Source organism: Trachypithecus francoisi, unplaced genomic scaffold (genome assembly GCF_009764315.1).
Source record: "Trachypithecus francoisi isolate TF-2019V2 unplaced genomic scaffold, Tfra_2.0 Lachesis_group5, whole genome shotgun sequence".
NCBI lineage: Eukaryota > Metazoa > Chordata > Mammalia > Primates > Cercopithecidae > Trachypithecus > Trachypithecus francoisi.
The window spans coordinates 149579865-149648355 of NW_022681470.1; the positions used below are offsets into that span (position 1 = coordinate 149579865).

At 54.3% G+C, this 68491-nt stretch overlaps 2 protein-coding genes across 15 annotated transcripts; both read left to right on the plus strand.

Annotated features, from left to right (window-relative positions):
* The first annotated feature begins 11176 nt into the window (after positions 1-11176).
* MIER2 (MIER family member 2) lies at positions 11177-46310 on the plus strand. 10 transcript variants are annotated; one of them, XM_033199670.1, is made up of 14 exons: positions 11177-11241; positions 20291-20381; positions 21909-22051; positions 27705-27830; positions 28475-28598; positions 29138-29229; positions 29736-29805; positions 40817-40968; positions 41359-41440; positions 41520-41614; positions 43077-43201; positions 43336-43424; positions 44369-44786; positions 45179-46310. In XM_033199670.1, the coding sequence occupies exons 1-14, from the start codon at positions 11233-11235 to the stop codon at positions 45198-45200; spliced, it is 1638 nt and encodes a 545-aa protein (XP_033055561.1). In that variant the 5' UTR covers positions 11177-11232; the 3' UTR covers positions 45201-46310. The 10 variants fall into 10 exon arrangements, with proteins under 10 accessions (XP_033055561.1, XP_033055565.1, XP_033055562.1 ...); XM_033199671.1 differs by lacking the exon at positions 11177-11241 and adding an exon at positions 11510-11814; XM_033199672.1 differs by lacking the exon at positions 11177-11241 and adding an exon at positions 11831-12205.
* Positions 46311-54905: 8595 nt separating this feature from the next.
* PLPP2 (phospholipid phosphatase 2) lies at positions 54906-67629 on the plus strand. Of its 5 annotated transcripts, none has more exons than XM_033199680.1 (6): positions 55462-55600; positions 59141-59292; positions 59532-59809; positions 66169-66226; positions 66478-66654; positions 67141-67629. In XM_033199680.1, exons 2-6 carry the CDS (start codon positions 59257-59259, stop codon positions 67291-67293), a joined length of 702 nt encoding a protein of 233 aa, XP_033055571.1. In that variant the 5' UTR covers positions 55462-55600; positions 59141-59256; the 3' UTR covers positions 67294-67629. The 5 variants fall into 5 exon arrangements, with proteins under 5 accessions (XP_033055567.1, XP_033055571.1, XP_033055569.1 ...); XM_033199678.1 differs by having other exon boundaries at positions 55485-55641; XM_033199679.1 differs by having other exon boundaries at positions 55495-55641; positions 59123-59292; positions 59619-59809.
* The last annotated feature ends 862 nt before the right edge of the window (positions 67630-68491 follow it).

Below are 68491 nucleotides of genomic sequence, written 5' to 3' on the forward strand. Positions count from 1 at the left end.
GTACAGTGTCAGGACTGGGTGAAATAAATGATCAGGGCCGGCTGTGGTGGCTCACGCCTGTAATCTTAGCATTTTGGCAGGCTGAGGTAGGTGGATCACCAGAGGTCAGGAGTCCCAGACCAGCCTGGCCAACATGGCGAAACCCCGTCTCTACTGAAAATACAAAAATTAGCTGGGCATGGTGGTGCGTACCTGTAATCCCAGCTACTTGGGAGGCTGAGGCAGGAGAATCACTTGAACCCGGGAGGCGGAGGTTGTAGTGAGCCAAGTTCGCACCACTGTACTCCAGCCTGGGCGACAGAGCAAGACTCTGCCTTAAAATAAATAAATAAATAAATAATCAGACTGTGGCATTTGTGAAAGAAGGAGAGAGTACCCTGTTTCTCCTGGGGTGGTATCACCATTTACCAAGATAGGGAATACTGGGAGAGGAGCTTTTTTTAAATATGGGAGTGGGTAATGAATTTTGGGTTTGAAACTGTAGAGTTTCAAAGTGCTTCGATTTGTTGTTGTTGTTGTTGAGACGGAGTGCAGTGGCACAGGTGGACTCCTGGGTTCACGCCATTCTCCTGCCTCAGCCTCCCGAGTGGCTGGGACTACAGGTGCCTGCCACCACGCCCGGCTAATTTTTTGTATTCTTTAGTAGAGATGCGGTTTCACCATATTAGCCAGGATGGTCTGGATCTCCTGACCTTGTAATTCACCCACCTCGGCCTCTCAAAGGGCTGGGATTACAGGCGTGAGCCACCGTGCCCGGCCACCAATAATTCTTTCTCAGAATATTAGGAGCAGGTGGCCGGGCGCGGTGGCTCACGTGTGTAATCCCAGCACTTTGGGAGGCCGAGGTGGGTGAATCACCTGAGGTCAGGAGTTCGAGACCAGCCTGACCAACATGGAGAAACCCTGTCTCTACAAAAATAAACTAGTCAGGTGTGGTGGCACATGCCTGTAATCCCAGCTACTTGGGAGGCTGAGGCAGGAGAATCGCTTGAACTTGGGAGGCAGAGGTTGCAGTGAGCTGAGATTGAGCCATTGCACTCCAACCTGGGCAACAAGAGTGAAACTCCATCTCTCAAAAAAAAAAAAAAAAAAAGTAGGATTGAAATAAAGATGTCACAGAGAAAATAAATATTGTTTAAAAATCACCAAATACAGCTCAGGTGCAGTGGCTCATGCCTGTAATCCCAGCACTTTGGGAGGCCGAAGCAGGCAGGTCACTTGTTGAGGTCAGGAATTCAAGACCAGCCTGGTCAACATGGTGAAAATTTCTCTACTAAAAATACAGAAATTAGCTGGGCGAGTTGGCGGGTGCCTGTAATCCCAGCTACTTGGGAGGCTGAGGCAGGAGAATCACTTGAACCCAAGAGGTGGAGGTTGCAGTGAGCCAAGATCGCACCATTGCACTCCAGCCTGGGTGACAGAGTAAGACTCTGTCTCAAAAAAAAAAAAATCACCAAATATTGAAATAAATTATCACAAAGCAGGAATACGGGAGTTCATAGAAGATACGGAAAGGAAACAGAAGGAGATTAACATGAGGTTGCAGAATTTAGGGAAAAAAATGAAAGTCTAAATTAGTTACAATGAAGTCTAAATTGCCTTAAGGAGAACAGACATTGCAGAAGACATAATAGTAAAAGGACAAGGAAGACAGGATTGACAAAAGCTAACACAATATATGAAAATAACAGATTATCATAAAGGGTCAAAGAGGAGATTTGGAAACTAGAAAAAGGCCATGCTACATATATAAAAATGATATTCTCAAAGAAGAGATAAAAAATAGTGGAATACAGCAAATATCTAAATTTATAATTTAAGAAAACTTCCCAGAAATACAAGAAGATTTTCATCTATAGGTTGGAATAACTCACCATGTCCCAAGAAAAATGACCCTAAATGGCTTACACCTGAGCGCATCAAGATGGTAGGACCAAGTGACTTAAAGGGAAAAGCCTAGACTTTATTTCAGCAATATTCATTGCTAGAAGTCAATAGAAAAATGTCTACAAAGTTCCGGAGGACTTAATTTTGAAGTAAGATGATCTGGAGAAATAATTTTATACCCAGCCAAACTGTCATTAAAAAAATAAAGACATCAGCCAAGTGTGGTGGCTCACGCCTGTAATCCCAGCACTTTGGGAAGCTGAGGTGGGCGGATCACCTGAGGTCAGGGGTTTGAGACCAGCCTGGCCAACATGGTGAAACCCCATCTCTACTAAAAATACAAAAATTAGCCGGGTGTGGTGGCAGGCGCCTGTAATCCCAGCTACTCGGGAGACTGAGGCAGGAGAATTGCTTGAACCCAGAAGGAAGAGGTTGCAGTGAGCCAAGGTTGCAGTGAGCTGAAGTTGCAGTGAGCCGAGATTGTGCCACTGCACTCCAGCCTGGGTGACAGAGTGAGACTCCATCTCAAAATAAATAAATAAATAAAAAACATCAGACAAATGTCTTAGAGCATGCAAGAATTGAAGGAACTTCCTGAAGAAACTATTTAAGAACGACTTTCAGCCAACGGAGAGAAAATGGAGAAGCCACAGCAAGAGAACTGATGCTGAGCGCTGAGTCCATCTGGCTTGTGGATTGGCATTCAATCAAATCTAAGAAGAATGGCTACAAATGTAGATGTTATAAATCTTTAAACTAGAAAGGGTGTGGTTAACCAAAAGTGAGGGGGGCAGAGAGAATAGGAAGTGGTACAGGTGTACACATTCTCTGATCAAAACATTTATTTTAAATGAATTATTCCAGTAATAGAAATGTAAGTATATTTAAGCGCATAATGTTAAACAGGAGGAGAATCAATGTAATTAAGTAGGATTCTGTAATTTAGGAGAGAGGGAATAGGGCAAAGCAGAAGTATTCTGCACTGTGCAGTCTTGTAGTCATGTGGTTTTCGGGCAAGTAAAATGTGGCTAATTTGAATTGCAATGTCCTACAAGTGTAAAACACACACCAGAGATTGAACACTGTGGAAAACAGAGTGTAAATATCTCAATAATTTTATATTGATTACATGTGGGAAAAAATACTTTATAGATATTTGTATTAAATAACATATTACAATTAATTTTACTTGTGTCTTTTTACCTTTTTAATGTGGTTACTAGAAAATTTTAGCCGGGCGCGGTGGCTCAAGCCTGTAATCCCAGCACTTTGGGAGGCCGAGACGGGCGGATCACGAGGTCAGGAGATTGAGACCATCCTGGCTAACATGGTGAAACCCCGTCTCTACTAAAAAATACAAAAACTAGCCAGGCGAGGTGGCGGCCGCCTGTAGTCCCAGCTACTCGGGAGGCTGAGGCAGGAGAATGGCGTAAACCCGGGAGGCGGAGCTTGCAGTGAGCTGAGATCTGGCCACTGCACTCCAGCCCTGGCGACAGAGCGAGACTCCGCCTCAAAAAAAAAAAAAAAAAGAAAATTTAAATTGTATCACATTCGTGATAGTGTTGGTCTGAAGGAATGGAATTAAGTAGATTATATGAAATTGTAATGATAAAGGTGATCATGGCTGGGCGTGGTGGCTCAAGCCTGTAATCCCAGCACTTTGGGAGGCCAAGACGGGCGGATCACGAGGTCAGGAGATCGAGACCATCCTGGCTAACACAGTGAAACCCCGTCTCTACTAAAAATACAAAAACTAGCCGGGCGAGGTGGCGGCCGCCTGTAGTCCCAGCTACTCGGGAGGCTGAGGCAGGAGAATGGCGTAAACCGGAAGGCGGAGCTTGCAGTGAGCTGAGATCCGGCCACTGCACTCCAGCCCGGGCGACAGAGTGAGACTCCGTCTCAAAATAAATAAATAAATAAAAAATAAAGGTGATCACTAGAATAAAAATACAAGCCATTTAAATTCTCAGAACAAGATGTAGTGGAGCTGTGGCACACCAGCCAGAAGATCACTCCCAGAACTCAGCCCCCGTCCTCCAGCCTCTGGAAGACAGTACCTCTGGGAACCGTCCTTGCCTGAAGACAGCTGGTCCCTATGGTCACCTTCTCTCCCTCCCCAGTGACTGGTCAATGCACAAGTACAAAATCTTTGTCCCGTGCCCCCGTAGGAGGCAGCTCTGAGGGGCCAGCCCAGCTCCACAGCCGAAGCGTCCATGGCGCCTGTGCTGCAGACCCTTCTCTCTCTGCCCTGTACTTCCCCACAGGTGCCCATCCTGAGGGCCCTCCTGTGGGAATTTCCTGCATACAAATCTCTATCTCAGCATTCACTTCCTGGAGACTCTGACCTGCAAAAGGAATTTGAGAAAGCAGATTCTAAAGTTGGATCTGGGGGCCAGATCACCCACCAGCATGCTGGCAGGAGGCACCCATGCCTAGTGGACAGGGACACTGTGACTCACTGTGTCTCAGGTTTACCCCTACGTGTGCTGCAGAGGTTGAGATTTGTCCTGTGATCCTTTCTGAGTTTAGCTTGTTTAAGTCTCTTGATAGGATAAATGCTTCATCTTTGTTTTTCATTATATTTCTTACACTTTCTATTTTGTTTTGTTTTGTTTTATATTTTCTCTTTTTCTCTTTTAATATTATATATGTACGTGTGTGTATCTATGTGTGTATATATACGTGTGTGTATATATATTTGTGGGTGTATATATTTGTGTGTGTATATATGTGTGTGTGTATATATATGTGTGTGTATATATATTTGTGTGTGTATATATGTATGTGTATATATATTGCATATATATATTTGTGTGTATATATTTGTGTGTGTGTGTATATGTGTGTGTATATATTTGTTATTCTCGTTGTTGTTGTTTTTCGGTAGAGATTGGGTCTCATTATGTCGCCCAGGCTGGTCTTGAATTCCTAGGCTCAAGCGATCCCCCACCTCGGTCTCCTAAAGTGCTGTGATTACAGGTATGAGCCACCACACCTGACCCTATTTTTTTTTTCTATTCATTTTCTTTTATAGCCATCTTCTTTCTCATTACATTACATTTTCAATTTGTTTTGCTTCTTGCTATGGTTTGAATGACTGTGTCCCTCCAAAATTCATGTTGAAACTTAACCCCCAATGCAATTGTATTAAAAGGTGGGACCTTTGGCAGGTGATTAAGTCATCAGGGCTCTGCCCTCAGGAGTAGATTAGCACCCTTATAAAAGGGCTCAAGGTCGGTCAGGCAGTGACTCATGCCTGTAATCTCAGCTCAGCACTTTGGGAGGCCGAGGCGGGTGGATCACTTGAGGTCAGGAGTTCGAGACCAGCCTGGCCAACATGGTGAAACCCCGTCTCTACTAAAAATACAAAAACTAGCCTAGTGTGGTGGTGCACGCCTGTAACCCCAGCTTCTTGGGAGGCTGAGGCAGGAGAATTGCTTGAACCTGGGAGGTGGAGGTTGCAGTGAGCCGAGATCGTGCCATTGCACAGCCTGGGTGACAAAGGCAAAACTCCATCTCAAAAAAAAAAAAAAAAAAAGAAAAAAAAAAGAAAAAAAGGGCTCGAGGTCAAAGGGAGCACTCTCTGCCCATCCCTTCTGCCATGCGAGGGTTCGGTATTCCTCCCTTTGGAAAATGCTGTACGAAGGCACCATGTCGGGAGCAAAGACCAGGCTCTCACCAGACAAAAATGCCAGTGCCTTGATCAAGGCTTTCCAGCCTCCAGAACTGTGATAAATAAATGTGTTTTTAAAAAATATATATAAACTACCTCATCCGTGGTGCTTTATTATAGCAACATAAATAGACTAAGATGCTTTTTTTTTTTTTTTGAGACGATGTCTTGCTCTGTCGTCCAGGCTGGAATGCAATGGTGTGACCTTGGCTCACTGTAACCTCTGCCTCCCGGGTTCAAGCGATTCTCCTGCCTCAGCCTTCCGAGTCGCTGGGACTACAGGCATCTGTCACCACGCCCGGCTCATTTTTGTATTTTTAGTAGAGATGGATTTTCGTCCTGTTGGCCAGGCTGGTCTCGATCTCTTGACCTCGTGATCCGCCCGCCTCAGCCTTCCAAAGTGCAGGGATTACAGGCGTGAGCCACCACGCCCAGCCTTGTTTGTTTTTTTAAACCTTTCAAAACGTGACTCATGTTTTGTGGCACAGGTTAGGTCTCCAGGAAATAGACTTTGAGACACAGATTATGTGCAGGAATATTGTGGGGGTTACCCTTGGGGTCAAAACCTGGCAGAGGGTGAAGGAAGCAGGGCTGGAGGGAGGGAGGAGCGAGCTGAGATGACCAAACCTCCTCCAATCCTGCAGGAGCTCTGCAGCCTCATGGTTGACCCCAGTTGGTCACAGGTGCCTGAGTCTAGATCTGTACCAACCAGTCGCTGATGTGGGCAGCTCCTCAGAGGGACACTTGACCCTGAGCAGAGGGGGAAATGAGTGCTTGTGTAGGGGAGGGTTTGATGGTGCACCCAGCATCCACTACATCACTCACCACTCCTCCAGGATCTTGTGAGGCCTCTTTTTCTGGGGAAAACTGGAAAGAAAAACATTGCTTGGGTGAAGTACAACGCCCCCTGCTGCCTCGGGGCTGCAATGGATTCAACACCCTCAGCTCCACCACACATTGTCCGTCTTCTCCAAGAGGCATAGCGATGTGGTGACCTGGACCCTCATCCCGGGACACCACGCCTCTGTCAAACCTGGCAGCTGCCCGCGCCAGGCAGAGAAGAAACAGGGAGGCTTGAGTGGAGGCACACGCAGGCGTATCTGCTCCAACATGAGGTGTCCGCTCAGACCACTGTGCCGCGGCCAAGGGCGCCCTCTCCAGCCTCTCCTCTTAAGGTCGCTGCTCAAGATTCACTGCTCTTTATTTTCTGAGTTTTACTTTATTTTATGCTCATGGAATAATTGCAAGAATGAGTATAGTAGAAACCCTCTGTACCGGCCGGGCGCGGTGGCTCACATCTGTAAATCCCAGCACTTTGGGAGGCCGAGGCGGGCGGATCACTTGAGGTCAGGAGTTGGAGACCAGCTTGGCCAACATGGTAAAACCCAGTCTCCACTAAAAAGACACATGAAAGCTGGGCGTGGTGGCGCGCATCTGTAATCGCAGCTACTCAGGAGGCTGAGGCGGGATAGTCGCTTGAACCCGGGAGGCGGAGGTGGCAGTGAACTGAGCTCGCACCACTGCACTCCAGCCTGGGCGAGAGAGCGAGAGCCTGTCTCGCAAAAAAACAAAAAAAAAAACAAAAAAAAAAAGCTCCACACCCATTTCCACACTCACTGCCTTGTTCACCTCATCATTTTTCTGTGCATTTAGAAATAAAATGAAATGGTTTTCTGAACCATTTTAGAGCAAGTTGCATATAACATGGCACTTTTCCCCTATAGGCTTCAGTGTAAATTTTCAAATAAGAGCATTGTCTTATGGAAGCACAGGAACAGTTACTGATTTCAGTAAATTCGACATTAATGCCATCTTTTAATCTACATCTGAACTCCAACTTCATCAGCTGACTTGATAATGTCCTTTGTAGCATTTTCCCCTCCACTGCTGGATCCATCCAGGATCAGTTACTTGACATTACTAAAAGATTTACATAGGCCGGGCGCGGTGGCTCATGCCTGTAATCCCAGCATTTTGGGAGGCTGAGGTGGGCGGATCATGAGGTCAGGAGATTGAGACCATCCTGGCTAACATGGTGAAACCCCGTTTCTACTAAAAATACAAAAATTAGCCAGGTGTGGTGGCGTGCACCTGTAATCCCAGCTACTCGAGAGGCTGAGGCAGGAGAATGGAGTGAACCCGGGAGTTGGAGCTTGCAATGAGCCGAGATTGTGCCACTGCACTCCAGCCTGGGTGACAGAGTGAGACACCGTCTCAAAAAAAAAAAAAAAAAAACAAAAAAAACCACCAAAACTATTTTCACAGGTTTATTTTTTCTGGCATTAACATTTTTGTGGTTGTTGTTGTTTTTGAGACAGAGTCTTGCTCTGTCGCCCAGGCTGGAGTGCAGTGGCATGATCTCGACTCACTGCAACCTCCGCCTCCCGGGTTCAAGTGATTCTCTTGCCTCAGCCTCCTGAGTAATTGGGACTACAGGTGTGCACCACCACACTCGGCTAATTTTTGTATTATTTTAGTAGAGATGAGGTTTCACCATGCTAGTCAGACTGGTCTTGAACTCCTGACCTCGTGATCTGCGATCTGCCTGCTTCAGCCTCCCAAAGTGCTGGGATTACAGGCCACCGCACTTGGCCTGTTTTGTTTTGAGATGGAGTTTTGCTCTTGTCACCCAGGCTGGAGTGTAGTGGTGTGATCTCAGCTCACTGCAACCTCTGCCTCCTGGGTTCAAGCGATTCTCCTGCCTCAGCCTCTGAGTAGCTGGGATTACAGGTGCCCGCTACCACACCCGGCTGTGGCATTAACATTTTTGAAGAATACAGTCCCTCTCTTGTTTAACAGAATGTTCCTTATTTGGGTTTGTCTGAAATTTCCTCATATGTAGATACGGGTTGTGCATTCCTGGCTGGATTCAGTGATGCCGTGTCCTGCTGTGGACACCACACCCAGGTGCACATGGTGTGCATCTGCCCTTCACCAGGGATGCTGAGTTCTATCACCCGCCCCAAAGTGGCCTCATTTCTCCACTGCGACTAACAGTCTACGGAGACAGACTTTCAGACCTTAAAATATCCTTCACTTTTTTTTTTTTTTTGAGACAGGTCTCACTCTTGCCTGGGCTGGGGTGCAGTGGCACAATCACTGCTCACTGCAGCCTCGACCTCCTGGGCTCAAGAGATCCTCCCACCTCGGCCTCTGGAGTAGCTGGGACTGCAGGTGTGTTACCATCGTGCCCCCTAATTTTTAAACAGTGTCTCACTCTGAGGCCAGGCGCGGTGGCTCACGCCTGTAATCCCAGCACTTTGGGAGGCCAAGGCGGGTGGATCACGAGGTCAGGAGATCAAGACCATCCTGGCTAACATGGTGAAACCCCGACTCTACTAAAAATACAAAAAAATTAGCTGGGTGTGGTGGCGGGCGCCTGTAGTCCCAACTACTTGGGAGGCTGAGGCAGGAGAATGGCGTGAACCCGGGAGGCAGAGCTTGCAGTGAGCCAAGATTGTGCCATTGCACTAGAGCCTGGGTGACAGAGCGAGACTCCATCTCAAAAAAAATAAATAAATAAAAATAAAAAAAAGTGTCTCACTCTGTTTCCCAGGCTGGAGTGCAGTGATCTTAGCTCACTGCAACCTCTGCCTCCCGGGTTCAAGTGCTTCTCCTGCCTTAGCCTCCACAGAGTAGCTGGGCTTATGGGCACTCGCACCACGCACGGATAATTTTTGTATTTTTAGTAGAGACAGGGTTTCACCATGTTGCCCAGGCTGGTCTCAAACTCAAGTGATGCCCCCACTTCTGCCTCCCTAAGTGTTAGGACTATGGGTATGAGTCACTATACCAGACCACAATACCCTTCGCTTCACCCAAGTCCTCATTTGACATCTATGTGATGATTCTTGCCAAGCCCTCTCCTAGGAGTCTTCTCTGGTTGTGCCAGGCGGACCCAAGCCCTTGTCTTCAGCCCCTCAGCACAGCACCTCACTCCTATCTGTTCATGCTGTTCCCTGCTTCACAGGACCTCTGGCTACCCAGCACCCAGTTGAGGACTGCACAAGTTCTGTGTTTAGTTCACTGAATGACTGAATTAATAATAATAAATGAAAAATAAAGGAACCAACTGTTGCACAGATCAGTGAGGACTCTTGAACATGAGGGCCAGAACCCTCAATCTGAATGATGTAAACCAAAAAAGGAGTGAGGGTAGACCCCTCCAGAGTGGTTCTTCTATCTCTTGGTTGGTGAATTCTCAGAGGACTGAGTAATGCTTGTGTATCAGGCATCAAGGGTGGTGCATGTCAGCTTCTCACTATTCACTGGCCGATCACTGGGAAACATGAATGAGACTCATTCCTTTCTTCCTGGTCCCCAATTCCCTTCTTCCTGGCCTCAGTAGGAACCGCCCTCCACTCATTTGTGCAAGCCACACATCTGGAGGCCATCCTTCACTGTCCAGCTTCGCTCCATCAGCGAGTCGTGTGGTGTCCACCTTCCCAAGTCTCTCTGCACTCTGGTCCAGGCCCCACATCTCCCACCTGGCCCCTGCCTCTTCACGGCCCCCCCTCTTCCTATCCTCTCTCTGCATCGTGCGCCCCGAAGACTCACTTCTGTGTCCCAAATTTAAAGTGTGGCGAGTCCTTGCCCTCCCATCCTCCCCTCTAAACGCCCTGAAGACAGGCCTTAGGGCTGTCTCCATCAAATCCCCCCCACCCCCCAACCTAGCACAGGATCAGAACGTGCACGTGTTCCAGAAATGTTCAATCTGCGAAACGACGACGGGCTGCAGATCCAAATGGCCCTGGAGTCAAGCCCACCTCCCTGCCTCCCGCCTTGGGCTCTCTGGCGCAGAGCCGCGGTTTCTTTTTTCTTTTTTTTTTTTTTTTTGAGACGGAGTCTCACTCAGTCGCCCAGGCTGGAGTGCAGTGGCCGGTTCTCAGCTCACTGCAAGCTCCACCTCCCGAGTTTACTCCATTCTCCTGCCTCAGCCTCCCGAGTAGCTGGGACCACAGGCGCCCACCACCTCGCCCGGCTAGTTTTTTGTATTTTTTAGTAGAGACGGGGTTTCACCGTGTTAGCCAGGATGGTCTCGATCTCCTGACCTCGTGATCCACCCGCCTCGGCCTCCCAAAGTGCTGGGATTACAGGCTTGAGCCACCGCGCCCGGCCAAAGAGCCGCGGTTTCTAAAACCTCTCCGGCGGGTGCACGTTCTCAAGCTCCCCGATTGGTTCCTCCGCGCGCTAGTTTGCTCATCATGGGTGCAAAAGTGCAGAAAGTTCCAGAACCACGCCGGCCGGACACCAATTCTGGCTCTATCACTGACACTCTGGGTGGCCAGTCGCCCTGGGCCTCAGTTTCCTAGTCTGCAACGCAGGGTATTAACAGCGAGCACCCAAGGGACTGGAGCGGTCACACGGGACCACGTGGTCCCCACGCAGGTGTGATTATCAGGAATTCGTATTTTTATGGAATGCATCCTCCTCCGCCAAGGCCAAGGCCGGGGTCCAGCAGAGACGGCCGGGAAGACATCGCAAGCTCGCCAGAAGCCGCCAGCTACGCTCGGCTGCGCGCCCGCGCCCGCGCACCTACTACGCGCCCGGCCCGCTCTCCGCCCCCTCCAGGCTCCGCCCCGACCCCGCCCTCCAGGCTTCACAGCCAATGAGTGCGCGGCCCCGCATCCGGGGATCCCTGTGCGGCCGCCGCCTCCCGCGCACACACGGCCATGGCGGAGGTGAGTGAGCGGGCCGGGGGAGCCGGCCCCCCGCCCCCGCGCGTCCGCGCCCCCCGCCGCGGTGGCTCGGCGTCGCAGTGGGCCTCGGGGACGGAGAGCCCCGCTCTGGAGCTCGGAGGCTGGCCGGGGCGCCTGGCCCTTCCGGGGCCGGAGGGGCGCGGGGCTCCGTCGGCGGCCGCCCCCGGCCCGGCCCGGCCCCCCCCCCACTCCCCCGGCTGCCACATCGCGGGCTGCAGTGCGCATGCGCGGCGGCGCGGGGCGGGCGGGGGCCGGAGTGGGGGAGGGGAGGGACGCGGGGCGGGGCCGGGGTCTGGGGTCCGGTGGGCGCGCGGCCCAGCTCCAGGGTCCGACTCTCGGCCCCGGCCACGGCCCCGCGGCGCGCAGGCCTCCCCTCCCGCGCGTTTGCCAACTTTGCCAAGTGCTGGGGCCGCCAGGCGCCCCGCGCTCCTCGTCGGGATCCCGGTGGACCCACCGCGCCTCCGCCGCCCGCGAGCCCCCTGGCAGGGCTGGATCAGACCCCAGGCGGGATTTGAACCCTCGACGCGGACCTGCCTGGCACAAACTGGGCGCAGGGTGGGTGGGTCCGCTGGGGCCTAGAGAGCGTCGGGGCTGATCTCAGCAGAGTTGGACCAGCCTCTCCCGGGCACGAAGTTACTTCTGGAGCCTCCTCCCTCGTCCTGGAAACAAGCCGGGGGCCAGCTATGTTTTGGAATCCAGAATTTTTCCGATTTGAGGATCTGTGGGATTTTGGACGGTGATGTTTGATCACACCCACCTAGGACTGTCTAGGATAAGAGAACAGATAGCTTCGTGTCAGGTCAAACCAGGAAGGAAGAAACTTTCGCTTTTGGAGCTTTTTTTGATTTTGGAGTGGTGGATGAGCCTGTGTGGACCTACTTTCACCTTAGAGGGTCCTGGTGAAGATGGAAAGAGATAACGTAGGCGAAGGCGCGGCGGCTGCGAGGTGCGCAGTCGGTGGGACTCAGTGGATGACTTCTGTGTGCAGAAGTTAAGACAGGCAGGCAGACTCAAGAACGGATCCTCTCTGGGCCGCAGGGGCCCATAGGAAAAGGTGCCCACCCAGCCAGGCACAGCCGCCTCATGGGCAGCCGGGATTGGAACTGCGGCCTGGCCGTGGTGCCACGTTGCGTGTTTATGTCTTGGCACCATACGAGTGGGTGTTGTGGAAGGCAGGCCTGGCCGTTCTCTCCCCCTGGTGACGACCTCAGGGGCAGTAACAGGCCCTGTGTTTGTGCCAAAGACGGTGTAGGTGTCTCGATGCTAGGCCAGATCTCACCAGCCAGTTCCTTCATCGAGAGTTAGTCCTTATGGAGGAGACGTTTAGAGAGACTGAGTCCCCATGTGGGGGTGGCTGATCTCCAGGCTTGGAGGCAGAAGCTGCGTCTCCCAGTGGCCCTGCAGCGATGTGGTGGTCCAATGAGTTGTGCTCCTGGCATCTTTGCTGGGAGTGGGGTGGCATTTGGGCAACACACGTGGCCTCACAGGTAGCTCCGTGTCTGGGATGGCACAAGTCAGACTCCCAAGCCAGCCTCCCCCAGACCTGCCATGTGGCTGTTCCGTCCTGCTCTGGGCTGAGCTCCTAGTGGTCTGGCTGCTCCTGGTAACCCTGTTTTGCAGTTTGGGGTGGTGCCCTGTCAAGTGAATTTGATTTGATTTTCTAAGGCGGTCCCGCTCTGTCCTCAGCCTGAGGATCTCGCAGTGAATGGAGCTGACGGGGCCTGTGCTACAGGGATGCAGAGTCTGGTCAGAGAGAGACGTGGATGGGTTCGGACCAACAAGGTTGAGGGTGCTGAGCGTGAGGAGCCGTGGCAGCCTCTCTGACCACCGGACTTGTTCTCTATGGTCTTGGGCAGGTTGCTCAGTGACACAGAACTTCCTTTTCCTCATCTCTGAAATGGGAAGTTAATGGTCGGTCTTCAGAGCTAGGAGGTCTGATGAGGTCCTGCCACAATGGCTTGTACATACAAGTTGAACCTTGTGAAGTTGACGATATTCCACTGTTTTTAACCCATAAAAATGGCCATTTGTAACTTAATAGCACATAATCCGTACTAGTTACTTTATTATGTATCAGTATCCCAGAATAATCATAAGCACCAGAGTGGCAGACGGGAATGCTTCATACTCTACTAGATTAATCTTTAAAAAACCTAAGAGCACCACATTGTGCCCTTGCCTAAAACCATCCATGGCTTTTCATGCTCCCTGGGATAAAATGGTCCTCCTTGCTGAGTCCCGCAGCCCTGCGGGGTGGTCCCCACTGACCCCCGACTCTAGGGCCCTGGGCTCCTGTTTGCTGGTGCACCCTACCCCTTTGGGCGCTGCCAACGAATGGTTCAACCTCTACTCAGGCCCCCCGGGCCTTCCCTGACCCGCAGTTGCAGAGACCCTGTGCCCTGTTTTCTGAACTTCTCGGTGCCATACACGTCCACTCGTTTGTCACCTGTGTCCAAAACCAGCAACGCCATGTGGGTGGAGGCAGGTGGGACTTGTTTCTCGGGTTAACCACCTCGCCACTGCCTTGCTGAGCCCAGAGTGGGCGCCCAGGGAACGCTGGTCAGACGGAGGAGTGGGGTGCTGGGCGGTCCAGCAAGGGCCTGGCACTTGAGTTGGTGTGGATGGGGAGGAGGGTCCATCATGGTCTTAGGAGAAGGAGGTTCCAGTCACACTGGGGAGAGAGCTTGTGGCGTGGGAGGGTTAGGTGCAGCCATCTTGGCGAATGGAACCTGCCACCCTGTCATTTGGGGTTAAGCTTACAAGGGCGGCCCCTTGTGTTTTCTGGTGCACGTTACACCTTTGGGGGCTGCCCTGGGAGAAGGGCTGGTCTGTGCTCTGCACTCAGGCCTCTGGTGCAGTCTTTTTTTTTTTTTTCTGAGACGGAGCCTCGCTCTGTCGCCCGGGCTGGAGTGCAGTGGCCGGTTCTCAGCTCACTGCAAGCTCTGCCTCCCGGGTTTACGCCATTCTCCTGCCTCAGCCTCCCGAGTAGCTGGGACTACAGGCGCCCGCCACCTCGCCCGGCTAGTTTTTTGTATTTTTTTAGTAGAGACGGGGTTTCACCGTGTTCGCCAGGATGGTCTCGATCTCCTGACCTCGTGATCCGCCCGTCTCGGCCTCCCAAAGTGCTGGGATTACATGCTTGAGCCACCGTGCCCGGCCTCTGGTGCAGTCTTGATGCTGAGTGGCTGCTGCTGCTTCTGCTCCCTGAAGACCCTGGTGGACGCCTGGGTCTGTGGCCTGTTGTCCTCTGGACCTTGTTTCTAGAATGCTGTTTGCGCTTCCTTCGCTTTTTTTGTTGCCTGGAATACCCTTGGCCTGCTCCCTATCTTTTTCCTGCTTCCACTTTGACAAAACAGAGGACTTTGTCTTTCCTGGGAGTGAGTGAAATAGGGTCCCTGGGAACCCGCTTTGAGAGTAGACTTGCACCTGGACACCAGGCAGGGGCAGTGGGAGGAAGAAGATCCATGAAGTCCGTATTCCGCGTTAAGTTCCAGGAGCTTGGAGTCACCCGGAAATGAACTTGGGGATCCCAGGCTGCTCAGAGCCTCCCTGTCGGTGGCCCTTTCTGTCGTTCCCAGCCGCTTCCCGCTTGGCCCCCCTCTGCCTTAGCTCTCCTGTTAAATGGCAAGTCAGATCAGGGCCAGATCCTCCTCAGACCCTGCAGACCGCCTCTCCGCGGGCTCGGTGTGGATCTGGAGCCTGCGGGGCTGTTGCCAGCTCGCCGTCCGGACTGGGGCCTCGTTGGATGTGGTCGCCTGCCCTCCCCTTGTTAGGCTCCTGGTTGCAGGAGTAGAAAGCCAGCCCCTGACTGAGGCAGGAACTGTTGCCCAGAGAGCCTGTCCTCGACCCCTACCCAGAGGGTCCTAGAGAGGACCGTGCGTGATTGCAGCGGTCACTTAGGATGCTTTCACGGTGGCGTCACACCGTGTGTGGCTGTGCAGAGTGGTTGTGGGCCGGTGGCCACCTGCTGTGTCCTGAACGAGGTGAGGCCATCTCAGTCGGACCCGGACCAACCCCAGCAGGAGGCGTGAATTGCCCCTGCAGCTGCCATGCGCTCTGTGCCACTTGCTTCCAGTCCCTGTGGCCCCTTCCCACTGGGGGCCTGCTGGCCCTTCCTTCCCTCTGCCTTCTGTGTGCCCTCTGCCACCACCGAGCTCAGCTTCCTGAAGTCGGACGGGTGGCGTCACCCTCCCCAGCTTCCTGAAGTCGGACGGGTGGCATCACCCTCCCCAGCTTCCTGAAGTCGGACGGGTGGCGTCACTCTCCCCAGCTTCCTGAAGTCGGACGGGTGGCGTCACTCTCCCCAGCTTCCTGAAGTCGGACGGGTGGCGTCACTCTCCACAGCTTCCTGAAGTCGGACGGGTGGCGTCACTCTCCACAGCTTCCTGAAGTCGGACGGGTGGCGTCACTCTCCACAGCTTCCTGAAGTCGGACGGGTGGCGTCACTCTCCACAGCTTCCTGAAGTCGGACGGGTGGCGTCACTCTCCACTTCTCCTTGGTCCTTGCTGGCCTTGTTGCCGGAGTCACTCCAGGCCCAGTGAGTGCCCCAGCTCCCTTCTGTGGCTTTGCTGGACAGTTGACCCTTGACCCTCACGGGTTTGAACTGCACGGGTCACTGATATGTGGATTTCCTTCCACCTGTGCCACCCGAGACAGCAGGACCAACCCCTCCTCTTCCTCCTCAGCCTGCTCAGCGTGAAGATGAGGAGGACGAAGACGTTTGGGATGGTCCACTTCCACTTGGTGAATAGGGAATATACTTTCTCTTCCTGACAATTTTGTTCATAACTTTTTCTGTAGTTTCCTTTTTTTGTGAGAATACAGTACATAATACAACATATGAAATACGTGGTTATCAACTGTTGATGTTACCAGTAATGCTCCTGACCAACAGGAGGCTATTCCTCAAGTTTTGGGGGGTCAGAAGTTATGCAGGGGTTTTCACCCGTGTGGAGGGTTGGCACCCGTAACCCCCACATTGTTCAAGGGTCAGTGGTGTTCCCCTTTGTGCTCCCCAGTGTGACGGGCGGGAAAGGGTTTGCCAGCCGCCGGCCTGAGCTCCACTTTGTAACTGCACCACGTAACTTGCTGTGTGAGCTTGGGTAACGGACTCTCTCTCTTTGAGCTTGGTTCCTTGTTTTTCTTACGAAGGCAATGATTATACCACCTCTGAGGACCCGTGAAGAAATGTTGAAATTCTTACTACACGAGTTTTTAAACTTCGTTAAATATTTTAATCTACTCTTTTTGGCAACAGCTTTACTGAGGTGTAATTCGTTCACCATACAGTTCACCATTTTAATGTGTCCAGTTCCGTGGTGGTTCGTGTATTCACCGAGTGGTGCAGCCACCATCACAGTCAATTTTAGAACATTTTCATCACCCCAAAAGGAACTCCACACCCCTTAGTGGTCACTCCCCAAACCCTGCATCGACCCCCAGCCCCTTTCCACCAGGAATCCATTTTCTGTCTCCACGGATTTGCCTGTTCTAGACATTTGGGATAAAATGAGTCATACGATACGTGGCCTTTCGTGTCTGGCTGTTTTCAGGAGCAGGAGTCTTTTGAGATACGTCCACGTGGTAGTCTGTCAGTGCGTCCTTCCTGTGCCCGATTGCTAGACCTTTGTTTTGTTTTTGTCAGCTGATGGATATTAGGACCCTGACCTGGGCCACATGGTTAAATACTAGTTAACTTTTGGAGGAATTGCTGGACTGTTTTGCAAAGTGGCTGCATTATTTTAACATTCTCACCAGCAGGCACAGGAGGGTTCCAGTTTGTCCACATTCTTGCCAACACTTGTTATTATCTGTCTTTTTGAGCGCAGTTATTCTCTGATTAGGAAGTGGTCTCAGTGTGGATTTTGCGTGCTTTTCCCTGATTTACTTTGAGCATCTTTTCCTGTGCTTATTGGCCATTTGTGTGTTCTCTTTGGCGAAATGTCTGTTCAGATCCTTTGCCCATTTTTCAATGGGATTATCTTTTCCTTATTGAGTTGTAAAAGTTTTTTATATATTCTGAGAAGAAGTTCCTTATCAGAAAGATGATTTTTCAGGTATTTTCTCCTATTCCCTGAGTTGTCCTTTCACTTTCTTGGTAGCGTCCTTTGAAGCACAAAAGTTTTTAATTTTGGTGAAGTTTATCCGTTTTTTTTTGTTTGTTTGTTTTTGGTCACTTGTGATTTTGGTGTCATCTAAGAAACCATTGCCAAATCCAGGGTCACAATGTTTTTCCCCTACATTTGTAGGTTCAATCAAAAGGTTGCAAAGATTTATCCATATATTTTCTCCTAAAAGTTGTATGGTTTTAGCTTTTCTATTTAAGACCTTTGATCCATTTTGAGGTAATTTTTGCATATGGTATGAGATGGGGTCCAACTTCTTTCTTTTGCACGTGGATATTCAGCTGTCCCGGCACCATGTGTTAAAGACTGTTCACTCCCCATGGAGGTGTTTGATGCCCTTGTTGAAATCCAGTTGACTGTGAATGTGTGAGTGTGTCTCTGGATCTCAGTTCCAGTTCTTTGGTCTTTGTGCTGTCCTTGTGGCAGTACCACACTGTTTTTGCAATCGGGAAGCGTTGTGTCAAGATCGTTTGGGCTGTTTTGGGTACCTTGAGCTTCCATTTGCTTTTTGGAGTCGGCTTGTGGGTTTCTACAAAGAAGGCAACTAGGGTTCTGATAGAGATGGTGTTGACTGTGGCAGTCAGTGGGGGGTGTTGCCGTCTTAATGTTGTCTTCCCAGCCATGAACGTGGGATGCCTTTTCATTCCCTTAGATCTTCCTTCTAACACTGCTTTGCTCACTCAGAGTACTCTACACCTTTCACACTTCTCTTGATGCTATTGTAAATGGCATTGTTATTTTTGTATTTGTTGCTTTTATATAGAAATAAAATGGATTTGTATGTGCTGATTTTGTGTTCTACATCCTTGCTGAACTCACTTTAGTTTGAAGAGTTTTTTAGATCGTGTGACCAGCACCAGCACAGAGATAGTTTTACTTCTTCCTTACCAATCTTTTGTTTTTTTTTTTTTTTTTTTTTTTTTGAGACTGAGTCTTGCTGTGTCACCAGGCTGGAGTGCAGTGCCACGATTTTGGCTCACTGCAACCTCTGCCTCCTGAGTTCAAGTGATCCTCCTGCTTCAGCCTCCCGAGTAACTGTGATTACAGGTGCTTGCCACTGCTCCCAGCTAATTTTTATATTTTTTGTAGAGACAGGGTTTCAGCTTGTTGGCCAGGATGATCTCCATCTGTTGACCTCGTGATCTGCCTACCCCGGCCTCCCAAAGTGCTGGGATTACAGGCGTGAGCCACCTCGCCCAGCCTTTTTTTTTCTTTTTTTGAGATGGAGTCTTGCTCTGTTGCCCAGGCTGGAGTGCAGTGGCCAGATCTCGGCTCACTGCAACCTCTGCCTCCCTGGTTCAAGCCATTCTCCTGCCTCAGCCTCCTGAGTAGCTGGGATTAGAGACACATGCCACCATGCCTGGCTAATTTTTTTGTGTTTTTGGTAGAGACAGGGTTTCACCATGTTGGCCAGGCTGGTCTTGAACTCCTGACCTCAAGTGATCTGCCCACCTGGGCCTCCCAAAGTGCTGGGATGACAGGCGTGAGCCAGCGTGCCTGGCTTCCTTACCAGTCTTGATTCTTTTTATTTGATGTTCTTACGCTGACTGCCCCTCCGGCACTCCGTTTAGTGTGAGAGGTGAGAGTACACGTTTCGCTCGTGGTGTGAAGGAGAAAGCAGCCTGTGACCGTTGAGGGCAGTGGTAAGTGTGGGTTTGTCCGAGACGCCCTTTGTCAGGTTGAGAAGCTCCCTTGTCTGTTGGGCATTTTTCATTATGAAGTGTGTGGGGTTTTGTTGGATTGGGTATGTTCAGATGATCCTGTGCTTTGGTTTTTATTTTATTGATGTGATGTTATTAATTAACTGACTTGTGCATGTGAAATCGACCTCGCCTCCCTGCGATGAATCTTACTTGGTCACGGCTTACAATCCTCTTTAGATGTGGTAGGGCTCAGTTTGCTAGTATGTTGTTGAGGGTTTCTGTGTTTATGTACATGAGAGAGATCGTGGCTTCTTGTGGTGGCTCACACCTGTCATCCCAGCACTTTGGGAGGCCGAAGTGGGTGGATCACAAGGTCAGGAGTTTGAGACCAGCCTGGGCAACATGGTGAAACCCCGTCTCTAGTAAAAATACAGAAACTAGCCGGGCGAGGTGGCGGGCACCTGTAGTCCCAGCTACTCGGGAGGCTGAGGCAGGAGAATCACCTGAACCCGGGAGGCGGAGCTTGCAGTGAGCCGAGATGGCGCCACAGCACTCCAGCCTGGGTGACAGAGCAAGGCTCTGTCTCAAAGAGAAAAAAAAGAAAGATATTGAACATTGTGATAATGGTAACTTATAATGGTTTTGTTTGTCTTTTTATAAAAAAAATTGAGGTGATTGACAAACTATAAAATATACCCATTTTAAAGTTTATAATTCATTGATTTTTAGTGTATTCATGGCCCTGCAGCCATCCCCTCTATCTGATTCTGAAACATTCCGTCATCCCCAGAAGAAGCCCCGTCCCTGTTGGCAGAGTCACGCTCCCGCTGGCTCTCTCCCTGCCCTTTCCGTCCGTGGGTCGGCCTGTTGTGGATGTTTTGTATCAATGGACCCTCCGCTGTGGCCGCTGGTGTCTGGCTTCCCTCCAGCGCATGCTGTGCTTGAGCTTCGTCCAGGTTGCAGCGTGGGTCAGGACCGTAGGCCTGTGTCAGGGCAGTTTTCAGTGTCACATGATGCGTGTCCTGCCCTGGGCGAGAACGCCTCCACCCCGTGCGTGGTCCTTGGTGGGAGGCGGGACGCGTGGCGGCCACATGCGTGTGCTGCCCTTAGTGCTCCCCAGCCCTCAGAGGCGGAGACAAAGCCGCTTCCCTGGGTCACCGGGGACTGGGCTCTGACCAGCGCTTGCTGTTGGCTGCCGCACTGTGATGTCCAGCAGCAGGTTTTGGGCCAGCCGAGCTAACCCTGCCTCTCTTCCTTCGCAGGCCTCCTCGCTGGGGAGGCAGAGTCCTCGCGTGGTCTCCTGCCTCGAGCACAGCCTGTGCCCCGGGGAGCCTGGCTTGCAGACAACAGCAGGTACCTTCCTTCCTCCTCCCCCTGCTCAGTCCGCCGAGGCGTTTGTGGCTGTGAGAGACAGAATACCTGCTGGGTCTGGCTGAACTGTGGACCAGCACACTGGCGTCCAGAGTCCAGGGTGTCCCAGCTCCCACCCGTTCACATGGAGCTGTGGGGCAGGGTGGTCAGGGCTCCATCTTCCTGTTCTTTAGCAGGGGCTGGGAGCCCAGGCATCACCCCCAGCAGAGGTCCCAGGCACACACCTGCACCAAGCTGAGGGCTGCTTCATCTTGCCAGGGTGTTGGGAAGGGGTGGCTTGCTGAGGTAGCCGGGGCTGAGAAGGTGGAGGGTGGCGAGACAGGCAGCACCCCGGGTTCCTTGCACCGTCCTGTGCTGCTGCTTGCCCAGTGGGCATCAAGGTCCCATGCCCGCCTCCTGGCCACCTGTGTTGGGCCCGTGGGGAGAAGCTGGCACTGTAGGGCAGGGGTCTCTGTGACTGTTCTTTCTTGCCCTGGCTGGGCTCCTTCTGCGGGCCGGATGTAGGGCTGCATCTCTTTCCGATATCAAACTGGTCTCCACCCCAGTCCTCGAAGAAGGCAGCGCCATCCCCGTTTTCCCTCACGTGGCTCCTCCAAGGACGCGGTGGCCACTGAGGGTCCGGGCGCAGCCAGGCAGCTCCAGGTCATTCCCTCACTCCAGCGAGGTGCCTGCCACCCAGGGTCCTGTGTGCCCCGCAGCGGCATGTTCTGTGCATGGGCTGTGTGTGGTGCACACCTGTGTGCCCAGCCATGCAGGCTGTGTGGCTGCCCTAGAGGCCTCCTGCCCTGGGCTCCCAGGCCCTCAGGCTCCCAGCCTTCGGCTACACTGCTCCTTGTCTGGATTGATTGAGCCCCAGCCTGTTCCTTTGTTTGCTTAAAAGATTGCCTAATTGGAGACTAACCTTGCTGAGGAACGGTGACACACCCCTGTTGTTCTGGGCAAACCCTGGGTCTGACGACAGCGGCCGTCTGTTGGGCCGTGTACCTCACATGTCTGCTGTATGTGCCCTGCAGACGGAGCATAAGGGACTGGCGTTGTCGAGGCCCCATGGGTGCTGTCCCTGCATGCTCCTTGTTGCTGTACTGAGCTATGCAGGTGAGGGTTCAGCATCACCCCGCTTGAGGAGTCACGGAGCCCGGTGTGAACCCAGCTCCACTGAGTCCTGCTGCTCCTTCCACCCTAATGAGACAGATGTTGGTCTCTTTCTAGTCCACTTGCTCCCCAAACCCTCGCAGGCTTCTCTGTTCAGGAAGACAAGCAGTCTCTCAGAAAGAGATACCCCCGCCCCCCAAAAAAAATCCTTGGGATCTGTGTGCAGCTCACCAGCCGTGCTCCTGTGTGCATCCGTCGTGGGGTGTCCTGTTGGGTCCCCTCACGGGAGGCTGATCCTGGCAGCGTGCAGAGGGCCTCATCCCTCGGGCTTCTCCTACCCCAGGCGTCCGTAGTCTCGGCAGGATGGTCGGGACAGGTGAGGCAAAGTTCTCACCTGGGCTGCTGTCTTCTCCCCAGTGGTGTCCATGGGCTCTGGAGACCATCAGTTCAACCTCGCAGAGATCCTGTCACAGAACTACAGTGTTCGGGGAGAGTGCGAGGAGGCCTCGAGGTGCCCAGAGAAGCCCAAGGAGGAGCTGGAGAAGGACTTCATCTCCCAGGTACTTGGCCAAGGTGATCCCGCCCCTGTGTTGGGTGGAGCCCTCCGGGGTAAGCCTCACAGTGTTTGTGCAGCTCAGATTCCACATTGGTAAGTGCTAAATTGTACGTCTTTTTGCAAAGTGCCAGATGCTGTCCTAGGAGCTGAAATTCAGTGGAGACCAGGTCTTTCATGGGGCTGTCTGAGCAGTATAGTGGTGAGGGATTAAGCCAACTGCTCTCAAATCTTCTGGTCTCAGAACCCACTTTGTACTCTTAAAAATTATTGAGAGTTTCGGGCTGGGCGCAGTGGCTCACGCTTGTAATCCCAGCACTTTGGGATGCCGAGGTGGGCAGATCACAAGGTCAGGAGATCGAGACCATCCTGGCTAACATGGTGAAACCCCGTCTCTACTAAAAATACGAAAACAAAATTAGCCGGGCGTGGTGGTGGGTACCTGTTTTTTTTTTTTTTTCATTTTTTTTTGAGGCGGAGTCTCGCTCTGTGGCCCAGACTGGAGTGCAGTGGCCGGATCTCAGCTCACTGCAAGCTCCGCCTCCCGGGTTTCCGCCATTCTCCTGCCTCAACCCCCCGAGTAGCTGGGACTACAGGCGCCCGCCACCTCGCCCGGCTAGTTTTTGTATTTTTAGTAGAGACGGGGTTTCACCGTATTAGCCAGGATGGATTGGTGGTGGGTACCTGTATTCCCAGCTACTCGGGAGGCTGAGGTGGGAGAATGGCGTGAACCCCGGGAGGCATAGCTTGCAGTGAGCTGAGATCCGGCCACTGCACTCCAGCCTGGGCGACACAGCAAGACTCCGTCTCAAAAAAAAAAAAAAAGAATACAAAATCAGCCAGGCGTGGTGGTGCATGTCTGTAGTCCTGGTTACTCAGGAGGCTGAGGCAGGAGAATCACTTGAACTTGGGAGGCGGAGGTTGCAGTGAGCCAAGATCACGCCATTGCACTCCAGCCTGGGCGACAGAGTGAGATCCTGTCTCAAAAAAAAAAAAAAAAAATTGAGAGTTTCGAGGGACTTTGTTAATGTGCTTTATCTATTGCTTTTTTATTATATGAAAAGTTAAAACTGACATATCAATTGAGTGGACGTGGTGGCTCACGCCTGTAATCCCAACACTTTGGGAGGCCGAGGTGGGCAAATCACGAGGTCAGGCGTTTGAGCCTAGCCTGGCCAACATAGATGAAACCCTGTCTCTACTGAAAATACAAAAATTGTTGGGTGTGGTAGCTCACGCCTGTAATCCCAGCACTTTGGGTGGATCTCTTGAGCCTAGGAGTTTGAGGCCAGCCTGGGCAACATAGCAAGACCTTGTCCCAAAAACAATAAGTAACAGGCCAGGTGCAGTGTCTCACGCCTGTAATCCCAGCACTTTGGGAGGCCGAGGCGGGTGGATCACCTCAGGTCAGGAGTACAAGACCAGCCTGGCCAACGTGGTGAAACCCTGTCTCTACTAAAAATACAAAAATTAGGTGGCTGTGGTGGCGGGTGCCTGTAATCCCAGCTACTCAAGGGGCTGAGGCAGGAGAATCACTTGAACCCGGGAGGCAGAGGTGGCAGTGAGCCGAGATCGGGCCATTGCACTCCAGCCTGGGGGACAGAGCAAGACTCTGTCTCAAAAAAAAAAAAAATTGACATGTAAAAATACTCAGTAACTCATTTTAAAATGACGTGAATAAATCAGTTACATGTTAATATAAATATTTTTATGAAAATGAAAAAAAACTGTACCAAAAGAAAAAAATGAGTGAGAAGAATTAATTTTTAGTTTTCCAAATGTCTTTGAACGGAGAAGCCAATGTGAAAATCCAACTTCTGTCCTTGTTTTATGAGTTGGCGTCTCGCTGTGTTCCCCAGGCTGGAGTGTAGTTGGTGCGATCTCGGCTCACTGCATCCTCCACCTCCTGGGCTCAAGCGATTCTCCTGCCTCAGCCTCCCGAGTGGCTGGGACCACAGGTGTACGCCACCACGCCCGGCAAATTTCTGTATTTTTAGTAGAGACGGGGTTTCACCATGTTGGCCAGGCTGGTCCCAAACTCTTGACCTCATGATCCGCCCACCTCGGCCTCCCAAAGTGCTGAATTACAGACGTGAACCACCGCGCCTGGCCAAGCTTCTGTCTTTAAAAAACTTATTTTTTTGAGACAGGATCTCACTCTGTTGCCTAGGTTGGAGTGCAGTGGTGCAATCATAGTTTACGGCAGCCTCGAACTCCTGGGCTCAAGGGATCCTCCTGCCTCAGCCTCCTGAGTAGCTGGGACTATAGTTGCATGCCACCATACCTCACCAACTTTTTTATTTTATTTTTTTTGTAGAGTTCTTGCTGTGTTGCTAGGGCTGGTCTTGAACTCTTGGCCTGAAGCAGTTTTTCTGCCTATAGGTGTGAGCCGCTGTACCTGACCCAGTTTCTGTCTTTTTCTTTTATTTGAGACAGAGTCTCGCTGTGTTGCCCAGACTGGAGTACAGTGGTGCCGTCTTGGCTCACTGCAACCTCTACCTCCTGGGTTCAAGTGATTCTCCTGCCTTAGCCTCCCGAGTAACTGGGACTACAGGTGCCCTCCACCACGCCTGGCTAACTTGTAGTTTTAGTAGAGATGAGGTTTTACCATGTTGGCCAGGCTGGTCTCGAACTCCTGACCTCAAAGTGATCCTGCCGCCTCAGCCTCCCAGAATGCTTGGATTACAGGCAGGAGCCATGTCTGGTCAGTTTCTGTCTTTTAAGGGAGACGTTAATCTGTTGTGATAGGCTGTTATGGTTGAAGTACAAATGTAGCCTCAGATCTGTTGTTGAAAAAGGTCAGAGTATTTAACAGCTTTTCAGATAATTGTGGGTATTCTTCTTTGATGCTACAGCCGAACTCATCAATTGGGAGTTTTGTAGAGAGTAGTTGTGGAATCTGAGACCGTATCAGTGAACCTCATCGTTCAAGAGGCAGAAAAGTCCGTGACCAGGGTCTGACTGAGTGGGTTCTGGTGCTGGCTCTTGCTGGCTCTGTGTCCTCACAGGGTGGACAGAGAACAAGAGGGAGCCCTCTGGTGTTTTTCTTAAAAGGACACTCATCCTGTTGGATCAGGGCCCCACCCTCATGGCCTTGTCAAACCTTGATTACCTCTGTAAAGGCCCTGTCTCCAAATATAGTCATGTTGGGGGGTTAAGGTTGACGGTAACGGTTAATACCACCACCAGCCTTATCACAAGTTTTTTAAATATTGGAAAGTTGGCAAGTTCATGTTGTCAAACCTAAGTTTTTCAAAATCTTGAGTTTTACCTGCAGCAGTTACGGTCAGCTGTTTCCTTTGAGGTAACAGCCCCCTGGCTTGCATACAAGGCAGTGCCTCCAGGTGCCCGTCTAAGCGACCGTGGTTGGCCAGCATTCTTTGAGGTGAAACGACCAGGAACAGCCTCTTTGCCTCACCCCTCATTCCATGCATGTGGCTCCTGGAAGGAACCACCTCACTTTGGTATGCAGCAGGTGCATGCTGCATGCTTCCCACACCCTCACAGCACGTGGAAGCATCTGCGCAGGATGAGACCTAACAAAATGCTCACTTTGTCCAGCACCTTCTTTTATTGTTTTTTGAGATGGAGTCTTGCTCTCGTCACCCAGGTTGGAGTGCAGTGGCGTGATCTCGGCTCACTACAAACTCTGCTTCCCAGATTCAAGTGATTCTCCTCCCTCAGCCTTCCGAGTAGCTGGGATTATGGGAACCCACCACCATGCCTGGCTAATTTTTGTATTTGTGGTAGAGACAGGGTTTCTCCATGTTGACCAGGCTGGTCTCGAACTCCTGATCTTGTGATCCACCTGCCTCGGCCTCCCAAAGTGCTGGGATGACAGACTTGAGCCGCCGTGCCCGGCTGTCCATCCAGCATCTTCTGAAGTGAAGCTGGGGTGTTTGCTTTTGGTCTGTGAGGAATGTGACAGCAGTGACTTGTGAGCAGGGGGAGCACCGGCCGCGGCTTCCACAGGGCACTGGCCCCTTCCCGGCTCTTGATGCTGCACCATCAGTGCAGGCACCAATGAAGCCAAAAACGGAAATCACGGCTGAGTGTTCTTAGGAAAGGGGCTTCACCTCGGGCTACTCTGGAGAGGTCCAGGCCACCCAAGGGCCTCTGGACCACTGTGTCAGCCTTCCCACCTGCACAATCCTGAAGGTCATGAGCATACAGAATCTGTTCTGTGCACGGGGTCCTGTGGGAGACCAAAAGGGGACTCGGCACAGATGCTCCACCGGGGGAAGGGCTGGGACTCGGCTGGGAAGTTTGTTTCTTTTCTTTTCTTTCTTTTTTTTTTTTTTTGAGACGGAGTCTCGCTCTGTCGCCCAGGCTGGAGTGCAGTGGCCGGATCTCAGCTCACTGCAAGCTCCGCCTCCCGGGTTTACGCCATTCTCCTGCCTCAGTCTCCTGAGTAGCTGGGACTACAGGCACCGCCACCTCGCCCAGCTAATTTTTTGTATTTTTAGTAGAGACGGGGTTTCACAGTGTTAGTCAGGAGGGTCTCGATCTCCTCAGCTTGTGATCTGTCCGCCTCGGCCTCCCAAAGTGCTGGGATTACAGGCTTGAGCCACCGCGGCCGGCCAGGCCAGGAGATTTCTGTGTGGACTTGAAGCCCCCAGGATGAGTCTGGGCAGGAGCTGGGGTGAAGGGGAGGCCAGTGCTGACATCTTGAGAGAATGAGAGGGAGTGTTCAGGAAGTTGGAAGCTGAATGTGTGACCCACAGGGGTCAGGGTAGAGTCTGAGTCGGCAGGACTAGCCTCTGTAGAGTAGAGGCTCACACGAGGGAGGACAGAAGGATTTGAAAGCAAGGGTGGAGAGAATGACTTTGATAGTTTGTATCTCTTCCTTTCCAGGAATTACACACCTTATTTTGCTACTTCTTGTCATGTTGTGTTGGCTCAGAGCATCACAACAGTGTTTCTTCTTTTTTATTTTTTATTTTGAGACAGATTCTCACTTTACCACCCAGGCTGGAGTGCAGTGGTGTGATCTTGGCTCACTACACCCTCCACCTTCCGAGTACAAGTGATTCTCATGCTTCAGCCTCCCAAGTAGTTGAGACTACAGGCAGGCGCCACCAAGCACAGCTAATTTTTGTATTTTTAGTAGAGACGGTTTTGCCACGTCCCCCAGGCTGGTCTTGAACTCCTGGCCTTAAGTGATCCGCCTGCCTTGGCGTCCCAAAATACTGGGATTACAGGTGTGAGCCACTGTGTCTGGCCTATTTATGTAGTTTTCGGAGGGTTCTTTTTTTTTTTTTAAATCAGGAATAGATGTTGGATTTTACCAAATGCCTTTTCAGATACCTTTTTTCACTTTTGATATATTGGTGTGGAGTTACAACAGTAAATTGCCAGGTGTCGCACCATCCTTGTATTCCTGTAATTCACCCTGTGCAAGGAGGCATTGTGGGCAGGGTGGTGCCCTCTTCCCTGGCCGGTGACCCTTAGGCTCTGGTGCCTCTCTGAGGGATTGTGAAGGAGCTCTTGGATGAAAGACTGGGCCTGAGGTCTGGCTGGAGAGTGCTGCCATGTGGGGAGTTGCTGTGGGTGTGACAGAGTGGCCCTGGTTGTGGTCAACAAGGCTCAGGTAAGAGGACGGGGACAAGAACCCCAGAGCATTCCCTCCTGATGGGACCCTGTTCCCTTCCCCAACTCAGAGCAACGACATGCCCTTCGATGAGCTGCTTGCACTCTATGGCTACGAGGCATCAGACCCCATTTCAGACCGGGAGAGTGAGGGTGGTGACGTGGCCCCTGACCTCCTGGACATGACCCTGGACAAGGTGAGTGAGTGCCCTTCCCGGAACTGGCCCCCAGCAGAAGGTGGGGGGGCCTGGGGCTGCCTCTCTGCAGGGGGGGGGGTGTTCAGTGGGAGGAGGCACAAAGGCCTCCAGAACAAGTAGAATGTAGCTACCTGTGACCCCTCCCCCGGGGCTGGAATGGCCATGGGCATGGGGCTGGACCCTAGCCTCAACCCCGGGCCACAAGTCATTCTGGCTTGGGTGGGTGGAGGGGCACGTCGGGGCCTGCCCAGGACTAGTCTTTCTGCCATTCCATACCCAGAGGTCACAGGTTGAGGGTTGGGTGTTGGGAGCACGGGAGGGCTGCATTGCGGAAGGTTAAAACCAAATGCACAGACAGAGAAAGAGCCACGCATTCTGGGCACATGCCCCGTGGCAGCTCTCACTGTCCCCGGCTCTGGTGACTGGGTGTGGGCTCGCACGTGTCCCCGTCCCGTCCCTGCTCCCCCGATGCTGTGCGCCCTCGGCGGCATCCCCACCTCCACCTCCGTTCCTTATCTGCAGAACGGAACCGCGGCCCGCGTGAGCCTCAGGCGTTCCCAGCGTCTTCATTGTTGTTATCGTTAGTGATATTGCGAGATTGTTAAACTGAAAATGTTCTTTACTTTTGTTTTTTTTTTTTAAAGGAACAAATAGCAAAGGATTTGCTTTCAGGGGAAGAAGAGGAAGAGACACAGTCATCTGCTGACGACCTCACCCCGTCTGTGACCTCCCACGAGGCCTCCGACCTCTTCCCTCACCGGAGTGGATGTAGGTGACTCTGTCCCCATCCTCCGCCGCAGCCAGGCCCGCTGCCAGGCAGTCGTGATGCTTCATGAAGGGTCCTTGGGCTGACACAGGCCAAGAGCGCCTCACAGATGAGGGCATCTGCCTGGTGGGAAGTGTCAGTAGCCTTGGGGGCGCTTTGTTACCCCCTACGCTGGCCAGTGAGCCTGGACTCCCGGAGCGATTCGGTGTAAACAATCAGGGAACGTGTTGGTTCCCCTAGCAGATCCAGGGACAGCATCCCCAGAACCGTCCTCCCTCACAAGCCTCTGTGCTGGCTTTCCTGGGAACTGAGGGCTCGGGGCCCAGCGGTGCAGCAGCCGCCTAGAAGGGAAAGCCTCTTTCTTCAAAGGTGCATCCTGGGTCCTGGGTCCTGTGCTCATCTGTGTATCCAGTGTCTGGCCAGGGAGAGGGTCACGGCCTGGGGATCAGGTGGATGGAGAGAGGGAGTGGAGGGTCTTTGCCCAGAGGCGGGGTTATACGGGCTGCAGGACCCTGGGGGACCTGCCTCTGTTTTCCCAAAGCTCATTTCCTGGCTGATGAAGACAAAGAGCCTGGCTCTTCTGCCTCCTCCGACACCGAGGAGGACTCTCTTCCTGCCAACAAATGTAAGAAGGTGCGTGGCTCTTCCCTGTCTCCAACCTGGCATCCCGGCCGTGGCTGTTCTGTGTCCCCAGCCTGGCATCCCAGCCGTGGCTCTGCCGTGTCCCCAGCCTGCCGTCCCAGCCACAGTAACCGAAGCTGGGTCCTGCTGGGCCCTCTCCCTGGGTTTGTGCCTCTTCTCAGAGGATGTGCTGCTCAACCCCTGGGTGGGCTGGGACCGGCCACAGGTGCTTTGGACTGGAGCCTGGGTCCCTGCTGCTGACCCAGAGTGATTGTCCTCCGACATCCTGTCTGGGTCTCTGCCAGGCCGGGCGTCAGGACACAGCCTCCTCACATACCCAGGCCTCTGCCTCCCACCCTCAGACCCCAGAACTGGGCATCAGCAGGTAGACTGCACAGATGGGTCTGGGGTCTGGGCAGTGGCCCCTCCACCTAAACCCACCACAGCACGCTGCAGCCAGCCTCCCGCCTGGCTTGCATGCTCCTCAGTGTCCTGATTCCCAGGCCCTTGCTTTGCAGGAGATCATGGTGGGACCTCAGTTCCAAGCTGACCTCAGCAACCTGCACTTGAACCGGCACTGTGAGAAGAGTAAGTAGGGCCTGGGGAGAGGAGGCGAAACCCACTTCTGCCGGGGAGTGGCCTGGCTGGACGTCAGATCCTCGAACAGTCTTGTCAGGTCCCCGCCCTGCATCGCTCACTGGGGCAGCTGAGCCTGTGGCTGGAGGAGGTGGGAGGCTCTCTTGGCTGCAGTGGGCCTGTCGCTGCCTCTGCCCCTGCCCAGCTCGGTCCCTCCCTCAGAGTTTGCTTCTGTCACCCTGCAGCGCCAGACCCTCAGCAGCCCATCCTGCCCCTGAGCCAGCCCTGCCCCGCCCTTGACTCCAGCCATCTCCCCCCAGCCAGGGCTGCTGCGTTCGATGGCTCTGTGCCAGGTTAGACAGTTCTCCAGAGAGACCTGCCAGGTGTTGCGGTACACCCCTGCCTGCTCCGCTCCTCTTCAGGGCACTCCCTTTCCTGGACTTGATCTTTGTCTCTTTCCCACTAGAGTTCAGAACCGAGCCGCTCTGGCCGGGCGCGGTGGCTCAAGCCTGTAATCCCAGCACTTTGGGAGGCCGAGACGGGCGGATCACGAGGTCAGGAGATCGAGACCATCCTGGCTAACACGGTGAAACCCCGTCTCTACTAAAAAAATACAAAAAATTAGCCGGGCGAGATGGCGGGCACCTGTAGTCCCAGCTACTCGGGAGGCTGAGGCAGGAGAATGGCGTAAACCCAGGAGGCGGAGCTTGCAGTGAGCTGAGATCCCGCCACTGCACTCCAGCCTGGGCGACAGAGCGAGACTCCGTCTCAAAAAAAAAAAAAAAAGAACCGAGCCGCTCTTGCCCCTTCAAGGCATGGGTCACGTGCCCATTGACTTGGGTCTCGTTTGTCTTGTCCTGGAGCCCTCGCAGGCCCTGGGCCGGTGCTCCTAGCTCAGGAACCTTCTCCAAGGTGATTCAGTGGTTGAGACGGGCGGTGGGAAGGGATAGGCAGGTGCAGCAGGAGTGCCGAGTCCAGGGAGACAGGGACCCTCCGTGAAGAGAAGCCATCCTCCTGGGGCTCGTGGGAGGTGCCCTGTGTGAGAAGAGGATGGAGCCAGGAGGGCGCAGCCAAGCTGCTGGGACGTCCAGAAGGCAGGGTCAGAGGGGACACATGGGACCCTCACCCAGAGTCCCTGGCCTTGGAGTCTGTCATCAGGGCCCTTTCCCCACTCTGACTCACCCCCCTGTGAGGGTGCCCTGTCCGGAGCAGCCAGAACTTCTTCGTCCCGTGGGATGCCAGCTGGCCCTTCCCACTCGGTATAACGCCTGTGTCATGCGAGTCGCCTGCGTGACTGTGTGTGTCTTGTGTATTGCCTCCTGGTCCTTGGTTTGGGTGCCGTGGTTGTGTGTGTCTTGTGTATTGCGTTGTGATGATGTCTGTCATTCGAGTCGTCTGCGTGGTTGTGTCTTGTGTAGTGCCTTGTGGTCCTTGGTTTGGGTGCCGTGGTTGTGTGTTGTGTGTGTGGCATCGTGATCCTTGGTTTGGGTGCCGTGGTTGTGTGTGTCGTGTGTGTGGCATCGTGGTCCTTGGTTTGGATACCACATTTACCCACGCTTTCTGCCGTGGGCTGCGGTCGTCGTTGATTCAGTTGTGGGCTGTGAACGCCCTCGTGTGCGTCGTTAGTGGACACAGACACTCGGTACTTGACGGACAGCGGGGAGTTGCGTGGTGGGTGTGTGCTTAAGGTCACGCTTGAGTTTCTCACTGGTGATTTGTGGGAGTCGCTCCACATCCTCGGTGTTTGCCGCCGAGGGTGAATTTGCCTGAGTTTCAGCCCTCCTGGTGGATACGGACTCTTGTTCCATTGTGGCTTTAATTGGCATTTCCCGCCGGTGTCCTGGCCGTTTGGATATTCTCTCTTTCTGTGCTCAAAGCTTTCCCCCGTTTTGGTGTGTTCTTCTCTTTCGGATTTGTAGTCGTTCACATGTTCTGGAAGCCAGTCTTGGGGGGCACTGCTCCTGTGTTCTCCGGCTTGGGGCTTGCCCATTGACTCTCAGTGATGTCTTTACTTTTAATATCGTCCAACTTACCAATCTTTATTTGAATAATAATGTGTGTCCTATTTAAGGAGTGTTTGCTTATCCTCAGGCTCTTGACAATATTCTTCCATGTTTCCTTCTAGAAGATTGATTGTTTTTCCTTTCACATTTAAAGCTGTAATCCAACTTAGTTTAAATTTTGGTGCATGGTGGCCGGGCGCGTGGCTCACACGTGTAATTCCAGCACTTTGGGAGGCCAAGGCAGGAAGATTGCTTGAGGTCAGCAGATTGAGACCAGCCTGGCCAACGTGGTGAAACCCTGTCTCTACTGAAAATACAAAAATTAGCCGGGCGTAGTGGCAGGCGCCTGTAATCCCATTGGGAGACTGAGGTAGGAGAATTTCTTGAACTGCGAGGCAGTGGTTACAGTGAACTGAGATTGCACCACGGCACTCCAGCCTGGGCCACAGAGCGAGACTGTCTCAAAAAAATAAAAAGTAAATAAATTTTGGCGTGCGGCATGAGGTGGTGTGAAGTATGGGTTAGGGTTAGGTATTTTTTTCCATGTGGCTGTGCAGTTGCTCTAGCACTGTATATTGAAAAGACCATGGCTGGGCAAGGGGCCCTCACGCCTGTAATCCCGGCACTTTCGGAGGCTGAGGCGTGTGGATCACCCGAGGTCTGGAGTTTGAAACCAGCCTGGCCAACATGGCAAAACCTTGTCTCTACTAAAAATACAAAAATTAGCTGGGAGTGGTGATGCACACCTGTAATCCCAGCTACTTAGGAAGCTGAGACAGGAGAATCGCTTGAACCTGGGAGGCGGATGTTGCGGTGGACTGAGGTCACACCACTGAACTCCAGCTGGAGCGACAGAGCAAGACTCCGTCTCAAAAATAAAAACAACAAAAGTCCATTCTCTCCGCCACTGAGTTGCAGTGATGCGTTTGTGATAAATCAGGTGCCTGTAAGGCGTTTCTTGTCTCACCCCGAGTCGTCGCCATCGTCTCGGTTATTACAGGTTACAAGGAAGTCCGAGGTGGTGCAGGTCTTCCAACTTTGTAAGTTTTCATTGCATATCTATATCAGTTACTTATTTATTTATTTTTTTGAGGCAGAGTTTCGCTCTTGTTGCCCCAGCTGGAGTGCAGTGGTGTGATCTGAGCTCACTGCAACCTCCGTCTCCCAGGTTTAAGCGATTCTCCTGCCTCAGTCTCCTGAGTAGCTGGTATTACAGGCATGCACCACCACACTCGTCTAATTTTGTATTTTTAGTAGAGATGGGGTTTCTCCATGTTGGTCAGGCTGGTCTCGAACTCCTGACCTCAGGTGATCCTCCTGCCTTGGCCTCCCAAAGTGCTGGGATTACAGGCATGAGCCACCGCGCCCGGCCACATATCTGTGTAAGTTTTAAGATTAAAACTTATTTTTTTGGCAACCGACAAGTGTTAATCTTTTTTTTTTTTTGAGGTGGAGTCTTGCTCGGTTGCCCAGGCTGGAGTGCAGTGGTGCAATCTCAGCTCACTGCAACCTGTGCCTCCTGGGCTCAAGCAGTTCTCCTGCCTCAGCCTCCCGAGTAACTGGAATTACAGGTGCCAGCCACCACGCCTGGCTAATTTTTGTATTTTTAGCAGAGATGGGGTTTCACCATGTTAGCCAAGCTGGTCTCAAACTCCCGACCTCAGGTGACGCACCCACCTCAGCCTCCCAAAGTGCTGGGATTACAGGCGTGAGCCACCGTGCCTGGCCCATACATTGATTTTCAAACGTTAAATTAACTGCACGGTGGAATAAATGCGCTGCCTGGCCATGAAGTGTTCTCTCTTGTGTTTGTGGATCGCGTGCACTCAGTCCTCATTATTTGCCGATTCTGTACTGGGGAACTGCCAACTTGCTAAAATGTATTTGAAACCTCCAAACTCGCAACACCTTCGTGGTCAGGTGCCGGCAGATGTGTGTAGAGTGGCAGTGAAGGTGAGTTACCTGAGTGCATTTCCAGCCGAGGTGGAACGAGGTGCTGCCCTGTCTTGTCTCTCAGCTCTTTTACCGTGAGCAAGCGCCTTTCCTGCCGTGTGCTTAATGCCATTTTCCACATCGTTGTGCTTTCTGTGGGCGAATTTACGGTTTAACATGGCACCTAAATGTGGTGCCGACGTTCTGTCTGGTGTTCCTAAGAGGAAGAAGGCTACGATGCGCCTTTCAGAGAAAATTCGAGGAACTCCACTCAGGCGTGAGCTCTGCTACTGCTGGCCGCGAATTCAGCGTGAGTGAATCCGTCAGGTAGATGCAGTGAGACGGTGGCCCCCATCCTTGTTTGGCACCAGGGACTGGTTTCGTGGAGGACGGTTTTTCCGCGGATGGTGGAGTAGGGGGCGTGGTTTCAGGAGGAAGCCGTTCCAGTTCCGATCATGAGGCATTAGATTCTCATAAGGAGTGTGCAGCCTGCGTCCCTGGCGTGTGCAGTTCTCAGTGGGATTTGCGCTCCTATGAGGATCTAATGCCACTGATCCGACAGGAGGTGGAGGTCAGGCAGTGATGCTGGCTCGCCCGCTGCTCACCTGCTTGCCTGCTGCTTGCCTCCTGCTGTACGGCCAGTTCCTACCAGGCTGTGGACCAGTAGTGGTCTGTGGTCTGGGGGTTGGGAACCCCTGCAATAACACAGCTTTTAAAATTTAAATGTTATTTATGTATCTTTTTTTAATTTAAATGTTATTTATCTATTTTTAAAATTTAATTTATTTATTCATCTATTTATTTATTTATTTATTTATTTTTTTTTTTTTTTTGAGACGGAGTCTCGCTCTGCCGCCCAGGCTGGAGTGCAGTGGCCGGATCTCAGCTCACTGCAAGCTCCGCCTCCCGGGTTCACGCCATTCTCCTGCCTCAGCCTCCCGAGTAGCTGGGACTACAGGCGCCCGCCACGTCGCCCGGCTAGTTTTTTTTGTATTTTTAGTAGAGACGGGGTTTCACCATGTTAGCCAGGATGGTCTTGATCTTCTGACCTCGTGATCCGCCCGTCTCGGCCTCCCAAAGTGCTGGGATTACAGGCTTGAGCCACCGCGCCCGGCCTCATCTATTTATTTTTTAGACAGAGTCTTGCTCTGTCACCCAGGCTGGAGTGCCCTGGTGCGATCTTGGCTCACTGCAGCCTCTGTTCCCAGGCTCAAGTGATTCTCGTGCTGCAGTCTCCTGAGTAGCTGGGGCGACAGATTTGCGCCACCACACACCAGACAAGTTTGTGTGTGTGTATTGTGTAGAGACCAGGTTTCATCTTGTTGCCCAGGCTGGTCTCAAACTCCTGGCCCCAAGTGATTTTTCCGCCTCGGCCCCCCGGAGTGCTGGGGTTACTGTCATGAGCCCCTGCACCCAGCCTGCACTAGGCACCTTCGAGTGGACGTCGGAAACGAGTTTATGTATTGACCGGTGGATGAAAATGCTGTATTTCCCTGGGGCAGTGATGACATGCTCGCCGTGAGCACCTGGATTAACGGAAATCAGCACATAGGTATTGAATGCCTTCCTTCCTCAGTGTGATGTGCTCACATTTATGATTTTTGCATGTATGTTCATGGAGGTACTGGCCTGTCCTTTTATTTTTATTTGTCCGTGTCTGGTTTTGGTACCAGAGTTATGCCGCTTTCATGAATGTGTTTGGAAGTGTGCCTTTTTCCTAACCTCTGGAGGAATTTTTCTTTAAGATGTAAGAGGCTGGGAGTGGTGGCCCACGCCTGTAATCCCAGCACTTTGGGAGGCTGAGGCGGGTGGATCACGAGGTCAGGAGTTCGAGAACAGCCTGACCAAGATGGTGAAACCCTGTCTCTACTAAAAATACAAAAATCAGCTGAGCATGTAAAAATTTTGTAAAAATACAAAAATTAGTGTGCACCTGTAATCCCAGCTACTCAGGAGGCTGAGGCAGGAGAATCACTTGAACCCGGAGGCGGAGGTTGCAGTGAGCCGAGATCACGCCATTGCACTCCAGCCTGGGCGACAGAGCGAGATTCCATCTCAGAAAAAAACAAAAACACAAGAAGAGTTTTATCAATTGTATTACTCTTTACAAAGAACTAACTTTAGCCTTGTTCATGTCTCTCTATTGCTGGATTTCTGGTTTTTACTTTTTTTGTGTGACAGGGTCTCACTCTGTTGCCCAGGCTGGAGTGCAGTGGTGCAATTTTGACTCACAGGAAACTCCGCCTCCCGGATTCAAGCAATTCTCCTGCCACAGCCTCCTGAGTAGCTGGGATTACAGGCACCTGCCACTGCGCCCGGCTAATTTTTGTATTTTTAGTAGAGATGGGGTTTCACTATGTTGGCCAGCCTGGTCTCGAACTCCAGACCTCAGGTGATCCACCTGCCTCGGCCTCCCAAAGTGCTGGGATTACAGGCGTGAGCCACTGCCCCAGGCTCTTTTACTGATTTTTAATTGAATTGCACTGTGGTCAGAAAACATACTCTGTGATTTCAGTTCTTTGAAATTGATTACACCTTGCTTTGTGACCAGTATTTGATCTGTCTTGGAAAATGCTTTACGTGTCTGGAAGGAACGTGCGTTGTGCAGTTGTTGGGTGCAGTTTTCCGCATATTTCCCATGGATCCATTGGGTAATTGTTCACATCATCTGTATTCTCACTTGGTTTTTTTGGCTGCTTGTTCTATTTACAGAAAGATTGTTAGTGACCTCTGGTTGTGGATCGTCTATTTCCCCTTTTTAATTCTGTCCATTTTTACTTCACTTTGCAGCTTTGTTATTAGGTGCATACACACATTAAGATGGCTTTGTCTTCGTGTTGAATTGTGTCTTTTATGATTGTGACATGTCTCTGTAGTGATGCTTCTTACCAAAAATAAGTGCTTTATCTGCCTTCAGTGTGACCACGGTAGCTTTTTGTTGGTTTAGTGTGTGTGTGGTTTTTTCCCATTCGTTTTACCATTCTAGATTCCTATATTTGAAGTGTATTTTCTGCAAATGGCATATGTTTAGATCTTGTTTTTTGAGGCGGAGTCTCTGGAGTGCAGTGGCGTAATCTCCACTCACTGCAGCCGCCACCTCCCTGGTTCAAGCAATTCTTCCACCTCAGCCTCCCAAGTAGCTGCGGTTACGGGCGCCCGCCACCACGCCCAGCTAATTTTTGTATTTTTAGTAGATATGGCGTTTCACCATGTTGGCCAGGCTGGTCTCAATCTCTAGACCTCAAGTGACCTGCCCACCTCGGTCCCAATGTGCTGGGATTACAGGCGTGAGCCACTGCACCTGGCCTGTTCTTTGTTTTTTAATTTTTTTATATCTTCTTTTGGATTACATAGCTTTATTTTGTCCTCCTGTTTCAGCTTATAAGTTTTAGTTTTAGTGCTTATCCTAGAGGTTACAATATGAATTATTGACTTATCACAGTCTACTTTTTTTTTGAGGTGGAGTCTTGCTCTGTTGCCCAGGCTGGAGTGCAGTGGTGTGATCTTGACTCACTGCAACCTCCGCCTCCTGGGCTCAAGCGATTCTCCTGCTTCAGCCTCCCAAGTATCTGAGATTACAGGCATGTGCCATCATGCCCAGCTAATTTTTTTTTTTTTTTTTTTGAGACGGAGTCTTGCTCTGCCACCCAGGCTGGAGTGCAGTGGCCGGATCTCAGCTCACTGCAAGCTCCGCCTCCCGGGTTCACGCCATTCTCCTGCCTCAGCCTCCCGAGTAGCTGGGACTACAGGCGCCCGCCACCTCGCCCGGCTAGTTTTTTGTATTTTTTAAGTAGAGACAGGGTTTCACCGTATTAGCCAGGATGGTCTCGATCTCCTGACCTCGTGATCCGCCCGTCTCGGCCTCCCAAAGTGCTGGGATTACAGGCTTGAGCCACCGTGCCCGCCACCCAGCTAATTTTTGTATTTTTAGTAGAGATGAGGTTTCACTGTGTTGGCCATGCTGATCTTGAACTCCTGACCTCCAGTGACCTCAGCCTCCCAAAGTGCTGACATTACAGGCATGAGCCACCACACGGGGCCTCACAGCTTTAAATAAGTACATTCCATTTCCTCTACAATGCACGAAACAGTTAAACTCAGTTTACCTGTCCCCCAAGTTTTGTGCTATTATTAATTCTACATATCGGCTGGGCGCAGTGGCTCATGCCTGTAATCCCAGCACTTTGGGAGGCCGAAGTGGGCAGACTGCCTGAGGTCAGGAGTTTGAGACCATCCTGGCCAACGTGGTGAAACCCTGTCACTACTAAAAATACAAAAATGAGTCGGGCGAGGTGGCGGGCACCTGTAGTCCCAGCTACTCGGAGGCTGAGGCAGGAGAATGCTGTGAACCCGGGAGGCGGAGGTTGCCGTGAGCCGAGATTGCACCACTGCACTCCAGCCTGGGCAACAGAGCGAGACTCTTATCTCCAAAAACAAACAAACAAAATCTACATATCACAAGATTATAACATTGTTGTTTTAAACAGTGAACATTCTTTGTATTTATCCACGTATTTCCTCCAACTTCCATTTGGGATCGTTTCCTTCAGCCCAAAGAACTTCCTTTGTAATAGCCCTTGTGCTTTCTTTCTGCATTTTTTTGTCTGAAAAGTGGATTTTTGCTTTCGTTCTTTAAAGAATATTTTCACGGGCATATTTTTCTAGGTTTGCAGGGCTTTTTTCTTTCAACACTTGAACAGTTTCATTCCATTGCTTTTTGGCTGTCGTCGTTTCTGGTAAGAAGTCAGAGGAAGGACGGTCTTCCTGTTTCCTTTGAAATATCGTGCCCGTTTTCTCTCCTAAGATTTGTTTCCTTTCCCTGCCTTTTATTGTCTTTTATTTTTTACCAGTTTGATGTGCCTGTGCACACGTCTTTGTGTGTGCTTGTGTTTATCCTGAATTTCCCTGCTCTGTGGGTTGGTATCAGTCATCAGTTTTGAAGACTTGTTGGCTATTATCTCTTCAGATTTTGTGCTGCCTCATTCTTTCCTTTTTCTGCGACTCATTTACACGTGTCTTAGAGGTTGCTTAACTGTCTTATCCTAAGCTGTGTTCTTTCTCTTTAGACTTTCGTTTCGGTTTCTAAACATTGGTTTCCTTTTGATTCCACTGATTCTGCTTTGTGCTGTGTTGAGGCTGCTGGTGAAAAAGCGGTTCAGTGGCTCCATTCGGGTATTGCATTTTCCAGTCCTGGAAGGTCCTTGAGATTCTTTTCTATCAATTTCAAGTCTCTGCTGAGACCCTCCGGCTTTTTGTCCATGTCCTGAATGTGGTAACCCTAGTGAGACGGAAGTCTTTGTCTGCTGACTGTTAACACAGCTGTGTGGAGACCTGTGTTGGTGTCTCATGTTTTCTTGTTTTGTTTGTTTGAGATGGAGTCTCTGAGGCTCTTGTCGCCCAGGCTGGAGTGCAGTGGCACGATCTTGGCTCACTGTAACCTCCGCCTCCCAGGTTCAAGCAGTTCTCCTGCCTCGGCCTCCTGAGTAACTAATTTACAGGCACCCACCACCACACCCGGCTCATTTTTGTATTTTTAGTAGAGATGGGGTTTCGTCATGTTTGCCAGGCTGGTCTCCAACTCCTGACCTCAGGTGATCGCCCGCCTCAGCCTCCCAGAGTGCTGGGATTGCAGGTGTGAGCCACTGCGCCCGGCCTTGTTTCCTTGTTTTATTCTGAGACAGGTTCTTGCTCTGTTGCCGAGGCTGGAGTGCAGTGACGCCATCATGGCTCATTGCAGCCTCGACCTCCTGGGCTCAGTCTCACCTTAGCCTCATCCCACCTTAGCTGGGAATACAGACGTGCCACCATGCCTGGCTACTTTTGAAATTTTTTGTGAAGATGGAGAGTGCTGGTCTCAAACTCTGGCCTCAACCGATCCTCCCACTTCAGCCTCCCAAAGTGCTGGGATCAGGCCTGAGTCCTCACATCCAGTTAAGGTTTTTCTCCCGTGTTTCGCCCTTCACGTGAGGGTGGGTGATGAGGTAGATAGACCATGAGAGATGGTCTGCTCTCCTCTGGGAGACCACCTCGGTCCAAGCAGGGCTCAGGTGTTGCCTGTGGAGACGGAGACGGGTGGCTGTGGTGTGTGCCCGTTGTCCTCATGGGGGCCGTGGGGACCAGCAGAGGCCCCCACTGGGTGGGGCACAGCAGCACCCTGGAGCTAGTTTCTGCGTCAGCTCCCGGCCGTGGAGACTCTTCCACGGAGCTGTTTTCCCCAGTGCGTTTTTCACTTTTCTTCCTGTGCGCTGATTTTGTCTGTTTTTTATTTGTTGGTTTGCTTTGCTTGGGTTTCTGTGCCTCTTTCCTGGATAATCGAGAGGTGCTGGCACTTGAGCCTTGCCAGACCTGGCCCTGAGCTCTCCCTGCTTTGTCCCCAGTCACGTCCCTCCCCACAGCTGGAGGCCGCGTCCCTCCCTTTGCTGAAAGCCAATTGCCTCTGAGGTTGTGGACTTCTCCTCCCTCTGTGGGCACATGCGCCACCGGCACCAGCTCCCGGGGCAGGACGTCTCCCCAGTGGTGATGCAGCTTCTGGCCATGGCTCTTTAGGTCCCGGGGTTAGAGCGCAGCCGTGTCTGTGGGGGCCGCCGCTTGGCCGGGGGACCCAAGTCTCAGCGGCCCTTATCCAGCGTGGGGTCTCCTGGCGGCTCCCTCAGGCCTCTGCATGTCTGTGGCTGTTGTAGCTGTGCAGCCTGAAGCCAGCCTCACCTCCCTGGGCTCACTGCCCACAGCCCCGTCCGCAGAGTCCTGCTCGGGTTCCCCTGCCCCGATCTGGGCTCCCACGGCTTCCTCTGAGCCCTTGGCTGGATGGGGCGCCCCTGCTGGCCGCTCACGGCTCCTGCACGCGCTCATGGGACCCAGGCCTGTGTCCGGCGGCCGGAGCCTGCCCTGGACCCACTGGGTGGTGGAATCGAGCACAGCAGCACCGAGCCCAGGAGGAGCACAGCCATGGCGGCCTGGGGCTTGGGAAGGGGAGGGCCGGGACGGTGCCTCTTCCCTGTCACGGGCTGAGCTGGCGGCTCCGCGTGTCCTGGCGTGTGTGGGTGCAGATTGGGTTCCTGCAACGTGACCTTTGCCCTCTGCTTGTGCAGTCTACGAGAATGAAGACCAGCTGCTCTGGGACCCCAGCGTCCTCCCCGAGAGGGAGGTGGAGGAGTTCCTGTACAGGGCGGTGAAGCGGCGTTGGCAGGAGATGGCCGGACCTCAGCTCCCGGAGGGAGAAGCCGTGAAAGACAGTGAACAGGTGGGGGCTGCCGTGCCGCGGACAGAGGGGCTGAGGGCTGCAGCGGCGTGGGCCAGAGCTCACACCCCAGTGCCTCCAGGGGCCAGGCAGGGCAGAAGGGAGGGCAGGGGTCAGATGTGCGGAGGCCTGGGCACTGGAACAGCTACTCAGGTTGGGAGGGGACCAATGAAAACCACGTATCAGGGAGGAGGTGTGGACGCCTCCGGGTATCTCTGCGGGGGATGTAGACACCCCGATGTTACTCCCTGGATAGAGGCGTAGGTGGCCCTGACAGTGCTCAGGAGGGTGGTGTGGACGGCCCTTGCTGCCACTGCCTGGATGGTACTGACAGTTCTTGCTGCCGGCTCCTGGGCTGCACTCACGGGAGGAACCACCACACCCTCTCCCCAGGCGCTGTACGAGTTGGTGAAATGCAACTTCAACGTGGAGGAGGCCCTGCGAAGGCTGCGGTTCAACGTGAAGGTGATCCGAGGTGAGCAGCGGCCTGGGCCTTCTCCCGCGGCGGCCCCACCCTGGGCGCTGCTGACCAGTCTCCCCGGCCGTTTTTGCAGATGGGCTCTGTGCTTGGAGTGAAGAGGAGTGCAGGAACTTTGAGCACGGCTTCCGTGTGCATGGAAAGAACTTTCACCTGATCCAGGCCAACAAGGTGCGGGCTCCGCGGCCCTCCTCCTGCCAGGCTCCTCCGGGGGGCTTCTTGATCTGGGGAGGGGCTCAGGGTCAGCGGGCACACAGCACACGGCCGACTGGGGGCCTCATGTCCCGTGTCCCGTGCCGCCTCCTCGCCGCACGCCCATTGCTGTCTTCTGTAGTTTCCTCCTGTCCCCGCAAGAACAAGGCTCTGGTGTTGGGAAAGAATGTGCCAAAAGCTGAACTCAGTAGTTTCTGCCTCACGTTCCACCCCGGGGCCCTGGGCACCTCATCTTCATGTCTATGTCCTCTGAGCAGAGCCTGCTGTCTCAGTGTCCAGCACTGACCCCGCAGCAGAACCCCTGACACCTGGGACCAGGGGTCTCCTGTTCCCTCCTCCAGGGACCCAGGTCCTTCTGCCACCCGGGACAAACCCTCACGGCAGGCAGGTGCTGCCGAGTGCCGGGGCCTTCTGCCCCCCTTAGACCTTCCCCACATCCTCTGGGTCTCTGCATGTCTGCAGCAGTGCCCTCTGCCCTGTGGCTTCTTGAGCGATAACTCGCAAGCCAGCCTCTTGGCAGTCAGACATCTGTGGCTGAAAACCTTGCCATGGCTCTGAGCAGTGGCTTCTCCGTCTCTGTCCACGCCCCGGTTGGGCACTGAGCCCGTTCAGGGCCAGTGGGCTGTGGCCTTCTCGCTGCTGAGCCTTGCTTCTGCCTTGTGTCCTGGGGCCGTGCTCCATTGGCGGCCGATGTCTTCCACTGAAGGGCTGGAGTGAGGAGGTGCCTGCCTGGGGCGGGTGGTGTGGCCCAGGACGTTGCTCGAGTGACTGCGCGGTGCCGTGCACAGGAGCCGTGGACTGTCCTTGTCAGACTCCAGCACCACGTGGTGTTTTGATTGGAGACAGCTGGGGAGGTGTGGCCGGAGTGTGGTGCTCCCGGGCTACACTCAGAACCCGTCAGTTTCTGGAGCTCCGGGCCGTGTTTCTGGAGCTCTGGGCGCTGCGGGCTTGTGCCTCTTGCTCCCGGGGCGGGGGCTCTGTCCAGGAGTCTGTGGACTCTGGGGTGTCACTCCCACTGCCACCCCGGGCCTGTGAGAAGCAGGCCCATGAGGTGGGTGTGACCAGCCTGGGGCTCGTGGTCTGGGATAGGGTGGGCGAGCGGTAGACAGGCCTGGAGGGTCCGTTTGTGTGGCTGATGCTACGGAAGGGAAAGGGGTCTCAAGCCAGGAGCTGGGGGGTTCTGAGGGGGCTTGAAACAGGAGGCAGTGCCACGGTGCTCCAAGCCCCCATTCCCTGTGGTGGGCATAGCCTGTGGGCCTGAGTAGGGTCATGGGTCAGGGCGTCTTGCATTATCTGAGAGTGGTGGGTGCTGTGGCCCTTGTGTGCTGTCCCGGAGTCCCAGGAGTCGTCCTGGGATGGTGGGGCAGGGGCAGGGGCTGGGCAGCCGGGGACAGAGATGGCGCCTGGCCCCTCCCCGCAGGTGCGCACGCGGTCGGTGGGTGAGTGTGTCGAGTACTACTACCTGTGGAAGAAGTCGGAGCGCTACGACTACTTCGCCCAGCAGACACGGCTGGGCCGGAGGAAGTACGTCCCGTCCGGAACCACGTGCGTGCGGCGCTCCCCAGCAGTAACGATGGGCGGCCACCCCGCCGGGGGTGGGCACGTGGGCGCCTGGGCAGCACCTCCTGGGCGGGGCCTCCATCCTCTCTGCTGCCCCTCATGGTGCCCTCTCCCCACAGGGACGCAGACCAGGACCTGGATGGCAGCGACCCCGATGGCCCTGGCCGTCCACGCCCGGAGCAGGACACCCTGACTGGGATGCGCACAGGTGAGGCGTAGGGGGTGTCTCCTGCCCTGGGGGCGACCGTGGGTCTGGAGCCCGTGAGTGAGGCCGGGTGGAGCCTCTCCTCGCTGGTGCCCTGTGCTGGGCCAGCCGTCACCAGGAGTGGGCGTCTGGGTGGTGGAGGGCCAGCCAGGTCATGTGGATGCCACTCTGCGCACCTCGCTGGGAGAAGGGAGGGCAGGGATTGCGCTTACCCTCTGGGCTTGCTGGAGGGGTGCCTGCGGCCCCACCCCTGGGGCGCCCCGCGTGCTGAGGTTGGGGTACATACCAGGCCTTAGTCTCCTGGGAGGGCCTGCCTGCCCCAGGGTGGGGACTTAGCCCCAGCCACCAGGACACTCAGGAGGGCAGGGTGTCCGGAGCCGTCGCCAGCATCCTGCACCTGAGGCCGTGACGGACACCAGGGCCTCGGGTGGGGTTTTCCCGCCGTGTCTGATGCCGTCACAGGAGGGTCCTTTGCTTCTGGCTCTGCGTTGAGATGGTTGAGGCTGGGAGGGTCGCCCGTTTCCAGCATCTGGTGGTTTCTGTGGTTGGGTTGCTCACGGGTGTTCACCTCTGCTGCTCCCTGGAACTGTGGTGAGGCCCTGAGCACTGCGTGTGGGAACAGAACTTCCCCAGACCCTGTGTTGACCCTCGCAGTGCCCAGGCCTTGCTAACACCCTTGTCTCTTGTACTCTGCTCTGGTTTTAAGGATGTGGGCTGTGACCCACTCAGTTGGTTTTATGACCTTCTAAAGCTGCGGTCTTGAACCTTGGGGGCTCACAGATTTCCGAGTAACTGGTTTCTTCTGTATTTGTGCGGAGGCTTTTTTGGGGAGGGATCCACAGGCTTTGCTGGACCCAGCAGGGTTGGCAGGAGCTGGCACGGGAGTGGCATGGCTGCAGCCTGGTGCCTGTGGGCGGCCCCACCCTCTGTTGCGTTCCCTTTCACAGGCCCGCTGAGTGTGGACGGCACGGCCGGTGGTCTCGGTGAGCCTGGAGTGGCCTCTGATGGCCTCCCGTCCTCGGAGCCAGGGCCCTGTTCCTTCCAGCAGCTGGACGAGCCCCCGGCCGGACCCCTGTCCCGTCAGCCTCCAGCCCTGGCCGACCCAGCCTCGTACCCGCCAGCTGTCATCGCTCCGGAGGCAGACGCCAGTCCGAGGCTGGCTGTGGACTTCGCCCTGCCCGAGGAGCTGCCTCTCATCTCCAGCCGTGTGGACCTGAGTGGGGACCCGGAGGGGACTGTGGCCCCCGCACAGGTGGCTTTGTCGGTCACCGAGTTTGGACTCATTGGCATTGGGGACGTGAACCCCTTCCTGGCCGCCCACCCCACGTGCCCGGCCCCCGGGCTACACTCGGAGCCCCTGTCACAGTGAGTGCCACCTCATGCCCGGAGCTTGCCCACCACTCGCGTGCGGTGCCCCAGCCCTCAGGCTGCGCTGAGGAGAGTGGGAGGCCTTCGCCCCAAGGACAGTGCGGCGCCACAAGCGGCACCCGGCGTTTCTTGAGGGTTATTCTTGACTTGTATGTATTTTCTGACTGGAGAATACATTTGTGTGGTCCACATTCTCCACAGATGGCGGCAGGTGCCAGGCTCTCCCACCCCTGCTCCAGCCACCAGCCCCGCCCCGAGCACCCGGGCCCTGCTGCCGTATTTTGTCGGGGAGGTGAGGCTGGGAGTCTCGAGTCCAGCGCTCAGCACTGGGCTGTGCAGGCACGTGGGGCCGCACTGACACTGCGTCTCTCTCGGTCTCTTCCCTGCAGCTGCAACGTGATGACCTGCTGACTCCTGGCCGCGGGCGGCGTATGCGGCCCAGACTGGACTTAGCACTGCCGCTGGGCCCGCCTCTGTCAGTCTTCCTGACCCCTTCCCCCGCCCCGGCCTTGGGGTGGCACCTCCTCTGCTTCTGAACACGTCAGGACTGGTGTGAGGTGGCTGGGCCGTGCGCCCTTGCCCCGTCCGTGCAGACTGGATGCAGAGCCACACACAACGCCGTCAGCGCCCGGCACTGCCCCCCGGGTCCAGGCTGCTGCCTGCACGTGGGATCCGTCAGGCAGCCGTGGACAGAAAAGACCCGGCCTTTGGGACGCAGGGCAGAGCCGGCCACCAAGTCCCTTCCAGCCAGCAGAGGCGAGGGAAGGTGTCACTGCCCCGGCGGGGAGACGGGCAGGACGCCCCGCCCCGCACCAGCAGCCTCCGCCGGGGCGCCCTCCGCTCCCTGCTTGGCTCTGTCTCTCCACACCTGGCAGGGCCGTGGGCTGCCCCAGCCCTGGGGGTCGTGGGCAGCTGCTACTCAGTGCCAACCCCGTGGGGCACAGAGCCATATACCTCGCTGTCCGGCCCCCACCCCGGCCTCCCCTTCCCACCCCATTGTCTCCACTTCAGGAAAAGCCGCACTTTACACCCCCACCTGCCTCTTCCCCCTCCGTCCCTGCTTCCCGATCCTGAGCGGTTGGGGTGGGGGCCCCTCAGCAACCCCAGGCGTGGGTTTGAGGAGACAGGTGACTTACACCCCCTTTGCTGTCCTCCCCTGGTACCAAGGCAGGCAGCCTCGCGAGGAGCTGCCCCTGCCGGCCATGCAGGGGCCAGACTCCAGCCTGTTTCCCCAGCCCTGCAGGGCTTCCTTCTGTGGGAAGCTTCCCAGCAAGATGGCTTGGAGTCCTGGTCCCTCTTCCCCGGCCCCTTGTCCGTTTCTGTTTCTGTTTACACGTTGGAGTGGGGTCCTCCGTGGGCCGCGGCGTGCCCTGCCCCGGGCGTCGTCCAGCCTCTTGTGCTCGAGCCCCTTTCCGAGTTGGACTCGACCATCCCTCACCCCACCAAGGACCACACTGTGAAGTGACAACTGCCTTGAACCCCCCTTGCTGTTTTATTTATTAAACTTGATTTGAAGCCCGGGGTGCCGTGTGGTGGGTTGGGTGGGGGCTGGGGGCGGCAGGTGTCCATGTCATCTCACTTGGAGGCCTGCATGTCTGTTGGAGGATCCGGGATAAGTCGTGAGCAACAGAGGCGAGGGGTGCGGTGGGGGCATGACGTGGTGGGCTACATGTTGTCCACGTCAATGAGGGAACTGTGGCCATGATGACGGGGTGAGAGGAGGGCCCACGTCTGGGTAGAGGTGGTCGGCGCTGCCTCCTAGAAGTGACGGTTAAGCTGGAACCTGAAGGAGAACGGGCCTGCTTTGCTGGAAGTTTGCCGAGTCCTGGCAGGCGTGACAGCCGATGCAGAGGACAGAGGCCTGGGTCTACAGGAGAAGCTGAGGGCACAGAGGGCAGGGGCTGGGCGGGGTGGGGACAGTGGGTCATGAGGCTGAGATTTATTCTTGGTGTGGAAGCCGCTTGAGGTCTGCGTTGTGTTTTTTCTTTTTTTCTTTTTTCTTTTTTATTTTCAGACGGAGTCTTACACTCGCCAGGCTGGAGTGCAGTGGTGCCATCTTGGTTCACTGCAATCTCCGCCTCCCGAGTTCAAGCGATGCTCCTGCCTCAGCCACCCAAGTGGCTGGGACTACAGGCACCTGCCACCACGCCCGGCTACTTTTTGTATTTTTTGTGGAGACAGGGTTTCCCCATGTTGGCCAGCATGGTCTCAATCTCTTGACCTCGTGATCCGCCCGCCTCGGCCTCCCAAAGTGCTGGGATTACAGGCGTGAGCCACCGCGCCCGGCCAAGGTCTGCATTGTTAATAGCGCCCTGCAGGGGCCGTGCAGGCTGGCTGGGTTGCATATTGTCCACATCAATGAGGAAAATATGGGCATGCCTGGTGATGGGATGTGAGGAGGGCCGTCCCCCAGCTGGGAGGTGACTGGCGTGGCCTGAGGGACTGTAGGTGAGGGAAGATGGACCAGGAACACTTGCACGATGGGTGTGGGAGAGTCAGGGGTCTTGCTAGTGAGCCAGTGCCAGGAGCTGTGAGAACCAGGGCCAGCCCCTGGGCAGCCTGGGCGTTTGGGGATGTGTGGAGCAGTTTTCGTGGGAGCGCCGCAGCCTGCTGACGTTTTCTTCAGACGTGCAAGGTGTTCTGTCTTCCGGCTTGCCCTGCCTCCAGCAGGAAATCTTCCATCCTCTCGGTTTCTTCCTCCAACTGCTTTGGAGACTTTTCACTACCACTGGATTTGAGCCGTTGGATGAGGACGTGCTTTGGTGTCCTGGGCGGTCTGACGAGGACACGTTTTATGTACACGTACAGTGTGTAACAGCCTCTGAGACTGGCTGCTTTCATATTCATTGAAGGCTTCGCCATGTGTTTTCGTGTCTGTTTAGCGCTGAGTGAAACTCCTTGCTGGGTGTGGGCTGCAGCTCGGTTATCTGCATACCATTATTGAAAGACATCTTAGTAGCGTCCGCGCTTTGGCAGTTACGCATTCAGCTGCCCTTGTGCAGGTTTTTGTTTTGACACCACTTTTCAGCCCATTTGGGTGAATAAAGAAGCCCGACTGCCGGACCGTGTGATAAGAGCATGTTTAGTGAGAACCTGCCCAGCTGTCCTCCTGTGGCCCAGCCGTTTCACACCCACCAGCAACGAGCGAGAGCTCCCGAGGCCCACGTCCTCGCCCGTGTTCGGTGGCGTCAGGAGTTTCCGTTTGGCCGTTCGAATCGGTGTGTAGCGGAATCTTGTTTTCCGTAGCCTTTGAAGATATGTGTAGTTCTGTACCTTTCTGGTGCTCGTAAGTTCTTCCTTCCGACTCCATGCTGCCAAGAGGGATAATTGTCTTTGAGTCTGAAGTGCCGTATTTAACTTGTGTTGTCTTGTAGATTCTCTGCGGTGACATTCACTTAGGCTTAGCTCTTACATGGATCAAAAGGCTCTAATTCCTCCTCCTTTTCTGAAGTGCATTTTTACAGGATATAGAATTCTGAGTGGACTGTTTTTTTCTTTGGGCATGTTGTCCTCTTCATGCCTGCTTTCTGTTGTTTCTGATGAGGAATTTTCTCATTCTTCTGTTTTCCTTAATATGAAATCTCTTACCTCTGACTATATAAATGGTTTTCTTTTATTTTTGGACTTTGGCCGTTTGTGATGTACCTGGGTCTGGTTTTCTAAACGGAGCTACTTTGACCTGAGGGTGGGTGCATTTTAACAGATTTTGAAGTCTTGATTGTTATTTCTGCAAATATTTGGTTTTTTTCTTTCTTAGAGTTCCATTTCTGGAAGAGTATTTCTCAAATTGTTTCTGATGTCCCACTCTCTGTCTTTTGGGTCTGTGGTACACGTGCCATGTCCTGGGTGTTGTCCCACAGGTCTCTCCAGTCACTGGTGTTACGGCCGTGGGTGTCCCACAGGTCCCTCCAGTCATGTGTCACGGCCGTGGGTGTCCCACAGGTCTCTCTGGTCACTGGTGTTACGGCCGTGGGTGTCCCACAGGTCTCTCCGGTCATGTGTCACGGCCGTGGGTGTCCCACAGGTCTCTCTAGTCATGTGGCCACAAATGTTGTCTAGCAGGTCTCTCCAGTCGTGTGTTACTGCCCTGGGTTTTGTCCCACAGGCCTCTCCAGTCACTCAGGTTACAACCCTGGGCGTTGCCTCACAGCAGTCTCTTTGTTCTATTTTTTTCTTTCTCTGTGCTTCTGTTTGAATAATTTCTTTTTTTTTTTTATTTTTTGGAGACGGAGTTTTTGTTGCCCAGGCTGGAGTGCAGTGGCATGATGTCGGCTCACTGCAACCCCCGCCTCCTGGGTTCAAGCGATTCTCCTGCCTCCTGGGTTCATGCGAGTCTCCTGCTTCAGCCTTCCCAGTAGCTGGGATTACAAGTGTGCGCCACCGCGCCCGGCTAATTTTTGTTGTATTTTGAGTAGACATGGGGTTTCACCATGTTGCCAATCTGGTCTCGAACTCCTGACCTCGTGATCCGCCCACCTTGGCCACTCACAGTGCTGGGATGACAGGCGTGAGCCAGTGCTGGCCTCTGAATAATTTCTGTCGACATGTCCCTGTCTTTGACATTACTAATTCTCTTTTCTGATATTCCAGATTGCTGAAATTGTTAATTCCCATATTGTATATTTTAATAGTTGTTCTTAGGTATTTTTAATGTTTCTGCTGAAATTCTCCATTTTCACTTTCCCCCATCTTTTCTTCTGCAATCTGCAACCTTTTCATAATGGTTACTTGAAATCATTGTCATTCTGTTCCTTTGTTTTTTTTTTTTTTTTTTTTGAGACAGAGTCTCGCTCTGTCACCCACTCTGGTTGCAGCGGTGCGATCTCGGCTCACTGCAACCTCCGCCTCCCGGGTTCACGTGATCCTCCTGCCTCAGCCTCCCGAGTAGCTGGGACTATAGGCGCCCGCCACCAATTTTTGTATTTTTAGTAGAGACGGGGTTTCACCATGTTGGCCAGGCTGAACTCGAACTCTTGACCTCAGGTGATCCACCTGCCTCAACCCCCGCAAAGTGCTGGGATTACAGGTGTGAGCCACTGAGCCCAGCCCTTTTTTTTTTGAGATGGAGTCTTGCTCTGTTGCCCAGGTTGGAATGCAGTGGCGTGATCTCGGTTCACTGCAACCCGTCTCCTGAGTTTGAGCGATTCTCCTGCCTCAGCCTCTGGAGTGGCTGGGACTACAGGCGCCCGCCACCACGCTTGGCTAATTTTTGTATTCTTAGTAGAGATGGGCTTTCACCATGTTGGCCAAGGTGGTCTCAAACTCTTGACCTCAGGTGATCCGCCCACCTCGGCCTCCCAAAGCGCTGGGATGACAGGTGTGAGCCACTGTGCCTGACCCAGAAGTTACACCCTTAAGACCCAGTCCAGGGGTGCCAGGGCCTTCAGAAGCAGGAACCAGGAGTCATCATCCACATGATGATATTTCGGTGCTTCTGTTTCTCTGCTGCCCAAACTGACCTTATTCTTGGGGGCAGTACCCTTTGTGGTGACTGAGATGGAACCAGAAGCTCCAGGCACACAACCTTGCATCTGTGAGTCCTGTGGGAAGCCTGTGTCTTGCCCAACAGTTCCAATAAAACTGGGTAAAATTTGTTCCTGGGTGTCAACGCCCATAACTGAACCAGGAACTGCCGAGCAGAAAGGGTGTCCTGGTTGGCCAGGCCTGGGTCCCTTATTCCCCTTTGGTAGCAGGACAGGCCCCATGGAGGAACAAACAGTAAGAGGGAGGAGGACGTGGGCAGGCCGGGCGCAGACACCCAGAGGCACGAGCCTCCCATTTGTGTGGGGTGAGCACAAAGGTCAGGAGGGCAGTGCAGGAACAACTTCCGTCTTAGGCCAAGGAATCTGAAACTGGGGAGGCAGTGGGGAGCCGTAGTGGTGTTTTTTTAGCTGAAGTAGCGTCGGGAGATTCGATGTGATTGGAATGGCTGAGATAGGTTGGAGCTGGGAGAGACCATGGGATGCTGTGTGTTGACTGACAGCGTTCTTCCTTGTCCATGGGGTCTTGCGTTTCTGAGGGTGCACTAGATGTGGGTAAGGCAGTAAGGAGCAGAGGGGATACGGTTTTGCCCCAGGAAGGCCTTGCCCCCACCCTGTCAGCAGCTGGGTTGATGTGCCGTCTGGCGGAGCCGGGCCGGCCTGGTCACCGCTTGTGTAGCGTAGCTTTGCCTCTGGGTTAGCTGTGGGGGGTGGGGTTGGAATCGTGCCCTTCCTGCAGCCCAGACCCAGGCATGAGGACCTGGAGGGCCCGCCCTGCCTTGGGGCTCTTGCGGATTCGTCCCACACCAGGCTCCTAGGATTAACGAGGCCTCCACCGGACTTGGCCTTGTCTAACCTCTGGAGAGCTCGTACCTCTCTAGAACAAACGTATTGGCCTCAGCTTTTCGGTGGCCATCAAGAAGTTATTTGTGTTAGTTTATTTAATGCTTTCCTTTTACAGTGAAGTGAACGTCTTTGGTGACCTCCTGCCTGCTAACCAAGTATGGAAATCTGTTCTGGACAGAGTCCGTGGCTTTAGCCAGGGGCCTGCCTGGAGATCGGCCCTCCTGAGACAATTTCTGTGGGGGTGGAGGTGGCGGAGGGAGAGGTGCTCAGAGCGGATGGTCCCAGAGTGGCACTGTCTGGGCCCCTGCTCCTCGGTGGTCCTTGTTGCCTCAGCTGCTGAGTAGGATGGCCAGAGAAAATGCAGGATGCCCAGTTAGCGTCGAATTACAGATAAACGAGTGTGTGAGCGTGTCCCTTGCAGGATTTGGGGCACATGCTGAAGACCGGTTTGTTGCTCTTCTGGGATTCAGATGTAACTGGGTGGCTTGTTTGTTACACAGATGCCAGGACTCAGCTGGGGGTCCCTGGCGTTGATTGGCTCCAGTCCTGGGCTGTTCTCGGGGATGCTGAGACCCTGGCGTGGAGCACCGCCGCCTCCGTGTGTCCCGCAGAGGGCACCCGTGCCCCCCGAAGGCGGTGCGGAGCCCGGCCCCGGCCCCTGGTCCTGTGGCTTGAGGTCGGGGAGGGAGGGGTGGTGGTCGCCGCAGGGCAACTGTTTCCACTCACCCAGAGCCACGCCCCACAGCCTGTGCAGGGAGAGTCGAAAACACGGCCCCTGGTGAGCACTTGGGAAGTGACCCGTCCCCGCCCTGGTGGGCCGTCAGCAGCCACGTCAAGAGAGAGACAGGACAGTGGTGGCCGCGCCAGAGGCGTTACGCGTTCCCTGGAGCCCCTGCACCACCACCGTCCTTGCTCTTCCTTGAGTCGGAACCAAGTCCTTGAGGTCTGTGGGTGCTCAGCAGCTTTGCAGACTAGTCGAGGTCTTCCAGCTGACTCTCGTGGCCTTCACCGGCTCCTGGTTTGGGGGGCAAGGACAGAAGCTACTATGCATCAGAAGGTTTGTGAATGGGGATTTAATCGAGTGTTTCACAGGGTGGCCCCTGCCGTCTCCGCCCCTCGTTTTGTACAAGAAGCAGGCGGAAACCGACTCTCCCTTCGAGAACACGCTGTTGCTTGTGTGTCTCTCCTTGCTGTGACCCAGTGAGAGCTCCCTGCAGTTGTCCTGTCCCTGGTTGACCTCAGGCTCCGGGCACTGAAGTCTTTCAGCACCCCAGTAAGCACAGCCTGCGCACCCACTGTGTGCCAGCTCCCACGTTCCTGGAGCTTGGGGGAGACAGGGACAGTGAACAAACGTACAGACTGAGATGGTGGGAGGGGCTGTGCGGTCCGGGTTGTCTTCACGAGGGGCTCTGGCAAGGCGGCTGCAGGAAGGGCTCTGGAGGCTGGCTGCATCCCGGGTTGTCTGCACAAGAGGCTCTGGCAGGGCGGCTGCATCCTGGGTGGTCTGCACGAGGACCTCTGGCATCTGCATCCCGGGTTGTCTGCACGAGGGGCTCTGGCAGGGCGGCTTGGTCCTGGACTGTCTGCACAAGAGGCTCTGGCGGCTGCTCCCGCGTTGTCTGCACGAGGGGCTCTGGCAACTGCATCCAGGACTCCTGCTGTGTGGTTTTCTTAGCTGTGACCCAGTAAAGACTTCCTCACAGAGCACAGCAGACTCACGGTGCTGAAACTCGGAGGGTTACCCTGTCCCTGACTGGAAGGTGACACTCAATTAAGAGGCGCTCCAGGGATTGCAGAGTCTGAGTGAGATTCTGAATTCATGGGTTCTGGATTCTGAATTTGAAGGCAGCAGTTTCCAACCCTTTTAAATCTTGACCCCAGGAAGAAGGACCTTTTACATCTTAACCCGGCAGACACATGGTACCTACTGGCACTGTATTTTGTTCAGTTCACCCTCAAATGATGTTTCCTAATGTTTGGCCCCGGGTCAAGCATTTCACAAACTGTTTAATCTTCTCTACAATCCCAGGTGATAGCTCCTGTCTCGCCCCCTTTATGCAGACAGACAGACAGACGGATACCTTAGTTGTCTTTCCACACCATCCACCCCTCAGCATTTGCTGCCCACTGCCTGCACGTCAAACCCACTGATGGGCACCTGTTCGACTCCAAGAGCCCCAGGGCCTGAAACCTGGGAGACAACTCCTATTCTGACCTTGGGCAAGTAATTCACCTCTCAAGTTCCAGAGAAGTACAGAAAGCAACGGCAGGTGTAGTGGCTGGCTGCACTTAGGTGGCACCTACTGTGTGCCAGGCCCCCCTTCTGCCCACTTCACAGGTGTCTCAGTCTCCACAAGAGTCCATTTGGAAACAGCCTGGAGCTATCCAGGTTGCAGTGAGGCACCAAGGTGGCAGAGCCAGTGCTGGGCAAGAGGTGGGAGCTGCCGCTGCTGAACCCGCAAGCTTGCTTGCCTGGGGTTGGCGACCTGGCCGCCAGGGGTGGCCTTGTCTCTAGGGGACCCAGCTTGGGGCCTTGTACCACCACCCGCTTCCAGCTCTGCCATCTGCAGATGAAGGAGAAAGCCACTGAGGCCTGGCCTCCAGGTCAGGCTCTGTCCCTGCTGGGAGCTGCACTGGCCTCAGGTTCTTCCTGTAAGGGAGGACCGGGCAGCTGGGGGCAGCAGCAGATCCAGCTCTGAAAGCTCCGACAAGAAGTTCCTTGAAGTGTGGTGGATGGCAGTCAGCATATGTAGGAGACGACCCCAATCCTGACCCTAATGCTAATTCTTGCTTCCCCCACCAGATTTTAATCCTTATCCTGCCCAGGGATTTTAAGGGCTGACCCAAATCCCGACCCAAGGGGAAGGATGGAAGGGGGAACAGCCTCCAGCCTCACCTCCGCCCTCTATCCTCCCAGGTCGACCCCACCCCTCTCCTGGATCTCTTCCTCCTCCTGGCTTGGCCCAATCCCACAGCCCCCACTGTCTTCCCCCCTCCCACTTTGGCAAGCCCCTCCACATGACCTCCCTGCTCCCCAGCACACAGTAGGTGCTCAGTAAAGAACCCTGCCTTTCCTTGACTCCAGTAGACGTTGCACCCTCTCCATCTTAGCAGAAAAGGTGGGTGGGCTGTCAAGACTACACTGACAGCAGTGGTCATTTGCAGACAGGTTGAAGTGTGGGGGAAGCGCAGTAGTGATGCTGAAGCCTACATTTATGTAGCATTTATGCCGGGCATGGGAACCCTCATGACCCTAATTCCGACAGGAGCGAGAGCCCCTGCCTCACCGTGAGTGCAGCAGGGGAACCCTAACCCCCTGCCACAGGCCAGCTTGCACCGTCGTCCCATCCAGCACCACACTGGGTGCCTTTGCTGTCTCCCAAGAGCCCCTTACCCATGGGGTCCCTCACGACGCCCCCTGCCCCACGTGCAGGTGTCTGACCATCCAGGACCCAGGAAGCAGGCGGAGGAGCTCCCAGGTGAAGTCCATTGTTGAGGTGCAGCTGTTCTGGCGCTGCCGGGGCAGGGGGCTGATGGTGCTGAGCAGGTTTTAGAGGAGCTTCAGGGTGGCGGCGGATCCCAGCCCTGCCACTTCCCAGTAGGTGACGGTGAGTGGCCCAGGCCAAGGCTGGACTCCGGAAACGTGGGTCTGACACTCCTGAGGCCTCCCGCGTGGTCCCAGCCGAAAGGACCCAGTGTGGGCCCCTTGGGCCTCGGTTTCCCTGGCTTGGGCGCCGTCAATCCCCAGGCACCGTCAGCTCAGGGCTCCCCAGGACCCGGTGGGGGCACAGACCCCGGCGCTGTTTCATGGGGTCCCTGCTCCCGGCGCCCCCGAGCTCTCTGTGGAACGGGGGGCAAGTGCGCCACCAGGAAGGGGCCTGGGCTCAGCGTGCGCCGGGGACCCCCACACCGTCGCAAGGGGGGTCCCGAGGAACTCGAGCTCCTAACGGGCCAGGGCAGGGTTCTGAGTGTGAGGAGAACAGAAACGCCTCCGATGAAGCCACGTCGCCCCTTCCCCGTGAAGGTGCTTCCTGCTGTCGGAGGGTTCGGGGCGCACAGCGCGGCTGCCGCTTCCTGAGGAGGAAAGTGGGGGGACCCGTCCCGCGGCCCTGCCGGTCCCGCCGCTCGCTCCGCGTCTTCCTTCTCCACGTCCCCCCGGGGCTCCGGGGCCCGACCCGCGGGAACCTCCCGCCTCTGACGGCCTCACACCCCGGGTCGGGGCCGGGACTCCAGGCGGACGGACGAGGGCCCCGTGGCGCCTGCACGCTCGCCCCACCCGCTCCTCGGCGCCGCGGGCCGGCGGAGGGGCAGAGTCCGTGCGCTCCGGGGCCGCCGCGCCCCTCCCCGCCCCTGCCCTGCCCGACCCTCCCCGCCCCTCCCCTCCGCGCGGGGCGGGCCCGCGCCCACGTGACCCCGCGGCCGGGCCGGGACGCGACGGGACGCGCTGGGACCGGCGTCGGGGGTCGCGGGGACCATGCAGCGGAGGTGGGTCTTCGTGCTGCTCGACGTGCTGTGCTTACTGGTCGGTAAGAGCCGCGGGGACCCGGGTGGCGGGGGGCCCTCCCGGGACGGACACGCCCCCGGCTCCGCGCAAGTTTGCAGGGGAACGCGGAGGCTGCACGCCCTGGTCCCTCCGAGGACCCTGGAGGCGGGAGCGCGCGCGAGGACCAGACCTCCCTCCGCGCCCCCCACCGCGCGCGCCCTCCCAGGCCCCGGGGTCCCCGCGTCCCAGGCCCGGGGGTTGGGGGTCGCGAAAGGCCCGGGGAGCCGGGGCCAGCATCCCCCGCCCCCGCAGCAGGAAGTCGCTGCGGAGAGACCGAGCGCGCCTCCCCCCGCCCCGCCCGGCCTGGGTGGTGATTCACGAGGGCTGCGGCCCCGGCGGGCCCGGGAGGTGGGCGCGGCCGCGGGTTACCCCGGCAGGACGTCCGCGCCTCCGCCCCTGGGGTGGGCGCTCCCGGTGCGCGCGGAGAGGGCTGACCCTCGGCCCTGGCCCCCAGTGCGTCGGTGGGATTCGAACCCCTGCATGTGCCGGGAGGTTCAGTCGCCCTCCTGGCTCAGGCGGGGGAGACACTTGGAGATGAAGTCTGGGTCCCAGGCTTCGGGTGAACCGGGTTGGGGGGGTGCCGGGAGAACCAAACCTGTCCGGCGGGTTTGCGGGCCAGATTGGGGACAGGCCCGCCTCCCGCAGGGTCCCGGGAACAAAGGCCGAGTGTTTGCTCTGTGGCCGAACAGACAATGGCCCCGGAATTCTATCGCTGGGGGTGTCCTCCCCCACCAACGTGTTTCCTGCTTTTCTGCCATCTCACAGCAGAGGCCAAGTCCTCTTACCTCCCGAAGGAGACCCGTTTTAGGGCGGGCGAGGTGACAGCAAGAAGTCCCTGTGGGGCGTCTGCCAGCCCTGGGTGCCATTTCCCGAGCACCTATGGTGTTATTTATTTAAACATTTAGGTGGCACTTTCTGTATGCCAGGCACTAAGCAACCTGCAAAAAACGAAAACATTTCCCTCACAACAGCCTGTGAGGGAGGTGCTGAGTCACCTGCTGGAGGTCACACAGCAGCGGGAGGCCACACAGCAGTGGGAGGTACAGCCGAGATGGGGTTGGGTGTTGCTGCTGTGTGCCAGGGGTGGTGGCCAGGCCAAGTGCACCTCCGTTCTGGAAGCTCGCGCACATCACAGTTCAGTCAACACTGAGGTTCTAGATGCTGGCGTGAGGGCAGTGTGAGGGCGGGAACGCTCCCAGGGGGCTAAATCAAGAGAAGGTGTCTGTTCTGGGGACCCCAGGGAGAGCTTTCCAGGCAGAGGGAAGCCCCGCGTCCGTCTGAGTCTCTAGTTGGAGTTGCTGGGGCAAGGAAGTCGGAAATGGAGGCTAACCTGTGTGAGCCTCTGCCTCATGAGAGCTGTGCGACCGGCTGGATTCCCTTCTTAGCATCTTGTAACTCTGACTTTCCACCCCGCCGGCAACTGCAGGAGCCTCCTCCAAGGCCTCTCTCCGTCCTTACGGCAGCTCCAACCCTTCCTGCGCAGGAGCAGAAGCCAAGTTCTTACATCCCACCCAGCTCGCTCTGCAGTCCTGCCCCAGTGCTTGCCTCGCCAGCCACTGTCCCGCCTCCAGGCCCGGGCGCTGCCCATTCTTTTTTTTTTTTTTTTTTCTTGAGTCACGCTCTGTCGCCAGGCTGGAGTGCAGCGGCACGATCTCGGCTCACTGCAACCTCCGTGTCCTGAGTTCAAACGATTCTCCTGCCTCAGCCTCCTGAGGAGCTGGGACGCCACCACGCCCAGATCATTTGTGTATTTTTAGTAGAGATGGGGTTTCACCGTGTTGGCCAGAATGGTCTTGATCTCTTGACCTCGTGATCCGCCCGCCTCGGCCTCCCACCATGCTGGGATTACAGGCGTGAGTCACCGTGCCCTGTCTGCCCATTCTGTTCTACATTCCCTCCACCTTTCTTGCTCTGTGAGGCAGACCTCTGTTTTCGTCACTGGATTATTTCCCCAGACTTAGCCAGCATGGAAGGTGTAGGGTGTCCTAGGGCCCTTGAAGTTGGCATGTGGGGAGGAGTGTGAGGCTCCCTGCAGGCCAAAGGATGCCCTGCCTTGGTTTGTCTCTGGGGTAGTCGATGCGGGCTTTGTTGTGCACCTGCCCCATGGAATAGGGAGCTGCCCTCTGCCCCTGTCCTCCGTCGCTGACTCCTGCTTCCCTGGCCACCCGCAACTCAGCAGGGCCCCAGGAGCCCCAGTGCCATGGCAACACCTTCCACGAGTGGCTCCTGAATGTGTCTTTGATCCCTGAGGCCAGAGCTGGGTCTGTCCTGCTCACCACGTGGCTGGCCTGTGGCCTGTCATGAGGATCGATGAAGGGGCAAGTGTGTGAACAAAGGCATCTCAGCTGTGCCCCTTCCTTGTTTTTTTCCTGACTTCTCTGGCCAGGTGTTAGGTTAAAATAAGTCCCGCCTTATTTTAACAGATGTTTATTAAACATCTGCTCTGGCCAGGCCCTGATCAGGGTCCGGGGACTGTGCCCTGAACACCACAGACGCCTCCTGGTGCCGGTGGGTGGATGGGGGAAATTAATGTCAGTGTCCCACGCGTGACTGCATAATTCCACGTGGGATTTGCACGTGGAAGAGGGAAAAAGAGCAAACCTTTCCTTCTGTGAGAGTGACGCTGGCGTGGACGGTCGGGAGGGGAGATGAAACTGAGAGTGGAAGTCACTCAGAGCTACTCTGGGGCCTGGCACGTAAGTTAGAACTACTTTGGGGCCCGGCACATTGGCTCACACCTGTAATCTCAGCACTTTGGGAGGCTGATGCTGGAGGATCACTCCAGCCCAGGAGTTTTTGACCAGCCTGGTCAACATGAGACCCCTGTTGCTACTTTTAAAAATTAAAACAAAAAGGCCGGGCGCGGTGGCTCACGCCTGTAATCCCAGCACTTTGGGAGGCTGAGACGGGCGGATCACGAGGTCAGGAGATCGAGACCATCCTGGCTAACACAGTGAATGAAACCCCGTCTCTACTTAAAAAAATACAAAAATTAGCCGGGCGAGGTGGCGGGCGCCTGTAGTCCCAGCTACTCGGGAGGCTGAGGCGGGAGAATGGCGGGAACCCAGGAGGCGGAGCTTGCAGTGAGCTGAGATCCGGCCACTGCACTCCAGCCTGGGCGACAGAGCGAGACTCCGTCTCAAAAAAAAAAAAAGAAAAGAAAAGAAAAAGCTATTTCGTGCAGAGAGAAGTGCGTGTTCAAAGGCCCTGAGGTGGGTGTTTGCTGGGTTTGTTCAAGCAGCAGAAAGGAGGCTGTGAGGCTCTGAGGGGAGAGGGCCTGGGGAGTTTGTGTTTGTCTGAGGGGGATGGGAAAGCGAGTGTCACTTGGGCCTCCCACGTGCTGTGGAAAAAGCTCTTCCTTGCTGTCTGGTGGGAGTAGAGGTGGGAGGCCTCCAGGCCAAGGCCCCAAGGCAGGTGCATGGGGCCCCAAGGCCCAGCTGGTAAGAGGACCTCACAGCTCCCAGGCTTTTCTTCCCCACCAGCCTCCCTGCCCTTCGCTATCCTGACGCTGGTGAACGCCCCGTATAAGCGAGGATTTTACTGCGCGGATGACTCCATCCGGTACCCCTACCGTCCAGATACCATCACCCATGGGCTCATGGCTGGGGTCACCACCACGGCCACCATCGTCCTTGTAAGGCAGGAGGGGCTCAGAGGGACCGGGAGGGGGATGGGGTGGGCACAGCTTTACCCTGGGGGCCTGACGGGGTGGCACAGCCCTGCCCTGGAGGTCTGTGGGGGGCTGGGGGACACAGCCTTGCCCCGAGTGGTACTTGTGGGTAATAGGGCCCCCTTTCGAGTCCTCAGCTCACCAGCAGCTTTGGGGAGGCCTGTGGGGAGGAGTGAGGGTTCCTGCGGCTGCCCCACTTGCAGGTCTCGGCTGGGGAGGCCTACCTGGTGTACACAGACCGGCTCTATTCTCGCTCCGACTTCAACAACTACGTGGCTGCTGTCTACAAGGTGCTGGGGGCCTTCCTCTTCGGGGCTGCGGTGAGCCAGTCTTTGACAGACCTGGCCAAGTACATGATCGGGCGTCTGCGGCCCAACTTCCTGGCCGTCTGCGACCCTGACTGGAGCCGCATCAACTGCTCGGTCTATGTGCAGCTGGAGAAAGTGTGCAGGGGAAACCCTGCGGACGTCACTGAGGCCAGGTGGGTGTGGACTAGCAGCCTTCACTCTTGTGGGGAATGGGAGCTGAACACATGGGGAGGCAGCAGGCAGCTGGTCGGGCAGGAGCCAGACCTCAGAGTTCCGTGGGCCCTGCAGACACTGGGAGGCAGAGGGGAGCATGCTCTGTCTCCGTCTCCCCTAAATTTCACGCTCTGCCCTTTTCTGCACTATCTTTTTTTTTTTTTTTTTTTTTTTTTTTGAGATAGTGTCTCGCTCTGTTGCCCGGGCTGGAGTGCAGTGGCATGATTTCAGCTCACTGCAACCTCCGCCTCCCAGGTTCAAGAGATCCTCCTGCCTCAGCCCCCTAGTAGCTGGGATTACAGGCGTGTACCACCATGCTGGGCTGATTTTTGTATTTTTAGTAGAGACAGGGTTTCGCCATGTTGACCAGGCTGGTCTCGAACTCTTGACCTGGTGATCCGCCCGCCTTGGCCTCTCAAAGTGCTGGGATTACAGGCGTGAGCCACCGCGCCCGGCCTTCTGCGCTACCTTCTTACTACCTCTACTGATAAGTCCTTACATTTTTCACCTAATTGTTGTCCTTTTTAAAAATTGACATAAAATTTGTGTCAGATAAAATTCACAATTTTTTCCATTTGAATGTGTACAATTCATTTTTTGTGCATTCACAATGTTGTGCAGCCATCTCCTCACCCTAATTCCAGAATATGTTTGTCACATCAAAAAGAAACCCCACAGGCCGGGCGCGGTGGCTCACGCCTGTAATCCCAGCACTTTGGGAGGCCGAGGCGGGCGGATCACAAGGTCAGGAGATCGAGACCATCCTGGCTAAGACGGTGAAACCCCGTCTCTGCTAAAAATACAAAAAATTAGCCGGGCGCGTTGGCAAGTGCCTGTAGTCCCAGCTACTCGGGAGGCTGAGACAGGAGAATGGCGTGAACCCAGGAGGCGGAGCTTGCAGGAGCCGAGATCACACCACTGCACTCCAGCCTGGGTGATGAGCAAGACTCCATCTCAAAAAACAAAAACAAAAACAAAAAAGAAACCCCACAGCCTGGGGAACATGGCAAAACCCCGTCTCTACAACAAATCAAAACATGAGCAGCCACGATGGGGTGCACCTGCAGTCCCAGCCCCGTGATGGGGTGCACTGCAGTCCCAGCTACTGTGGAGGCTGAGGCACGAGGATCCCCTGAACCCGGGAGGCAGAGGCTGCAGTGAGCCAAGATCATGCCACTGTATTCCAGCCTGGGAGACACAGCGAGAGCTGTCTCAAGAAAAGAAAAGAAAAGAAAAGGAAAAGAACCCTTGTGCCCATTAGCTGTCACTCCTCCCCCAGCGCCTCGCAACCACCACCATCCTACTTTCTGTCTGCGGATTTGCCTGTTCTTAATGTTTCATATAAATGGAATCATACGCTAATGTGGTCTTTTGTTTCTTTTTCTTTTTCTTTCTTTTCTTTTCTTTTTTTTCTTTTTGAGACAGAGTCTCGGTCTGTTGCCCAGGCTGGAGTGCAGGGGCGCGGTCTTGGCTCACTGCAACCTCCGCCTCCCGAGTTCAAGCGATTCTCCTGCCTCAGCCTCGACAGTAGCTGGGATTACAGGCGCCCACCACCATCCCCGGCTAATTTTTTTGTGTTTTTAGTAGAAACAGGGTTTTACCACGTTGGTCACTGTGGTCTTGAACTCCTGACCTCGTGATCCACCCACCTCGGCCTCCCAAAGTGCTGGGATGACAGGTGTGAGCCACCGCGCCCAGCCCCTCTTTTTCTTTTTCTAATTAAAAAAGTGTCAGGGGGGCCAGGCAAGGTGGCTCACACCTGTCATTCCAGCACTTTGGGAGGCCGAGGTGGGTGGATCACCTGAGGTCGGGTGTTAAAGACCAGCCTGGCCAACAAACATGCTGAAACCCAGGCTTTACTTAAAATACAAAAATTATCCGTGCATGGTGGCATATGCCTATAATCCCAGATACTCGGGAGGCCGAGGGAGAGAATCGCTTGAACCTGGGAGGCAGACGTTGTAGTGAGCCGAGATTACGCCATCATACTCCAGTCTGGGTGAGAGAATGAGACTAAAAAAAAAAGTGTTTTTTGCCTCCTGGGTTGATGCCGTTCTCCTGCCTCAGCCTGCCGAGTAGGTGGGACTACAGGCGCCCGCCACCACGCCCGGCTAATTTTTGCATAAGTTAGTGCATTCTTGTATGTTTTTGAAGTTCATCCATGCTGTAGCATTCTGTCAGTTTTTGCTTTATGTATTTTGGGATTCTGTTGTTCAGTATATTTACCTTTGTAATTTTTATATGTTTTTGATAGATTGACCATTTCATCATCATAGAATGATATATATGAGTTTTGTCTCAATTTTGTCTTGATGTCTATTTTGTCTGATATTAATATAGCTATTCTGGATCTCTTTTTGTTACTGTTTGCTTATAATATTTTTTTTCCCCATTCTTGGACTTTCAACCTGTTTATGTCTCTGACTCTAACGTAAGTGTCTTATACCTAGCGTAAAATCGGGCCATGTTTTTTAATGTATTGTCCGATCTCTGATTTTTTTTGAGACAGAGGCTCACTCTGTTGCCCAGGCTGGAGTGCAATGATCTCAGCTCACTGCAGCCTCGGACTCCCAGGCTCAAGCCATCTTCCCGCCTCAGCCTCCCGAGTAGCTGGGACTACAGGCATGTGCCACCACATCCAGCTACTGTTTATTTTTTTTGGTAGAAATGGGGTTTTGCCATGTTGCCAAGGCTGGTCTTGAACTCGTGAGCTCAAGCAGTCCACGCACTTTGGTCTCTTAAAGTGCTGGGATTACAGACGTGTGCCACCGCACCCAGCCAGATCTCTGACTTTTTACTTTTTGTGTATGTGTGTTTTTTTCATTATATATTAATCTGTTTATTGAATTAAGGCATTTAATTAAACTTTGACTTTTAATTGGAGAGTTTATTTATATTCAGTGTAATTCCTGATAAGGAAGGACCTCTGTCATTTTGTTTAGGTTTGCTTAGGTTATTCCTTCTTTTTTCAATTCCTCATTACTGTCTTTCTTTTGTTTTGCTTTTAATTTTTTTTTCTTTTACAGATGGGGGTCTTGCTCTCTTGCCCAGGACTCGAATTCCTGGACTCAAACCATCCTCCCGCCTCTGCCTTCCAAGTAGCTGGGACTACAGGCATACACCACCACATCTGGCTGGTTTTTAAATTTTTTTATAGAAATAGGGTCTCACCATGTTACCCAGGCTGGTCTCGAATGCCTGGGCTCGGGCAATCTTCCCGCCTCAGCCTCCCAAAGTGCTGGGATTGAGCCACCGAGCCTGTTCAGGCTAAATAATCTTTTTTTTTTTTTTGTAATTCCCTTTTTTTGAGACAGAGTCTGGCTCTGTTGCCCAGGCTAGAGTGCAGTGGTGCAATCTTGGCTCACTGCAGCCTCCACCTCCTGGGTTCAAGCACTTCTCCTGTCTCAGCCTCCCAAGTAACTGGGATTACAGGTATGTACCACCACGTCCAGCTAATTTTTTGTATTTTGAGTAGAGACAGGGTTTCACCATGTTGGCCAGGCTGGTCTCAAACTCCTGACCTCAGGTGATCCACTTGCCTCGGCCTCCCAAAGTGCTGGGATTACAGGTGTGAGCCACCACGCCCGGCCGAATAATCTTAATTGACCTGTTTTCTTTCTTTGTTTTTTTCTTTTTTTCTTTTTTTTGTTAATTGACCTATTTTCTTTGTTTTCTTGAGTTGGAGTCTTGCTCTGTCACCCAGGCTGGAGTGCAGTGGCATGATGTTGGTTCACTGTAAGCACCACCTCCTGGGTTCAAGCAATTCTCCTGCCTCAGCTTCCCAAGTAGCTGGGATGACAGGCATGTGCCACTGTGCCTGGCTAATTTTTGTATTTTTAGTAGAGATGGGGTTTCACTCTGTTGGCCAGGCTAGTCTCGAACTCTTGACCTCGTGATCCGCCTGCCTCAGCCTCCCAAAGTGCTGGGATGACAGGTGTGAGCCACTGCGCCTGGCCAATTGACCTATTTTAAAGTTTACTGTCTCTTCTGCTTCCTCAGACCTGCTGCTGAGCCCCTGTCCAGTGATTTTCCATTTCAGATAAATCTTTATTTCGTTCCTTTTGTAACTTCTGTTTGATATTCTCTGTTGGATGAGACAATGTTCCCACATTCCTTTGGCTCTTGAGCATTTTATTCATTTATTTATTTATTTTTACTTTTTTTCTTTGAACCTATTTTAAATGGCTAACTGAAAGTGTTTGTCTAGAACCCAGGCTCGGTGGCACACACCCATTGTCATAGCTATTTGGGAGGCTGAGGCAGGAGGATCGCTGGAGCCCAGAAGTTCAAGTCAGGCCCTCTCTTAAGAAAGAAAGTTCGGGCCGGGCACGGTGCCTCAAGCCTGTAATCCCAGCACTTTGGGAGGCCGAGACGGGCGGATCACGAGGTCAGGAGATCGAGACCATCCTGGCTAATATGGTGAAACCCCGTCTCTACTAAAAAATACAAAAACTAGCCGGGCGAGGTGGCGGGCGCTTGTAGTCCCAGCTACTCGGGAGGCTGAGGCAGGAGAATGGTGTGAACCTGGGAGGCGGAGCTTGTAGTGAGCTGAGATCCGGCCACTGCACTCCAGCCTGGGCGACAAGCGAGACTCCGTCTCAAAAAAAAAAAAAAAAAAAAGAAAGTTCGTAGTAAGTCCAACATCTGGGTGTCCCGAGGGACAACGTCTATTAATAGATTTTTTTTTTCCTGTGTATTGTTGGCCACACCTATGTTTTTCTACATACCTTGTAATTTTTTTGTTTGTTTGTTTGTTTTGTTTTGTTTTTTGAGATGGAGTCTTGCTCTGTCGCCCAGGCTGGAGTGCCGTGGCATGATCTCGGCTCACTGCAACCTCCGCCTCCCGGGTTTAAGCAAATCTCCTGCCTCAGCCTCCCGAGTAGGTGGGATTACAGGCGCCCACCACCACACCCAGTTTCTCCATGTTGGCCAGGATGGTCTCGATCTCTTAACCTTGTGATCTGCCCACCTCAGCCTCCCAAAGACCTGGGATTACAGGCGTGAGCCACCGTCCCCAACCTGTTTTGTTTTGTTTTAAACTGGGTGCTTAGAATATTATAATGTAGCAACTCTGGAAATACGACCCTACCCCTCCCCTGGGTTTGTTCTTGCTGTTTGTTGCAGTAGTTATTTGTTTAATGTAAAGTCTGTATTTTTGTCCCGCGGGGCCGTTTCTTCCTGTTCTTTTAGCCTAGTGGTCAGTGATAGGATAGAGATTTCCTTCGACGTCTGGAACCAAGGAAACTCACAAAAACTCCCAGGGTTTGTAGAAGGTCTGTGTGCATGTGGGGTCAGCCCTTCCGTGGTTCAGCATGTTTTCAACTCTTAGCTTTCGCTTCCTGTGCGTGCAGAGCCTGAAGGCGGCCAGACGCGAGAGCTTTGCTTAGGGCCCTCGGGCCCTCACAGGCCTCTCCTGAGCTCCTGCACAGCTCTGGTCTAGGTTCCAAGCCCTCATCGCCCATAGCATTTTATTCCCTGGCCTTTCCCCCTGCTCTGTTTGGTTGCTCTGTTGTTTGCCTCATCTGCTGTCACTGGCCCCAGGCAGCAGAGAATAATAAATGTATTGTGAATGTTTGCTCCAGGTGTTCCCCAGGTAGCACCTCAGCACCGCAGAATGTCCAGTCAGGTGAGATCAAGGCAGCCCTGGAGCCATACTCCCGTCCACGGTTGCATATAAAGTCTGTTCTTGGAATCTGCTGGGCATGTGGTCTGTTAGTCTGTTCTCCTCAGGCCACCACCAGTCTAGGCAGTGGGAGAGGGACCAGGATGAGTTAAAACGCCACAAAGCTTGTTTGTTCTGAGATTCAGCTGGTTTGTCTCAATCAAGTCTTCTGGTTGCTGCAAGCTTGTGATTAGTTCCGAGAAAGTTGATTGTGACTTTTTGGCCATGTTTAAAAATCGCTTTTGAAGTTTCTTGCTCTATTTTCTGTCTTTCATTGATGTCCTGCACTGAATCTTGAATTTATATGAAAAGAAGTCTTCCCTCAGTTCCGCAGATGGGAGAAAATCCTGAAAAGAAACACAGTGAAAATGAAACTGTGGTGTTCCCTGCTTGCCAGACACGATTGTCTGCCCTGGGTTTTGGGTTCAGGCCTCAGGGTCTTCACAGATGAGGCATCTCATGCCACAGCCCCAGTCAGAGACTCTTATTCCATTATCAGATAACTGGAACAGAAAAGGGGAACAGTTTCTGCTACTGGGATTTGACTACATCTAACAGCAGCAGCCTCCGTGTCGAACCCTCCTTTCTGTGGGAGGGGCCGGGACAAGGGGGCTGTTGGAAGATGCTGAGAGCCACTTGCTCCTTCTCCTTCCTCAGGTTGTCTTTCTACTCCGGACACTCTTCCTTTGGGATGTACTGCATGCTGTTCTTGGCGGTGAGTCTGTTTTCTCTGGGGCTTGCTTGTCGGGGGAGCCGTGGCTAAGTCACTCCCTTCCCTGGACCTCAGTTTTTCCAGCTGTAAAATGAATGGGTAGTGGTGGTGATGGGGGGCTAACTGATTTGTGTATAAAAACAGGAGGCCCTGGGCTGGCCGGTGTTTGCCTCAGGCCTCAGTGCTGCCATCTGTGCAGTGGGAGGGGAGCGCCTGCCAGGCGCACAGGCTAACGCGTCCTCCCCCCACCCCAGCTCTATGTGCAGGCGCGACTCTGTGGGAAGTGGGCGCGGCTGCTGCGGCCTACCGTCCAGTTCTTCCTGGTGGCCTTTGCCCTCTACGTGGGCTACACCCGCGTGTCTGATTACAAACACCACTGGAGCGATGTCCTTGTTGGACTCCTGCAGGGGGCACTGGTGGCTGGCCTCACTGTGAGCTTCTAATCCTAACTCCATCCCCTGTGTTGTCCAGAGACCACTCCCCACCCAACCCTGGTCCTGCCCTGGGCACCCTTGCCCCACTGAGTCCTTCCCTGGGCCTCCTCCCTGTCAGTCCTCCCTGGGACCCCTCCTTCTGCCCCCATTCCTCCCCTGGGACCCCTTTCCCCCAACCCCAGTCCTTCCCTGGACCCCCTTGCATCCCGCATTCCTCCCCTGGGACCCCTTCCCAGGCACCCCAGTCCTTCCCTGGACCCCTGGCCCTACTGCAGCTCTTCCCTGGGCCTGTCGGCTCCCGAGTGCTCCCCACTGGTCCTCCACCAAGAGCGCTGCCTTCCCACCCCAGGCACTTTTCCTCTCATTGCCCACCGAGGCCTCTCGCTCCCACCCGGGACCCTGTTCATCCCCCTCCTGCTCATGCCCGTGTCCCTGGTACCTGGCCAGCCTCCTGCCCGTTCTCACCTCTCTCTGCTCTGCCAGGTCCGCTACATCTCAGACTTCTTCAAAGCCCGACCCCCACAGCACTGTCCGCAGGAGGAGGAGGAGCTGGAACGGAAGCCCAGCCTGTCACTGACGTTGACCCTGAGCGAGGCTGACCACAACCACTATGGGTACCCGCACTCCTCCTCGTGAGGCCGGACTCCGCCCGGGCAGGGAGAGGCTGTGAGTCCAGCTGAGGCCCACCCAGGTGGTCCCTCTGGCCCTGGTTAGGCACTGAGGGCTCTGGACGGGCTCCAGGAACCCTGGGGTGATGGCAGCCGTGAGCTGGCTCTGCTGCCCCCTGCCCTGCACTGGACCAGGGGTCTGGGGATGCCTGGGTGGCCTCAGCATTTGGAGGGGGACCTGTTCCCATCAGTCATCCCCTTCTTTTTATGGGGTTAAGGAAGGGACCGAGAGATCAGAGAGTGGCTCTTTTGTAAAATGTAATGTACATGTGGTTTTTAGTAAAATAGGGCACCTGTTTGACAAGTGGTCTCAGCGCCTCTGTTCCTTGTGGCCATGCTGGGACCGCGCTCCTCGCATCAGAGGGCTCCCCTGCTGGGCTGGGCGGCGCTCGGGCGTCAGGCACACTCACCTGCTGTGACGGTAGAAGACAGAAGCCCGCCCCTTGCGTTTCTCCAGCACAGCGCTGGGGTCAAGGGTCAGGTGGATCCGCCCACACAAGGGTCATTTCACTGTGGAGAGGGCCCTAAACAAAAGGCTCTCCGGTGGGAGGGCCCAGCCTCCCTCGGGGAGGCCTCACTGGGGGGACTGGAAGGCCTCTGCCCCAGGTTCCTAGTACCGGCTTCTGAACAGAGGCACTTGGGCTAAGCGTGGTGTGAGTGAGCACGTGGCTGGACCCCCCAGGGCCTGAGTCCTCGCACCAGCTGGGCACCGAGTCTGGGTGCAGAGGACAGTATCCCTGGGGGGTCCGCTGGGTAGAGCCTCTTGTCAGGCCTGAAGGATCACACACAGGATTTTAGCCTGGAGCCGACGCCTCAGCCCCCTTCTGAGCCCCTTCCACAGGTTCGTCCAGCCCTGTGTCCTTTAGGCCCAAAGCTGGTCTCTCTGGCTCGAACCCCTCCCCTCTGCTCATGTCAACCCCTGTGCACCTGGGGGCCACGCTTCTGAAACGGGTAATTCAGGGGCCGGTTTCCCTGAAATGATTACAGAACATACAGAGCTTACTTTCTCGATGAAGAGCAAAGGGTAAATTTGTTTTTGTACAGTGGGTAACTTAAGTACCTGCCAGCGTTTCATTTGCACCTGGAACCTATCTTATTCCCCAGGCCCTGCAGGGCGTTTGTGTCAGGCCTTAGCCTACGGTGAGGGTAATGTAGCACTTGGGTGG

What these genes read in the sequence shown, in the direction of transcription:
- MIER2 (XM_033199668.1), top strand. Translation starts at nt 20,234, where the DNA reads ATGTCCAGCAGCAGGTTTTGGGCCAGCCGAGCTAACCCTGCCTCTCTT. An exon ending in GAACCGGCACTGTGAGAAGA is followed by an intron (nt 29,806 to 40,816) that starts GTAAGTAGGGCC and finishes CTGCTTGTGCAG; the next exon opens with TCTACGAGAATGAAGACCAG. An exon ending in TACGTCCCGTCCGGAACCAC is followed by an intron (nt 43,202 to 43,335) that starts GTGCGTGCGGCG and finishes CTCTCCCCACAG; the next exon opens with GGACGCAGACCAGGACCTGG.
- PLPP2 (XM_033199676.1), top strand. Translation starts at nt 54,923, where the DNA reads ATGGGGTCCCTGCTCCCGGCGCCCCCGAGCTCTCTGTGGAACGGGGGG. An exon ending in GCGGGGACCATGCAGCGGAG is followed by an intron (nt 55,601 to 59,531) that starts GTGGGTCTTCGT and finishes CCCCACTTGCAG; the next exon opens with GTCTCGGCTGGGGAGGCCTA. An exon ending in CACTGGTGGCTGGCCTCACT is followed by an intron (nt 66,655 to 67,140) that starts GTGAGCTTCTAA and finishes CTGCTCTGCCAG; the next exon opens with GTCCGCTACATCTCAGACTT.